General features: G+C 42.3%; 1 protein-coding gene across 1 annotated transcript; it reads left to right on the top strand.

Annotated features, from left to right (window-relative positions):
* Positions 1–12,225: 12,225 nt before the first annotated feature.
* Positions 12,226–52,866, top strand: LOC114644368 (gastrula zinc finger protein XlCGF26.1-like). The gene is made up of 3 exons (XM_028792509.2): positions 12,226–12,403; positions 25,523–26,105; positions 51,488–52,866. Exons 2-3 carry the CDS (start codon positions 25,637–25,639, stop codon positions 52,648–52,650), a joined length of 1,632 nt encoding a protein of 543 aa, XP_028648342.2. The 5' UTR covers positions 12,226–12,403; positions 25,523–25,636; the 3' UTR covers positions 52,651–52,866.
* The last annotated feature ends 19,223 nt before the right edge of the window (positions 52,867–72,089 follow it).

The raw sequence follows: 72,089 nt of genomic DNA, 5'->3' as shown, positions 1-72,089 counted from the left end.
TCTTTCTTTCTTTCTTTCTTTCTTTCTTTCTTTCGCGATGCGCCATCTTTTGGAATGAAAAATACATTACATTGAAGCAAACCTGCAGTACAGGAAGCTTTTTCTTTCTTTCTTTCTTTCTTTCTTTCTTTCTTTCTTTCTTTCTTTCTTTCTTTCTTTCTTTCTTTCGCGATGCGCCATCTTTTGGAATGAAAAATACATTACATTGAAGCAAACCTGCAGTACAGGAAGCATTTTCTTTCTTTGTTTCTTTTTTTCTTTCTTTCTTTATTAAGTTGCAATTCATTTTCAGGATGTCAGTTGTCACAATGGAAAGGCAAAATTGTGCAATGCGCCATCTTTTAGAATGAAAACACATTACCTTCCGCCTCCATACTACGCACCTCCAGACGACTGGACTGTACCTAATGGGTTTTACAAAATGAACGGCTCGTGCACGCGCTGAACCTGCTGGTCCCGGGCTGTGTTGTGTCATCGCGAGAGGTACGCGCTCAGGCCCGATGCGAGTGAAAATAGAAACTACAGCAAACAGTATATACAGTATGCACAACTGGACAAACAATTAAGAGACCCCTGCAAAATGATCCGCTTTTCTTGTTTTACTTTGTAAAAGTATGTGTTTAAGGAACATGGACATTTTTATTTAATTCCGTAAAACATTGACATTTCCCTCGAGTTCCACATCAAAACAACTGCACGAAGAGCATTTAATGACAGAAAATGACAACTGCTCAAAATAACAAAACGAATGCAACGTTTTCAGACCTTGACTAATGCATAGAAATCAAGATCATATTCATTTTTAACCAACACAATACTACTGTATGTTTAAACTTAAGAAGAATTCACATTTCAGTATTTGGTGGAATAACCCTGACATTTATTCACCGCTTTCGCGCGCTCTCTGCCAGTCTTTCACGTCGCTCTTGGGTGACTTTATGCCGATCCTGGTGCAAAAAAATTCAATCTGCTCGGCTTTGTTTGATGGCTTGTGACCATCCATCTGACTCTTGCTCATATTCTAGAGGTTTTGGGGTTCAAGTCTGGAGATTAGGCTCACCATGATAAGGTATTGATGTTGTGGTCCTCCGCATCATAGCCAATCCCCCCGAGTAAAGTAGTGCACTGTGGCCATTGTTTTGATAGCGAAATAGAAGCATACACAGGCATTAGAAACATCGTGGACACCCCGGCCATTAAGACGGCCCTGGTCCACACCTTGATTGACCAGGCTGTGGGCTGTGGAGTATCGCCCTGCTGGAAAACCCAATCCTCAGAGTTTGGGGACATTGTCAGGAACTGAAGACCTTGAAGTGCATTTGACACTGGAAATACCTTTGGGTTGGACCTTAAAAAGGAAGTCCTCATCTTCTCAAGGGGAGTCAAAGGTGGGCAACATGTGCCTGGGAGGAGGGGAGGAGAAAAGCAGGAGAATTCATTTCATTGCTCTACTGAGAGTGTGGATTGGAAGCCTGTTAAAGGCATTTTGTAAAATAAAAAAATGCCATTTTTGAACCCAAGGTTTGGGTCTCTGGAGTTGTGTCCGGTGTTGGGGGTGCTGAAATGCCCCCTATTGGTCATAATATACAGTGACCTCCATAATGTTCGGCCCAAAGACACATTTTCCCTTGATTACCCTCTTTGCTCCACAGTCTGAAATTACAAATCAGACACTTTAGACGTAATTAAAGTGCACATTGCAGACTTCAAACACAGGTTTCAAACACACACTTTTTTTCATGGATCCCCCCCATTTCAGACCACCATAATGTCTGGCACAGAGCAATGGTTGACATATTAAAGCCGTTGTCCCTCACATGCAATGACTGTTTGAAGTCATAGACGTCCGCAGGGGCTGATGATCTTCTCTGGTGATGCTCTGCCATCTTCAGCTCCTGCTTGTCCCCTTCCGTTTTCTCTTTAGCATATTGAAGGCCTGCTCAGTTGGATTGACATTGGGTGACTGGCTTGGCCATTCCAGAATTTTCCATTTTTCAGTTTTGATAAACTCCTGTATTGTCTCAGCGGTCTGTTTGTTTCATTATCTTGTTGTAGGATGGTGTGCCATCCTTTGAGTTTGGAGGCATCTACTAGAACTTGGCAAGATCGAGTGTTTCTGTACACCTCAGAATTCATTGTGCCATCAGCAGCTCCATTACCAATGAAGAGAAGTGTGCCAGGACCTGTGCCAGCCATACATGCCTAGGCCGTAACACCCCACCACCATGTTTAACAGATGAGGTGGTCTGCGTTGGGTCTCGCACAGTTCCTTGTCACCTCCACACTTTGCTGTTGCCATCACTCTGATACAGCAGGCTCGTCTTTCTCTTGTCTTTCCACAAGACCTTTTCCCAGAATTCTGTGGGCTCTTTGAAGTCCTTTTTCATTAACTGTACTCTGGCCCTCATGTTTCTGTGGTGTTCATCTTGCTGTGTGTCCTCTGTATTTTTGTTCACGTCGGCCCCCTGAATACTTTGATGATCTGTCAGACAGGCATTGGGGGGCTTCTTCTTGACCATAGTGAGGATTCTTCTGTCCTCAGCAGTCCCTTGACCTAGCAGTCCCTTTGTGATTCCTAAGCCCACCAGTGTGTTCTTCCTTCTTCATGATGTTCCAGACAGTTGATTTTGGTCATCCTAATGTGCTACTGATGGTTTTATCCTTGTTTGTCACCCTCATAATGGATTATTTGACTTTCATTGACACAATTCTTGTCCTAATGTTGAACAATGGGAACTGCAGACTCCAAAGGGTAGACGCAAACTGAGGTGTCTTATGAAGCCACAAATCCCACCTGAGGAATCACAAACACCTGGGATGCCAGACATTATGGGGCCCTGAAATGGGGGACTGTGCAGAACAAGTGTGGTGGGACTGAAATGTCTGCAAATACCCTTAAATGAAAGTCTGTAATGTGCACACTTTAATCACAAGTCTCTGATTTGTAATTATTGAACTGAGGAGCAGAAGAGTAAATGAAGGGTACATGTGTATTTGTCCCAAACATTATAGAGGGTACATTAGATTAGAGATAGATAGATAGATAGATAGATAGATAGATAGATAGATAGATAGATAGATAGATAGATAGATAGATAGATAGATAGATAGATAGATAGATGTAAAAGGCACTATATAACAGATAGATAGATAGATAGATAGATAGATAGATAGATAGATAGATAGATAGATAGATAGATAGATAGATAGATAGATAGATGTAAAAGGCACTATATAACAGATAGATAGATAGATAGATAGATAGATAGATAGATAGATAGATAGATAGATAGATAGATAGATAGATAGATAGATAGATAGATAGATAGATAGATAGATAGATAGATAGATGTAAAAGGCACTATATAACAGATAGATAGATAGATAGATAGATAGATAGATAGATAGATAGATAGATAGATAGATAGATAGATAGATAGATAGATAGATAGATAGATAGATAGATAGATGTAAAAGGCACTATATAACAGATAGATAGATAGATAGATAGATAGATAGATAGATAGATAGATAGATAGATAGATAGATAGATAGATAGATAGATAGATAGATAGATAGATAGATAGATGTAAAAGGCACTATATAACAGATAGATAGATAGATAGATAGATAGATAGATAGATAGATAGATAGATAGATAGATAGATAGATAGATAGATAGATTTAAAAGGCACTATATAACAGATAGATAGATAGATAGATAGATAGATAGATAGATAGATAGATAGATAGATAGATAGATAGATAGATAGATAGATAGATAGATAGATAGATGTAAAAGGCACTATATAACAGATAGATAGATAGATAGATAGATAGATAGATAGATAGATAGATAGATAGATAGATAGATAGATAGATAGATAGATAGATAGATGTAAAAGGCACTATATAACAGATAGATAGATAGATAGATAGATAGATAGATAGATAGATAGATAGATAGATTTAAAAGGCACTATATAACAGATAGATAGATAGATAGATAGATAGATAGATAGATAGATAGATAGATAGATAGATAGATAGATAGATAGATAGATAGATGTAAAAGGCACTATATAACAGATAGATAGATAGATAGATAGATAGATAGATAGATAGATAGATAGATAGATAGATAGATAGATAGATAGATAGATAGATAGATAGATAGATAGATGTAAAAGGCACTATATAACAGATAGATAGATAGATAGATAGATAGATAGATAGATAGATAGATAGATAGATAGATAGATAGATAGATAGATAGATAGATAGATAGATGTAAAAGGCACTATATAACAGATAGATAGATAGATAGATAGATAGATAGATAGATAGATAGATAGATAGATAGATAGATAGATAGATGTAAAAGGCACTATATAACAGATAGATAGATAGATAGATAGATAGATAGATAGATAGATAGATAGATAGATAGATAGATAGATAGATAGATAGATAGATTTAAAAGGCACTATATAACAGATAGATAGATAGATAGATAGATAGATAGATAGATAGATAGATAGATAGATAGATAGATAGATAGATGTAAAAGGCACTATATAACAGATAGATAGATAGATAGATAGATAGATAGATAGATAGATAGATAGATAGATAGATAGATAGATAGATAGATAGATAGATAGATAGATAGATGTAAAAGGCACTATATAACAGATAGATAGATAGATAGATAGATAGATAGATAGATAGATAGATTTAAAAGGCACTATATAACAGATAGATAGATAGATAGATAGATAGATAGATAGATAGATAGATAGATAGATAGATAGATAGATGTAAAAGGCACTATATAACAGATAGATAGATAGATAGATAGATAGATAGATAGATAGATAGATAGATAGATAGATAGATAGATAGATAGATAGATTTAAAAGGCACTATATAACAGATAGATAGATAGATAGATAGATAGATAGATAGATAGATAGATAGATAGATAGACAGATAGATGTAAAAGGCACTATATAACAGATAGATAGATAGATAGATAGATAGATAGATAGATAGATAGATGTAAAAGGCACTATATAATAGATAGATAGATAGATAGATAGATAGATAGATAGATAGATAGATAGATAGATAGATAGATAGATAGATAGATGTAAAAGGCACTATATAACAGATAGATAGATAGATAGATAGATAGATAGATAGATAGATAGATAGATAGATAGATAGATAGATAGATAGATAGATAGATAGATGTAAAAGGCACTATATAACAGATAGATAGATAGATAGATAGATAGATAGATAGATAGATAGATAGATAGATAGATAGATAGATGTAAAAGGCACTATATAATAGATAGATAGATAGATAGATAGATAGATAGATAGATAGATAGATAGATGTAAAAGGCACTATATAACAGATAGATAGATAGATAGATAGATAGATAGATAGATAGATAGATAGATAGATAGATAGATAGATAGATAGATAGATAGATAGATAGATAGATAGATAGATAGATAGATGTAAAAGGCACTATATAACAGATAGATAGATAGATAGATAGATAGATAGATAGATAGATAGATAGATAGATAGATAGATAGATAGATAGATAGATAGATGTAAAAGGCACTATATAACAGATAGATAGATAGATAGATAGATAGATAGATAGATAGATAGATAGATAGATAGATAGATAGATAGATAGATAGATAGATAGATAGATGTAAAAGGCACTATATAATAGATAGATAGATAGATAGATAGATAGATAGATAGATAGATAGATAGATAGATAGATAGATAGATAGATAGATAGATAGATAGAACATCAGTTCCCCACAGCCAGTAACAGCTACGCCTTCACCTTCAGTGTTATCAGGATCAAAGTTTCTTCTGTCCCAGTGTCAGGTTCAGTTAATATTGTGATGATTCTGTTCTTTCTCAAAACAATTGTCAGACATGCGCATTTCCTCCACTATTCAGTTGCAGGGGACTCTCTTTCCTTTCATTCTCTGGACCCCTTGCTGAAAGCTGAAAGCTGCCGCTCCCCCCTGCTGTTCTGTGAGTGCCTGCATGCCTCACTAAAACTCCTCCATAAATCACTGTTGCCTGTTTTTCCAGCATAGCTAGCAACTCACTCCAATGCCCGCCTCCCGCCTCTTCTGCCATCTGTTCTGCTATACGCAGCTGTTCTGTGTGCCCAGTAGAAGCTGCAGCTCGCCTTTGTGTCACTCGAACAAAAGCGGCTCTCTTATCAGCAGACAGACATGAGAGGGCAGCAATCTGACTAAAGGCCAGCAGTTCTCTTGTATTTCACTGCCAGTTCTCCAGTGAACACTCACTTCTTGTTCTGTGTGGCATTTTTTCTTTGACATTGTTACACATACTGTTAGCTTCTCATATTTCTTTCAGCGGGTCTTTTTCAGGTCTTTTGCATCTTTTTCTACTTGCTCTAAAATCATTAATAGTCCCCGGCCTGTCTGACCCACAGACAAATGTACCTTTTCTTTCTCATCTAATAGCTTTATCCTGGCTGCTGCAGCTGCTACCTCTGTTGTTGCTGCATTTTTGTGTGGCAGGCTCAGCTGTGACAGCTGATCAAGTCATAAAATTCAAAGCTCTGAAAATGGTGTTACAGTACTGCAGACTGAATGCCAGCCTGGAATAAAGCATTGCCTGTGCCCATGGACATGTCCTTAATAATAATTGTTTGCATTTATATAGCGCTTTTCTCACTACTCAAAGAGTTCAGCAATTGCAGGTTAAGGGCCTTGCTGAAGGGCCCAACAGAGCAGAATCCCTTTTGGCATTTACGGGACTCGAACCGGCAACCTTCCAATTGCCAGTGCAGATCCCTAACCTCAGAGCCACCACTCTACCACATTCATATTGTAAGTGCCCAGGAGGGTGGACTGGTATCCCCACCAGGATGAAGGTATATTTCTTGCCTGGCTTGGAAGCCATAATGGAAGGATGACTAAATTGTGAACACTACCTGGCAACAACGCCTTATAATTTCAATCCTGGATGGGATGTTGGAAGGAAGAATGGAGTGGTGAGAGCTGGAAGTCGGGAGCAGTTCATCTCACAGATTAATAGTTGGCCGTGTTCCTTGCAAGTAGTCCCAGTTTTGACACTCACAGGCCTAAATGGGAATCGGAGTCCAGAGGCACAGCCCTATAGGAGTCCTTGAGTAACGGTAGAGGGCATTGCCTGGGGAGGACCTCCATGGTTTCCATATGATCCAGAAGTGCTTCCAATAAACCATGATGTGCCACCGAAAGTACTCCCAGGTCCAAATTTAAAGGAGCTTGCTACCATTCCTCATTGAGTCAGAGTCAGGAGGCAGCTGGTGAAACTCACTGGAGGAGAGGACAGAGAGAGATGATGGAGACCGAGAAAACATTTAAGTCTGTATATTGGCTGCTGTAATTGTTACTTTTCTATTAAAAGTCCTTCCATCCATCCATTATCCAACCTGCTATATTCTAACTACTGGGTCATGGGGGTCTGCTGGAGCCAATCCCAGCCAATACAGGGTGCAAGGCAGGAAACAAACCCCAGGCAGGATGCCAGCACACCGCAGGGCGCACACACTAGGGACAATTTAGGATCGCCATCGAACCTAACTTCCATGTCTTTGGACTGTGGGAGGAAAACGGAGCACCCGGAGTAAACCCACAGAGACACGGGGAGAACATACAAAACAAAAAAGGTCTTAATGGCAAAACAGTAAAATTATTTCACTTTTTCAGGTACCCTTCTAGGTAGAAAACAAAGGCCAAAATGGAAATTTTAGGGCAATAAACACCCCTAGATAGACATATACTTTGTACATAAAACTTTAGGACATCAATGAAACAAACACCAATTAAAGCACACCCCAGGCAGCCTGGCCCCAAATTCAAAAGACAGGCTTCCAGGGCTTTGAAATGGGGCTCAGGCTTTTAGAAAATACTTTAAATGCACAACATTACACTTTACAGAAGGGGGTCATCAGAAACCTCTGTCTTATATGGACTCAACAAACCAAGTATTTTTATAAGTACAGTGATCCCTCGCTATATCGCGCTTCACCTTTCGCGGCTTCACTCTATCGCGGATTTTATATGTAAGCATATTTAAATATATATCACGGATTTTTTGCTGGTTCGCGGATTTCTGTGGACAATGGGTCTTTTAATTTCTGGTACATGCTTCCTCAGTTGGTTTGCCCAGTTGATTTCATACAAGGGACGCTATTGGCAGATGGCTGAGAAGCTACCCAGCTTACTTTTCTTTCTCTCTCTTGCGCTGACTTTGTGATCCTGACGGTGGGGGCTGTTTGCACACCTAGACGATACGGACGCTCGTCTAAAAATGCTGAAAGATTATCTTCACGTTGCTATCTTTTGTGCAGCTGCTTCCTGAAACGACATGCTGCACGGTGCTTCGCATACTTAAAAGCTCGAAGGGCACGTATTGATTTTTGACTGAAAAACAAACTCTGTGTCTCTCTCTCTCTCTCTCTCCCTGCTCCTGACAGAGGGGGTGTGAGCTGCCGCCTTCAACAGCATACTTAAAAGCCAAACAGCCCTATTGATTTGTTTGCTTTTCTCTATCTCTGTGACATGATCTGCTCCTGACGCGCACTCCTTTGAAGAGGAAGATATGTTTGCATTCTGTTAATTGTGAGACGGAACTGTCATCTCTGTCTTGTCATGGAGCACAGTTTAAACTTTTGAAAAAGAGACAAATGTTTGTTTGCAGTGTTTGAATAACGTTCCTGTCTCTCTACAACCTCCTGTGTTTCTGCGCAAATCTGTGACCCAAGCATGACAATATAAAAATAACCATATAAACATATGGTTTCTACATCGCGGATTTTCTTATTTCGCGGGTGGCTCTGGAACACAACCCCCGCGATGGAGGAGGGATTACTGTAATCAAAAGAAGAGCAAAATCGGCAAAGTACAGGAAAAGAAAACGGCAAAAAATGATGTACTGACTACAAAAAAAGGTTGACGGTACAAAACATTTAGAATGAAGATTATAGGAAAGAAAGGAGTCCAAGGGAAAAGATTGGAACAAAAAACAAGTAGATGTCAAAGCCAAATCATAAACGAAAAACTCAAAATCAAAATGCAGAGCTTTTCTCCAGAACCAGTAATAATAATAATAATAATAATAATAATAATAATAATAATAATAATACTGTGGTGGGTTGGCACCCTGCCCAGGATTGGTTCCCTGCCTTGTGCCCTGTGTTGGCTGGGATTGGCTCCAGCAGACCCCCGTGACCCTGTGTTCGGATTCAGCAGGTTGGAAAATGGATGGATGGATAATAATAATAATAATAATAATAATAATAATAATAATAATAATAATAATAATACTGTGGTGGGTTGGCACCCTGCCCAGGATTGGTTCCCTGCCTTGTGCCCTGTGTTGGCTGGGATTGGCTCCAGCAGACCCCCGTGACCCTGTGTTCGGATTCAGCAGGTTGGAAAATGGATGGATGGATAATAATAATAATAATAATAATAATAATAATAATAATAATAATAATAATAATAATAATAATAATAATAATAATAAAGAAAGGCAAGTCACTATGTTTTGTCCAATCTCGGTTACAAAATGGCCATCACCAATAGACCCCCTAAGCTTGTGACTATAGAGGCCAAACACACACATATCATGATAATGGAAACCACAAAATGGTGGCACCCATCATTAAAACAAAAAGGCATCCAAAATGATGTTAAGTAAAAGTCAGTTTCTATATAAAGGATCCAATCAAAAAAAAAATTATATAGAATTGAATTCCCCCTGGGCGGCACGGTGGCGGAGTGGTAGCGCTGCTGCCTCACAGTTAGGGGACCTGGGTTGGCTTCCCGGGTCCTCCCTGCATGGAGTTTGCATGTTCTCCCCGTGTCTGTGTGGGTTTCCTCCGGGTGCTCCGGTTTCCTCCCACAGTCCAAAGACATGCAGGTTAGGTGGATTGGCGTTTCTAAATTGGCAGATTTTTCTAAATTGGTGTGTGGGTGTGTTTGTGTGTGTCCTGTGGTGGGTTGGCACCCTGCCTGGGATTGGTTCCTGCCTTGTGCCCTGTGTTGGCTGGGATGGGCTCCAGCAGACCCCGTGACCCTGTGTTCGGATTCAGCAGGTTGGAAAATGGATGGATGGATGAATTCCCCCTAATCTCAAAAAAAAAAAAAAGAGTCCAGAAATTTTAAAAACAGACTCCATTCAAAACAAATGAGACAAAATGTTGTGTCTAAAAAAGGCAGCTTTAGGCAAACAGGACACATTCTGAAGTCTGGAAACAGAACCCACAAAGACACATCAACTAGAACAATCCAAACAATACTCGTGACAATGCTCTTAACTTCACAACTATCACTGACACCCTGAAGAACTCGTCTTCTCCACCTGAATATAAAGGCTAAGGGGGTGGTTCCTTCACTAGTGAAGTCATGGTGGTCTTGACTCTTGGGGATCCACATGCAAAACACAAAGAATGTAGGTTTGAAACACAAACACACAATACAATACTTCTAAGTGAAGTCATGGTGTAAAGCATTCTGAGAGCAGGAGAAAACGATACTCTGGTCTAATGAGACAAAAATTGAACTCTTTGGGCAAAACTTCAGGAACTTTGTCTGGAGAAGACCAGGCACTGGTGGTCACCTGCCTGATACCATCTCTATGGTGAAGCAGGATGATGTTAGAATCATTCTAGGGAATTGCAAGGACAGGGATACTGGACTGACGTGAGGGAAGGATGAATGCAGCAAAATGCAGAAAGGTCCCTGAAGAAAACCTGCTTCAGGGTGCATGTGACATCACGCTGAAGCAACTGTCCCATTTTTAGCATGACAATAAGCTGAAGCACACGGCCAAGGTAATGCCAGAGTGGCTTTAGGACGTGTCTCTGATTGTCTTCGAGTGACCCGGTCAAAGCCCAAGCATAAACCCTACAGAACATCTGGGAAGAAACCTGAAGATGGCAGTTTACATCAAATCTAACGGAGCTTGAGAGAATCTGCCAGGAAGAATGGGATCAACTGCCCAAAACCAGGTGTGCAAAGCTTGTAGAGACTTACCAAGAAAACTCAAAGCTGGAATTGCTGCCAAAGGGGTTTCTATAAAGTATCAAATTTAGGTTTGAAATACGTCTATGAATGGGAGATTTTACTGTTTGGTTTTCAGTAAATATGCAAACCTTTCTGTAAAAATGCTATCTCTTGTTCCTTATGGGCTAATGAGTGCAGATTGATGGGCACACAGTTATCCGTTTCAGATTAAATGTATAACACAATAAATTGTGCAGAAAGTGAAGGGGGCTGAATACTTTCTGAATCCATTATATATTATATATATAATTGTTAATATACTTCCATGTTCTCGATGTCCTCGATTAACATAATTTAAATTGTCGTAGCTGAAAGTCTAATGGTGATCGGTGACACCAGACAGTCAGATCTAAAGGCAAAATAATTGTTTGATTTGATGTGTTGTGATGTGAACCCTTGTTTTTAAGGTTCATTTCATATTTCGCTTAATTCTTTTATTTGCTTTTTCGTCTTGTTGAGATGAATTATTTTAGAAAAAATAAAATAAAGTATACGCGCAGTAGAATGGGTGTAGTGTCATCCCTAGATAATCAAATAGAACTGGCAATTACTGCATGAACACATATTTTGCCAAGGTTGTAAATATCATAATGCCCCCGAAGCTACATCTAAATACCCTTTTTAAATGAAAAGCGCGGAAATAAATAAAAGCATCCAGTAACTTGTGCCCAGGATTCAAATGTTACAAATCCTGTCCCATATTGCTCCGTTTTAATCCGCTGACTACCAAATGGTCTGTCTGCGTCATGGGCATTGCTAAAAAAGATACGGCGCATGCCCCCTTGGTCATAATCATGGGATAGCGTGTTGAACGTGTGAAGAGTTCGACTATTTATATAAGTAAGGCTCATATATTTTTTCCCTGAATTTGATAGATTTGTGTTCCTTTCTTCTGCACGCACCGACAGAATTCCCCCACACGCTTCTTCATGTCGTAACGTTGTACAGAGCGAATCCGCACTATAAATCTAAAGTGGCAGATGTTCAGCGATGCGCCATCGGAGTCTTTTTTTTTTTAACAGCTGTGTTTCGCAAAAGCTGCTGGGAAATTAAATCCAGTAGGCGTCAACTTCATGTGAGCAGGCGCATCGCTAGCCTGGACGGCGGCTGGGCTAAGAGAGTCGCAGGTCAGTGACGCCGGTGTTCCTCTTTGTGTAGGATTTCCGAGTAAGCAGGAAGGTTGACGCTTCGAAAAGTGTTCCACAAGTTGAACCTTTACTGCTTCGCGCAAATAGAGTGCGGCCGTCCCGAGGAGCTACTCACACGAGAGGTACGAAGCTGACGGAAACGGCGGGATTGCAGTGGGCTGGTGGAAGCGGAGCGTGAGAGAGCGGGGAGACATGGCGGGTTGCTTGGCGTGAATTCGTGATCAGGACAGTTCCGGAAACTGCGCGGCGAAGATGGAAGCGTACCATCCCGGCATTTTGCAGGCGAATTAAGGATCGATTTTTAACGAAATCAATCCAAATTTAAACCGCGGGAGGCGTTTAAAAACCGTTCACCAGGCAACGCCTCTGTATTCCTTTACATGCTTTAATGATTTGACAATGGCGACAGTATTCAACTCGTTGTACTCATGTAGAAATATTCGAGTAGTAGTCATTTAGCTAGACACTCGAGGGCAACGAGAAGGGCGCAAATAAAGCGGTCCGTGATTAGTAACCAATGTAACAGCCACGTTGCCATCCCAGCCAACGTGCGTGATTTGCACATCCCCAAAAACGTGACTGTTATCTGGCCTCATTTACGGAACTGGTGGCCCATCTGAATTGTTTATTGCCTTGAATTTGATGGTGCTGGGTTAGTCCCAAACTGTAGATTATTCTCGTTTGAAAAGGTTATATCTTGCCTGATGATGCACGCTAAAAAATCAAATCTAGTCATTTATTGTAAGGTGAATTGGCTACTGCAGTGCTTTATGTACAGCTATGTGCTTCTTAATTGTTTTAGTCTTGGCCATGGGATGAGATATCAGAGTGATTAAAGAGCATCATGCAGTATAATTCAATAATAGACTACAGCATGGAGAATGTGATACTGTGGTATGTCTACAAGCAGAATAATAATTATATTCATCCATCGCTTTTCTGATCTACTCAAGGACAGTGAAGTAAGCTGAGATCTGCAGCGGCCCATCCAAAAGCCTGGGGACTACTACTGTCCGGGTCCCTGTTTTTCACATTTGTCTGTGTTGCAGCCTTGTGTTAAAATTATTTAATATTTCCTCCATAAATGATTATTCTTTTTGCGTATACTACTTACTGTACCTCATGTAGTTTATAGTGGTGGTGGGGGGGGGGGGGGATCTCCAGTGTAATGGGGATTGAAAGCCAAAATAGAGAAAAGAGAAATGATCAGATTTTAAGAACTGCACAAACTGCTCTTGTTTTAATGTTCTGTTGCTGTTGTGTGTTTGTAATATCTAGCATTATTAAAATTGTATATCTTTTTTAAGAATAGGTATAAGTTTGTAGACGAGGGTTTCAGGTGGCATATTTTAGTTTATAGGTAAGAACAGCTGTGCTTTGATGTTTACTCGACCAACACCAATTCTTTAGGAGAAAGTGTGAAGTATTGACAAGCGTGGTGGGGGGAGAGACTTGATTCACACAGCTATCCCCCACAGGAAGGCCATAAACTGCCTAGCTGGCATGAACCAGGGTGTGAGGGCTGAAATGAGGCCGTTTACGATTGGTCGTTCTGTACCCGTTTGGTCCAGCTGTGCCGAAACAGGATTGGATGAACCAAATGAGTTGCCTGTGCTAGAGCTGTCAAATTAGCTAATAAATATTCAAATGAATGCAAATTTACATGTGTTTGGTACACTGTATTAATGCCCTCAGGAGACATTGTCCTTACGCTTGACCTTTGGAGGACAGAGCACAGGGTCAGCCATTGTACAGCAGCCCCTGGAGCAATTTCCAAATTAAGATGTATGTCTGTAACATGCTTTTTTTTAAACTTTATTGTGGTGTTGACTCCATTTGTACAGTTAAGTGATGGACAGATATTGTTGTTTCTCTGTTTTATGTTAATTAGTTTCTAAGGGTGCTCCGATCAGTCAGCCGCCAATCGAAATTGCCCGATTTTTTCACTAAAAAAAAGACTCGATCTGTAAATTTTCCAATCACAAAAAATATTTTCAGCCCCTACTTTTCTAATTAGAGAAGTTGGGAGCATGCACCGATTACAGCATCTTACTGCACCCACCCCATGTCAGACCACCCAGATTTGGACCCGAGTGCATCCGTACAATGGGTGACACCTCAGCACCACACTGGAACAGTGTGAGGTGGTGTTTTTTTATTTTTTTTTAACAGTGCCTCCAACCCCCAAGTTTTCCCTTGCAAGCTTTTGTAAGATTTACGGTAATTTAGCTGTAGTGCTCCTTTACATAAGGTGTTACGGTGACTCAGCCAGCGCACATCTTTGCTGCAAAAGAAAGAAAAAAAAAGAGAAAACTTCCTGCAGTGTCAACAAAGAGCAACAAGTGGAGGATTGTCTGATCAGTGAATGAGAGGCGATTGCTATATTAGCCTTTACGTTAAAGAAAGTGGAGTGATAATCTGAAAAAGAAAAAGGAATTGGAGAAATCATCCTGTGCAAATAGACATCCGGGGGGGGGGATCACTTTTTCCACATTTTGTTATGTTACAGCCTTATTCCAAAATGGATTAAATTCATTTTTTTCCTCAGAATTCTACACACAACACCCCATAATGACAACGTGAAAAAAAAGTTTACTTAAGGTTTTTGCAAATTTATTAAAAATAAAACAACTGAGAAATCCCATGTCCATAAGTATTCACAGCCTTTGCTCAATACTTTGTCGATGCCCCTTTGGCAGCAATTCCAGCCTCAAGTCTTGTTGAATATGATGCCACAAGCTTGGCACACCTATCCTTGGCCAGTTTGGCCCATTCCTCTTTGCAGCACCTCTCAAGATCCATCAGGTTGGATAGGAAGCATCGGTGCACAGCCATTTTAAGATCTCTCCAGAGATGTTCAATCGGATTCAAGTCTGGGCTCTGGCTGGGCCACTCAAGGACATTCACAGAGTTGTCCTGAAGCCACTCCTTTGATATCTTGGCTGTGTGCTTAGGGTCGTTGTCCTGCTGAAAGATCAACCGTCACCCCAGTCTGAGGTCAAGAGCGCTCTGGAGCAGGTTTTCATCCAGGATGTCTCTGTACATTGCTGCAGTCATCTTTCCCTTTATCCTGACTAGTCTCCCAGTCCCTGCCGCTGAAAAACATCCTCACTGCATGATGCTGCCACCTCCATGCTTCACTGTAGGGATGGTATTAGCCTGGTGATGAGCGGTGCCTGGTTTCCCGCAAATGTGACGCCTGGCATTCACACCAAACAGTTCAATCTTTGTCTCATCAGACCAGAGAATTTTCTTTCTCATGGTCTGAGAGTCCTTCAGGTGCCTTTTGGCAAACTCCAGGCAGGCTGCCATGTGCCTTTTACTAAGGAGTGTCTTCCGTCTGGCCACTCTACCATACAGGCCTGATTGGTGGATTGTTGCAGAGATGGTTGTCCTTCTGGAAGGTTCTCCTCTCTCCACAGAGGACCTCTGGAGCTCTGACAGAGTGACCATTGGGTTCTTGGTCACCTCCCTGACTAAGGCCCTTCTCTCCCGATCGCTCAGTTTAGATGGCCGGCTAGCTCTAGGAAGAGTCCTGGTGGTTTCAAACTTCTTCCACTTACGGATGATGGAGGCCACTGTGCTCATTGGGACCTTCAAAGCAGCACAAAATTTTCTGTAACCTTCCCCAGATTTGTGCCTCGAGACAATCCTGTCTCAGAGGTCTACAGACAATTCCTTTGACTTCATGCTGGTTTTGTGCTCTGACATGAACTGTCAACTGTGGGACCTTATATAGACAAGTGTGTGCCTTTCCAAATCATGTCCAGTCAACTGAATTTACCACAGGTGGACTCCAATGAAGCTGCAGAAACATCTCAAGGATGATCAGGGGAAACAGGATGTACCTGAGCTCAATTTGGAGCTTCATGGCAAAGGCTGTGAATACTTATGGACATGTGGTTTCTCAATTGTTTTATTTTTAATAAATTTGCAAAAATCTCAAGTAAACCTTTTTCACGTTGTCATTATGGGGTGTTGTGTGTAGAATTCTGAGGAAAAAAAATGAATTTAATCCATTTTGGAATAAGGCTGTAACATAACAAAATGTGGAAAAAGTGATGAAGCGCTGTGAATACTTTCCGTATGCACTGTATGTATATATCTATATATGTATACACTAGGGGGCTTTGCCCCCTGCTCGCTTCACTCATCAGCCCCCGTGTTTGGTTTTCCGGAAACACACTTAAAGTTTTTTTTTCTTTGAATTGTTGCTATTTCATTAGTTTCACTTTTATTACAGAAATTCGTTAAAAACAATATTCGAGTCTCAACATGCTGAATCTTTTTAATGAGGTCCGTGAGACACGTGTTTAATGACTTTGTACCATCATTCAGGAGAGGTTTCTCTGTTTGGAATTTCAGCACAGACAGAACGATCGACATCATCGGCAGTTAATAATTTTTTTTGCAAAGTAACCAATAAATGCATGTGACGTAAAACCCATTTTTGAAATTCTCTGACTTAAACGTCAAAGCCTTACAATATTTACATACCTCTGACATATAACTTATGTCCATATATTCAATCTCCATTCCTCACTTTGTCCTGCTTTTGTTTCAATGACACCTGGTCCGTGGTGATTATTTTCCCTTTTTCGAGTAATAATTTCCATTTGTTTGCACTACTGTGATCTTTACTTTTTTTTTTTTTTTTTTTTGAGCATTTCAAATTCCACTGCTTTCGTAATCTCTAACCTGAAATCTTAAATCTTCACGTGAAGATCACGTCTCGTCTCCCTAGTCTTTCTCTCCCAGGATTTTTTTCTAATAGAGAGATATATCTATGTGTGTATATATCTATATAAACATCTATGTCTGTCTGTCTGTCTGTCCGGCAGTGCGAGGCTACGTCATAAAGGTAAAAGAAAGTGACTCTGTTGCCAAACCGAAACCGCAGAGAAAAGAGAAACTCTGTTAGCCGCTAATGTACGAGCGAGGTGAGCACATCGGCCGAACGAAACCTCTGAGGAGAGAGAAACTCACGTAGCCGCTGATAGACAACAGAGGCGAACACGTCCGTGAAACGAACCCGCAGAGAAAAAAAGAACCTCGCTTAGCCGCTAATGCACAACCGATGCGATTGATTGATTTAAAATACCAGAATCCATGGTTTCTAGGAGCCCAGGCTTTTTACAGCACGGGCTTACACAGCTAGACACACACTGGCCACTTTATTAGGTACACCTTACTAGTACCAGGTTGGACCCCCTTTCGCCTTCAGAATTGTCATAATTCGTGGTGGCGGCGGCATTGATTCAACAAAGTGCTGGAAACATTCCTCAGAGATTATGGTCCTTATTGACATGACAGCATCACACAATTACTGCACATCCATAATGCAAATCTCCCGTTCCACCACATCCCAAACATGCTCTACTGGACTGAGATCTGGTGACTGTGGAGGCCACTGGAGCCCAGTGAACTCATTTGTCATGTTTGAGATGATCTGAGCTTTGTGACATGGCATGCTATCCTGCTGGAAGGAGCCATCAGAAGATGGGGACACTGCGGTCATGAAGAGGTGGACGTGGTGAGCAACAATACTCCAGTAGGCTGTGGGCATTTAAACAATGCTCTGTTGGTACTAAGGGGCCATAAGTGTGCCAAGAAAATATCCCTCCTTGCCATTACACCAGCAGCAGCAGCCCGAACCTTTGACATAAGGCAGGATGCATCCATGCTTTCATGGTGTTGACGCCAAATTCTAAGGCCGGGTTTATACTTCACGTGAAGTGTGCACCATCAGACGCTACTGCTACGCAGGCTTTCTGCTGTTTATACTTGCGCGTGTACTTTCTGGAGGATTCCACCAGGTGGTAGTGTGAGATATTATCGTGGTGAGAAAAGGGTGTTTGGCTCCTCTGTGTTGTGAATTACCTGAAGCACCCATTAAATTCCCAGGACAACTTGCCACAATATCTCTGAATGGTTTGGATGTTTAATGATTGAATCCATCAATCCAGGGATGCGCCCACTCCAGTAAGCATTGGGCACGAGGCAGAAACAATCCCTGGACAGGGGCATCAGCTCATCGCAAGGTGAACACAAGCATACATATACTGGCGTCATTTTAGTGTCACCAAATCCCCAAACCTGCATGTCCTTGGAAGCACAGTGTGGAAACCCACCAGGAAAACGTGCAAACTCCAGGCAGGGAACACCAGGAACGTGACTCCCTACTGTGTGGCAGCAGCGCCAACTGCTCCACCACCGGGTGTAATTATCAACAGTATTCATTATTTAAATGACGTTAACGATTTATCTGTAAAATGTAACATACCTATTTTAAGACATTTCATCATGAAAGTGACATCAAGTATAAATCTAAGGATTCTAAATGTGCAGAGAGCAGGAATATCATAAATGTAACGTGTTCTGTGTGGTGATCTATTGCTGCTGTCAGGTCAGGAGGAAGCAACTTCCCTGGCAAGGGTGGTCTCTCTGAATTGCCCTTCCCAAGATTTCTTCAGTTTTTATTTTTTTTTCCTCTGTTGTCGTCTTCAAGAGTCAAGTCTGTGGGTATGGATTTCCAAAACAGGGCCTGTTAAACCCATTGAGGCATTCCTTGTGAGCTTTACAAGAACTTACAGTGGGAGGAAATAAGCATTTGATCCCCTGCTGAATTTGTACGTTTGCTCCCTTACAAAGAAATGAATGGTCACTAATTTTATGGTAGTTTCATTTTAATGGAGAGAGACAGAATGTCAACTAAAAATTCAGAAAATAATACATTACATAAAAGTTATAAATTGATTTGCATGTCATTGAGAGAAATAAGGATTTGATCCCTTGCTGAATTTGTACTTTTGTTCATTTCTTTGTAAGTGAGTAGTCTCTAATTTTTATAGTAGTTTCATTTTACTGGAGAGAGACAGAATATCAACCAAAAATCCAGAAATAAACATTACATAAGTTATAAATTGATTTGCATGTTGTTGAGAGAAATAAGAATTTGATCCCCTGCTGAAGTCATACGTTTGCTCACTTAGAAAGAAATGAGTAGTCTCTAATTTTATGGTAGCTTCATTTTAATGGACAGAGACAGAATATCAACCCAAAATCCAGAAAAAACACATTACATAAAAGTTATAAATTGGATTTGCATGTCATTGACAGAAATAAGAATTTGATCCCCTGCTGAATTTGTAAGTTTGTTCATTTTTTTGTAATACAATAGTTTATTTTTGTATAGCCCAAAATCACACAAGAAGTGCCGCAAAGGACTTTAACAGGCCCAGCCTCTTGTCAGCCCCCCAGCCTTCTCTCTAAGAAGACGATGAAAAACTCCCCCCCCCCCAAAAAAAAAAAAAAACTTGTAGGGAAAAATGGAAGAAACCTTGGGAAAGCCAGTTTCCAGGTAGGTTGGGCGTGCAGTGGGTGTCAAAAGAAGGGGGTCAATACAATACAATACACAGAACAGAACAAATCCTCAATGCAGTATAAAATAAAAAAAAATTTTAGAAGTAAAAAAAAAAATAAAAATAGAAGTATGGAGCAGAATTTAACAGTAGATGATATCACATAATAAGATTTGGATATATCTTGACAGCCCCCCATCCTTGAGTCTCTAAGAAGACAAGGAAAGACTCCGCCAAAAAAACCCTTTTAGGGAAAAAATGGAAGAAACCTTGGGAAAGGCAGTTCAAAAAGAGACCCCTCTCCAGGTAGGTTGGGCATGCAGTGGGTGTCAAAAAGATTGGGGTCAATACAATGCAATACACAGAACAAAACAAATCCTCAATACAGTATAAAAGTGTACAAGTATGAAGCAGAATTTAACAGTAGATGATATCACATAATATGATTTGGATTTGTTTATAGAGTCCTGGAGACCTCATCCATCAAGTTGCCTCCCCCATTTGGCCATTCCACGGCTGAAACAGTGTTGGGCCAGCCAATCCGATGAAAGGACCCCTGTTTCCCATGATTCCTGCGATCCTCCATCAGGGATGACTTTACCTTAGGCAGGCAAAACAACCTGGCAGGTGGGCCGTGGCACCAAGTGCCACATTTGAGTGCACGAGAAGAGAAACAGAATAGGTGAGGGTTAGTATCCAATTCTAACGATCATGTTACTTATGTTTTAGTGCTAATGACTAACAACAGAGATGCAGTCTGTACAGGTAATCAGCAGCTCTAGTCAGGGTGTGCTAAACTAAAGTAGTGAGTTTTCAGCTGGGATTTAAAAGCTGAGACCGATGGGGCATCTCTTATAGTAGCAGACAGACCACTTCACAGTTTAGGGCCCCCCTGTAACTAAAAGCTCGACCACCCACAGTTATTTTATTAATCCTTGGAATCATAAGTAGACCGGCATCTTGAGATCTTAATGTGTGCTCTGGTTTGTAAGTCATGATAAGTTCAGACGAGTAAGCTGGACCTTGGCCATTTAAGGCTTTAGATGTTTAGAGGATTTGAAATCTTCCCTAAACTTAACCGGGAGCCAGTATAAGGATTTAAGAACTGGAGTTATGTGTTCGTATTTTCTTGTCCTCTGATCCTTTACTACAAGAACCTTAGTGGGCAGTCAGGAGCAGAGAGATGGAGAGGGTCACTGACATAGTCCAGTGTGAGGCCATTTGAAGCTTTGTAGGTTATTAATTCTTCTTCTTTCGGCTGCTCCTGTTAGGGGTTGCCACAGCGGATCATCTTTTTCTATCTCTTCCTGTCTTTTGCATCTTGCTCTGTCACACCCATCACCTAACAGAATTTTATATCCAATCCTTTAAGACACAGGGAGCCAGTGGAGGCGAAGCAGGATGGCTGTGATGTGCTCGCTGTTGTTGGTTTGTGTCAGGACTCTTGCAGCAGAGTTTTAAGTCAACTGGAGCTGCAATAGAAGATTAGAAGGGACGCCTGCCAGTAGGGAATTACAGTAATCGATGTTAGATGTGAAAGAAGCAGGGACAAGTGTCTCAGCATTAGAAAAGGAGGGGAATGAGTGAACACAAGATATGTGACGGAGGTGGAAGTAGGAAAGTTTCTTAATGGGGTTTATGTGGGCGGAATAAGAAAGGGAGGAATCAAAAATGACACCTTGAAACAGGAGAAGGTCTAATGATCACCATCAAGAGTGACTGAGAAGTAGCTCATTTCATTAAATTGTGCTTTAGTGCCAATTTGCAGGTCTTCAGTTTTGTTGCAGTTTAATTTTATAAAGACTTCAACTCCATCCAGGTTTTAATTTCACTGAGGTAAGTTGTGAGTCGAGAAAGCCCTGAAAACATTGAAATAGAGTTGAGTATCATCTGCCTAAAAATGATAACCCAGTCCAAACCTATGAATAATATAGCCAAGGGATACCTTTTAAGACAATATGAGTGTTAAACTCTCAAATTGGGAACATATTTACTAATATTTTATGTTTCATTGCACTCCTAATAGCAACACTTCGCATTTAAAATATTTGGGGAAATGTGGGTTGAATGTGGAGAGAATTAGACATATATAAATGGACCTGCGTATGTGTATGGCACTGTCTGCTCTGCTTATGCTCAGTCACAGCCACTAGATGGCGCATGTGGGCACGTTTCCATTTTTTTTACTGCTTGCTAAGAAAGACCTGTGTGCAGCAACACAACAACGTCAGCGGTTGCAGATTTTCATTCTAACCCTTTTCTTAATTGGTGACCAGTCTTTACTGCTAATTAACTTCCTTTTGAATTCATTTTAATTGACTTGCTCTTGAAGACTCAGGCCCCTTAATTGTTTCTTTTCCTTAATTAGCAGCCAAACAATAATGAGATATAAAATGAGCCTAAACAACTGGTGTCCACCATACAAGTTCTGAAGAGAAAGAAAGATGAAGGTCTCAGGAATGCTGATCTGCTCAGGTCCACAAAACATGCTTGCGCTTGCTATGAAAGACCTGTGTGCACGTCAGGGGTGTCCAGCTCTAGCTCTGGAGGGCCGCAGTGGCTGCAGGTTTTCATTCTAACCATTTTCTTAATTAGAAACCAGTTGCTGCTAATGAACTTCTTTTGCCTTCATTTTAATTGACTTGACTCAGACCTCTGAATTGTTTGTTTTTTTCCTTAGCAGCCAAACAATAATGAGACACAAAATGAGCCGACACATGGCTTGCTAATTTGTGCCCATCACACAATATCTGAAAATAAAGGAAGGTGAAGGTTTTAGTAAGGCTGATCTGTTCAGGCCACCAAAACATCTTGATGGTGTTCTTAGAAAAGCAAAAAAAAAAGAAAAAGAATAACAACAGTTTGGGAAATGAGAACAGCAACAAGCCATGGAATTAAATAATGAGTTTAATTAATAACAAGAATCAGCTTTTCATTAAGAATTTGGTTGGAGTTTGAAGCCCAGACTTGGCTGGTCGTCTGTTGGCTCGCTTCACGTCTCATTTCTGTTTGGCTGCCATTTAATGAAGAAAAGAATCAATTCATTGGACGGAATCATTAAAAATTAGGGCAATTAAAATAAAGGGAAAAAGAGTTAATTAGCAGTGAAAACTGGTCACTGATTAGGAAAAGGGTGAGAATGAAAACCTGCAGCCCTCCAGGATTGGAGATAGACGCCCCTGAACGACGTCATGCTAATGACACAGATGAATAGACACAACGTTGAAACGAAGCAATCGTCGCGGCATAATGACGTGCCAGTGAAACACCTCACTAAAAACATTGCCTATCTGGAGGTATATTCTCGAGAGAAAGATTAATAGGACTCATATGCCAGTGATATACGGCTAAGATACAGCATTGCCAGGGTCTTTTTACGAAAGATGCAACAAGCACAGATGGGTCCACGTCCTCTGCATTGGGTAATTCTTTAGAATTACCTCTCCGAGTTCACGAATCTAGTAAAACTGCTAGGCGTGTCTTCGGGTTGTTTTTTTGTCCCAAAGACCATACGCAGCTAGTCTTCTTCTATAATACGCTACTGTGGCTGTCCGTTTGTCTGTCCAGGATTTTGAATCGCCTGTAACTCGCAAACCGTTTGAACTGTTGACCTAAAATTTAGTACACATGTACTACGTGACGTCTACTATCTGCTTTCGGGGTCATGTTTGACCTCCAAGGTTATTCCTCATTTTATTTTATTGTAGTATCAACTCTCGGCAGTGGCCAGCAGGGCGGCACATGCATACAGGCACCGTTCTCATTCCCTAATAATAATAATTAATAATTTTTTGCATTTATATAGCGCTTTTCTCACTACTCAAAGCGCTCAGCAATTGCAGGTTAAGGGCCTTGCTTAAGGGCCCAACAGAGCAGAGTCCCTATTGGCATTTACGGGATTCGAACCGGCAACCTTCCGATTGCCAGTGCAGATCTCTAGCCTCAGAGCCACCACTCCTACAACCTTTGTCACTTCTCCTACCTCATCATATCTTAAATCATTCTTGAGGCACATTGAAAACTTAAGTGCCATCTAAAGTAAAAATTATAGAAAACGTACTAAGTAATTAAAACACAAACACTGACTTAATCAGTCTTAATGCGAAAAGATGCCGACACGAGAACAGAAGAAGCAGGTGGCCAGGGTGGACAAAACGAGCTGCTCAGGAAGCAGCAAACGCATCAACCTCTGAGCAAATGAATGCTAAACGTACAGAGAAAGAGGAGGAAAACTATAAGCCAAGTGTATTCACTGCACGTTATCATGCAGTGCGCTGACGTAATATATAAAGGTGAAAGTGTGTTTGTTCGGTTTGCAAATCCACACTACTGAACCTCCCTCTGCCTACTTTTGTAAAGATTCACCTCATGTCCCGTGGGAGACCATAGGCTGAGTTTTGTTCCAAACTCTCCCAAGTTGTCCATGTTGAGTGACCACATCTGCACTTCATTCCACCCCAGCCAGTGCAGATGACACACCTAAAACAAGCAAATGAAATTCTGGTAATGAATGCTTAGACAGGCTTTGCAAAAACACCCTTCACCGATTCACTGATTTTGAAGTTCTGTTCTCTGTGATGTTTTTATTTCAGAGCATCGCAACTCATTTTCTTTAAGTGACATTTTTTCATGTTATACCCCCAAAACAACAGACACTCAAATAAGAAGAGCTACTGCCATACCCAGAGACAACCTTATGGAATATAAAAAACCGCATCCCGCTTGTTGTCACCTACAACCCACATCTTGAAGCACTTTGAAAAATTATAAAAGAACTTCAGCCAATGCTAAACAATGACCAAACACTGAAAAATATACTTCCTGAATCTCCCCTCCTGGCATACAGACAACCACCAAACCTTCAGCAACTAATTGTCCGAAGCTCTCTAAGTGAATCAACAGAAAATGACACATCTCCCTGCCTACAGAAAAGATGTAAAACGTGTGCTCACACTTATAATACAGACCATATAGTTATACCACACTGCTGACTAGAACACAGCATAAAGGGATCATTTTCCTGCAGATCATCTAATGTGGTCTACCTAATTCTCTGCATGAAATGTCCTGACACTGCACTCTATGTGGGAGAAACTGGACAAACACTCCGCCAGAGAATGAATTTACACAGGTGCCACATTAAACGTGGCAACACAGATGTTCCTGTAGCGGCCCACTTCAACAGCCATGGACACTGAGAGAGGGACTTTAAAGTCATAGGGCTTATGGGCAACTTCAGAGCACAGCAAGAGAGAAAAGAATGGGAAGTCAAACTCATGCTAAAATGTAACACATTACAACATGGTTTGAATAGAGACATGGGTCTTATGGCCAGATATGAGGATTGTTGGAATCTCTCAGACTGACACAGACAACCTGACTACAGATCCACGTTGTATTGAAAAACTCATTAGAAACTTCAAAAGACTTTGTTGGACAGTTATCTTATCCAAAGATCTTTACCATACATCGTTCTTCTCTCTTGTTAAATGAACCCTAGTCTGAAGAAGTCTATTAATTTTTTACATTTAAGATTTTGCACTTAAAGATTTATCAGTGTTGTTTCTTGTCCTAGAGAGTGTATATAAACACAGGGAACTCCAGTTTCTGTATTACATCTTGCCTGAAGAAGGGGCCTGAGTTGCCTCGAAAGCTTGCATATTGTAATCTTTTTAGTTGGCCAATAAGAGGTGTCATTTTGCTTGACTTTTCACTACATTCATGTTAGAAAAGAAATCTTAAAGAAAAGAAGGTAGTGACTTGTTTGCATAAATATTCAGTCTGACAAGGAGACCAGCAACACTGTAGTTATTTTGAATTTCCTGTTTTGATATCCATTGTTTCAGTTATTAAAGTGGCAAAATGTATTCTGTTTTTTAGATTTGTTTGCTTCTGGATTACAAGGTTTTAACTTTGAACGCCTGATTTTAAAAGAAGGTGCAGACTCCAGAAGGAATACTATTCTGTATTGAAGGCTTCTGTGCTGTTGATACCATGGAGCAAAGAACAGTGCTGATCAAAGAAGACGGTTGTGAGTTGGAGTCTTTTAATGCCACAGACAAGGTTCTCCACGTGAAACAGGAGGATTGTGAATGGGAGACTGATGACATGAAAGACCAAGGCTTTAAGCAACAGCTAGTCACCGTTAAAGTAGAAGTCTCAGAGCTTATGCAAAATGAAAACAGCTTGAAGGGGGATGAGTCTTCGGAGATTGAGTACAGCATAGTCACCTGTCCAGAAATGAAAGAGGAGATGACCGACTGTGAGTCTGATCAGGAGACCGAGGAGATGACGGATTGCGAGTCTGACCAGGAGTGTTTTTCACATCAGGATTCTATTAATGTGAAGACTGAAACCTCGGTCTCCGATGACGAGATAATTCAGGTAGTCTGTGGTGGAGAAGAAGAAGAGGAGGAGGAGGAGGAGGAGGAACTATCCTTACCTGCTGATCAGCTTGAGAAACGTAAGTTTTAACATGAAATACATGCAACAAGTGCATTGTCTTAGCATTCATAACAGAGGTGGCCTTTTCATATTGAGCCTTGATGACAGAGATGACATTTCACTTTTTGACTTTGACCAGATAACAAATAATAATTTTTTTCCCCATAAGTGAAGGCAGAAAAGACACATATAATATATTCATGGCATTCGTAGACTGAATCACAGTCTGGGTGGTTACCTACCAGGTAACGCTTGTGGTTGGTCAGCAAGTCGGCTAACATCCGCCACGGTGCCCTCTTCAGTTGCGAGAAGCAGATCATAGAATGTTTCAAAGTTTTACTGTCAAATAATGCAAAGAGTACGTAACACGTGTTACGCCCTAATTCTGGGCTCATCAGGCGTACACACTCACTGCACCCCCTTTCGGGAATCGAACCTCGGACGTCAGCATCAGAGGCGAAGCCTCTTTACGTTGCGCCACAGTGTGTGGTTCGTTTATTTAACAGCATGGAGATCGGGGTTTGATCCCTGAGAGGGGGTGCAGTGAGTGTGTACGCCTGATGAGTTCAGAATTAGGGTGAAACACGTGTTGCGTACTCTTTGCATTGTTTGACAGTAAAACTTTGTAACATATATATATAATTATATTTATATAATATATATATATAATTATATTTATATATTATATAAATATAATTATATATATATATATATATATATATATATATATATATATATATATATATATATAAATGTGTATGTATGTATATGTGTATATTTGTGTTTGTATATGTTACCTACCAGGTAACCTATATAACATTCTATGATCTGCTTATCGCGACTGAGAGGGCGTGGTGAATGTTTGCCGACTTGCAGACCAACCACATGCGTTACCTGGTAGGTAAACACCCATACAATCAGATTGTGTTTCAGACTACGAATGTTATGTGTGTGTGTGTGTGTATGTGTATGTATATATATGTATGTATATATATATATATATATATATATATATATATATATATATATATATATACACAGTGCATCCGGAAAGTATTCACAGCACATCACTTTTTCCACCTTTTGTTATGTTACAGCCTTATTCCAAAATGGATTCAATTCATTTTTTTCCTCAGAATTCTACACACAACACCCCATAATGACAACGTGAAAAAAGTTTACTTGAGGTTTTTGCAAATATATTAAAAATAAAAAACTGAGAAATCCCATGTCCATAAGTATTCACAGCCTTTGCTCAATACTTTGTCGATGCCCCTTTGGCAGCAATTCCAGCCTCAAGTCTTGTTGAATATGATGCCACAAGCTTGGCACACCTATCCTTGGCCAGTTTCACCCATTCCTGTTTGCAGCACCTCTCAAGCTCCATCAGGTTGGATGGGAAGCGTCGGTGCACAGCCATTTTAAGATCTCTCCAGAGATGTTCAATCGGATTCAAGTCTGGGCTCTGGCTGGGCCACTCAAGGACATTCACAGAGTTGTCCTGAAGCCACTCCTTTGATATCTTGGCTGTGTGCTTAGGGTCGTTGTCCTGCTGAAAGATGAACCGTCACCCCAGTCTGAGGTCAAGAGCGCTCTGGAGCAGGTTTTCATCCAGGATGTCTCTGGATGTGTTCCGAACCTCCCACAGCAGCACTTACTTAACTTTTTTAATAAAAAAAGGGTTGTATAATGTGCATAATTTACCAAAAACACCAATAATTTTTCTAATGTACTAACCAAAAAGTTATAAAAAGTGCCTAGCCTACCAGAAACAACAATTTCATACTGTACTCACCATTTTAGTTGACATCTTTGGCTTGCAGGAAGGGAGGAGGAGGAGAATGAAATGGAAGGTGGTTATTGTTTGGAAGGAGCCTCCTTATACAAATCTTTTCTTTGTAAAATTGTCGAGTTGGTGGATTTCGACATGCTGTACATATTGGCGAGATCGGTCACATGATCGCCACTCTCATATTTCCGCACAATTTCCTTCTTCATTTCGATTGTGATCGCTTTCTTTACCTTCTCTTCCTTCCTTAGCAATTATGAAAATAAATAATATAAATCACTGCATTGACCGAAATTATGTCCACAAACACATGTATCTGGGCTCCGACTGACACTTACAAACGCTCTCGGCTGTTTGTTTACAATCACACAAGCGGATACATGTGACCGCATTTGGGTCGTAACACAAGATGTTGGTCATATTCAAAACAAAAATTTTGGTCGTAAACCAAGTTGTTCTCATGTCAGGCCGGTCGTATATCGAGGGCAGACTGTATATATCTTCTTATATAATACGCTACCGTGGCTGTCAGGGATTTTAAATCACCTGTAGCTTGCAAACCGTTTGACCAATTGACCTGATATTTGGTACACATATACTACGTGACGTCTACTATTCGCTGTCGGGGTGATGATTGACCTCCAAGGTTATTCCTCTTTTTATTTTATTGTAGAATCAACTCTCGGCAGCAGCCAGCAGAGTGGCCATGCAGCGCATGCGTAAGGCCGCCGTTCTCATCCCTACCACCTTTGCCGTCACTTCCCTTACCTCATCATATCTTAAATCATTCTTGATGCAGATTGAAGACTTAAGTGCCAGTATAACTGAAAAATTAAGGAAAACGTAATTGCAACACAAAAACTGACTTAATCAGTTTTAACACAAAAAGAAGAGAAGAAGCAGGCCGCTACATAGGGTGGGGGAAAAGAAGAGCTGTTCAGGAAGCAGCAAGCGCATCAACCTCTAAACCTACAGAGTAAGAGTCTGAAAACTAGGAATGCTAAGGTCAGGTGTATTCACTGCACGTTATCGTGCAGTGTGCCGTTACTGGTATATACATATGCACACACAGTGCCTATAAAAATAATTCACTCCCTTTTCCCATTTTATTATTATACAACACTAAATTACTGTGGGTTTAATTTAGCTTTCTTGACACTGAGAAATCTCACTGTAGACTACAAGGTTATTACAGTTTTGTCCTATGTTACTAGTTTTTATATTACTTTTGATTTTATTTTGCTTTAGGTTAGCCTAGTTTTAGTTTAGTTTTTATTTCACACAGTAATAATGATGTGAATAAAGTGATGTTATGGAGGTTAATGTGAGAACTATAGACTTAATACATTTGGAAATATTTTTTTGTTTACTGTCAGTAGATGCTTATAGGTTTTTCTTGTTAAACTCAAACAAATAAAATTGTACACATTCAGTATATTTTGTTTGATGCTTATATTTTTGTGATCGTTTATGCAGGGCAAACTGGTACCTCCGCAATCAAATAAGCAATCCAAATGTAAATGTTGTTATAAAGCAAACAACAAATACTACATTCCCCATTGCACAATTTACTTTTCCCACCATAACACTGATACGAAACAGAGCCTGATTGTTAGTGTGATTCAGTTATCTGTCTGTCTGTGTTCCAGAGAAGTGGTCCTATGTTTTGCTATCCAGTGTCCACAAGCTGAGAATGTGCGTTCAACAAATGCTTGTGAGGCAGAGGACCACACAACGTACAAAGCCGCAGGGGTGCGTTTAGGATACACAGCCATCTTGCCAGAACTGAAGAGGCATGCCAATAAGAACACTCTGCTGAACTTCCTCCCAATATTTCTACATTTCAAGGGCAGCACTTTCATATGGCTAAGAATGTTTTTCTGGGTTTAAGCCGCTTCTTTTTTTTTTTTGGCTGCTCCCGTTAGGGGTCGCCACAGCAGATCATCTTTTTCCATCTCTTTCTGTCCTCGTCATCTTGCTCAGTAACCCCCATCACCTGCAGGTCCTCTCTCACCACATCCATAAACCTTCTCTTAGGCCTTCCTCTTTTCCTCTTCCCTGGCAGCTCTATCCTTAGCACCCTTCTCCCAGTATACCCAGCATCTCTCCTCTGCACATGTCCAAACCAACACAATCTTGCCTCTCTGACTTTGTCTCCCAACCTGAGCTGACCCTCTAATGTCCTCATTTCTAATCCTCTCCATCCTCGTCACACCCAATTCAAATCTTAGAATCTTTAACTCTTACACCTCCAGCTCTGTCTCCTGCTTTCTGGTCAGTGCCACCGTCTCCAACCCATATAACATAGCTGATCTCACTACCGTCCTGTAGACCTTCCCTTTCACTCTTGCTGATACCCGTCTGTCACCAATCACTCCTGATACTCTTCTCCACCCTGCCTGCACTCTTTTTCACCTCTCTTCCAAGTATTTAAACTCCTCCACCTTCACCAACTCTACTCCTTGCATCCTCACCATTCCACTGACCTCCCTCTCATTCACACACATGTATTCTGTCTTGTTCCTACTGACCTTCATTCCTCTCCTCTCTAGAGCATATCTCCACCTCTCCAGGGTCTCCTCAACCTGCTCCCTACTCTCGTTACAGATCACAGTGTCATCAGCAAACATCACAGTCCACGAGGACTCCTGTCTAATCTCGTCTGTCAACCTGTCCAACACCATTGCAAATAAGAAAGGGCTCACAGCCGATCTCTGATGTAATCCAACCTCCACCTTGAATGCAATCGTAACTCCTACCGCAGACCTCACCACGGTCACACTTCCCCCGTACATATCCTGTACAACTCTTGCATGCAGAGTGAGTTAACATTTGACTAGCGGAAACAATTTATGTACAAAACATTCTTCATATGTGCAAGATGATTCACAGGAATGTCTCAACCTGTTTGCCATCGTGTTCAACACATGTACCATATGTGGCACATAAATTGTCCACAAAAATTGTATATAAGTATACACACAGCAGTACCATTAGTGTTAACATAATTTTGACTCACCCTGTACTTCTCTGCCACTCCCGACTTCCTCATACAATACCACAGCTCCTTTCTTAGTCACCCTGTCATATGCTTTCTCCAGGTCCACAAAGACGCAATGCTTCTCCATCAACACCCTCAGAGCAAACATCACATCTGTGGTGGCCTTTCCTGGCATGAAACCATCCTGCTGCTCACTAATCATCACCTCACTTCTTATCTGAGCTTCCACTACTCTTTCCCATAGCTTCATGCTGTGGCTCATCAATTTTTATCCCCCTGTAGTTACTACAATCCTGCACATCCTCCTTATTCTTAAATATCGGCACCAGTACACTTCTTCTCCACTCCTCAGGCATCCTCTCACTTTCCAAGATTCCATAAAACAGTCTGATTAAAAACTCCACTGCCATCTCTCCTAAACACCTCCATGCCTCCATAGGTATGTCATCTGGACCAACTGCCTTTCCATTCTTCATCTTCTTCCTCGCTGTCCTTGCTTCTTCCTTGCTAATCCGTTGCACTTCCTGATTCACTATCTCCACATCATCCAACCTCTTCTCTCTCTCGTTCTCTTCGTTCATCAGCCTCTCAAAGTTCTCTTTCCATCTGCTCACCACACTCTCCTCACTTGTTTCCATCTTTATCCTTTATCACCCTAACCTGCTGCACATCTTTCCCAGCTTGGCCCCTCTGTTTAGCCCACCGGTCCTTTTCTCCCTCCTTAGTGTCCAACCTCTCATACAACTCATCATACGCCTTTTCTTTAGCCTTTTCCACCTCGCTCTCCACCTTGCACCTTATCTCCTTGTACTCTTGTCTACTTTCTGCATCTTTCTGACTATCCCACTTCTTCTTTGCCATCCTCCTCCTCTGTATACTCTCCTGTACTTACCCATTCCACCACCAGGTTTCCTTTTCCTCCTTTCTCTGTCCAGATGTCACACCCAGCACCCTTCTAGCTGTCACCCTTACTACTTCTGCTGTAGTTGCCCAGCTGGGTTTTTTTTTTCTGGGTTTAATCTAATTATTTTATTAACTAAGAACATGCCTTTCTGAAAGACTGTGATGTTGGCTGAAATTTCTAGAACCTATGTAACCTGGTCTTGTTTTGCTGCTATGGTGTGATTGTGTTCCGCTGCCCCTGTTGATATAAATGACTGTGAAGATCTTTGAATTAAGGAGTGGCCAGTGCACACTGGCAAGCTAAGAGGTAATGAAGCAGAAAATTCCTATTTAGTTTTAGGAAAAAATAATAAAATAAAAATGAAATTAGCCAAAAAAACAAAAAAAAAAAAAACACCTAGTCATTTGTATTGACCGTTGCAGCAGAACACAATCACACCATAGCAGCAAAACAAGACAAGATTACAAAGGGCTCTAGCAGTTTCAGCCATTTTCAGTTTTGTAATAAAAAATATTTGTTCAGGTACCTGCACATTTCTGCCTTTTAAGTTTAATCTCAGGATTTAAACAAGAAAATTCTTGCAAAATGCATAAAGTCCTTCATAAAGTCCATTAAATTATTCCAGTAATACATACATGTCTACCTTGTTCATTACAATTTTTAACAGTGTTTAAAACATTTCATTAGTGTGCCATTTTATCTCTCTCTTTCTGTCATATATATACAGTGTATATATATATATATATATATATATATAAAATCCAACGTCTTTCTGTCCAATTTTCACAAGACAACTACTTAATGGATTTAGATCGGGTTTTTTAATTCTGTAATTTGCTTGAACATTCTGGTTGATTTTGCAACTTGTCTCATTGAGATAGAGATAGATAGATAGATACTTTATTAATCCCAGAGGGAAATTCACCTACTCCAGCAGCAAAAAATATTAAATTAAAGAGTAATAAAAAAATGCAGGTAAAAAAAAACAGACAATAACTTGAATAATGTTCAACGTTTACCCCCTCTGGTGGAATTGAAGAGTCGCATAGTTTGGGGGAGGAATGATCTCCTCAGTCTGTCAGTGGAGCAGGACAGTGACAGCAGTCTGTCGCTGAAACTGCTCCTCTGTCTGGAGATGACACTGTTTAATGGATGTAGTGGATTTTCCATAATTGATAGGAGCCTGCTGAGTGCCCGTTGCTCTGCTACGGATGTCAAACCATCCAGCTCTATGCCAACAATAGAGCCTGCCTTCCTCACCAGTTTGTCCAGGCGTGAGGCATCCTTCTTCTTAATGCTGCCTCCCCAGCACACCACTGCGTAGAAGAGGGCACTCGCCACAACCATCTGATAGAACATCTGCAGCATCTTACTGCAGATGTTGAAGGATGCCAGTCTTCTAAGGAAGTACAGGCGGCTCTGTCCTTTCTTGCACAGAGAATCAGTATTGGCAGTCCAGTCCAATTTATCGTCCAGCTGCACTCCCAGGTATTTATAGGTCTGCACCCTCTGCACACAGTCACCTCTGATGATCACGGGGTCCATGAGGGGCCTGGGTCTCCTAAAATCCACCACCAGTTCCTTGGTTTTGCTGGTGTTCAGGTGTAGGTGGTTTAAGTCGCACCATTTAACAAAGTCCTTGATGAGGTTTCTATACTCCTCCTCCTGCCCACTCCTGATGCAGCCCACGATAGCAGTGTCGTCAGCGAACTTTTGCACGTGGCAGGACTCCGAGTTATATTGGAAGTCTGATGTATATAGGCTGAACAGGACCGGAGAAAGTACAGTCCCCTGTGGCGCTCCTGTGTTGCTGACCACAATGTCAGATCTGCAATTCCTGAGACGCACATACTGAGGTCTGTTTGTAAGATAGTCCACGATCCATGCCACCAGGTATGAATCTACTCCCATCTCTGTCATCTTGTCCCTAAGGAGCAGAGGTTGGATGGTGTTGAAGGCGCTAGAGAAGTCTAGAAACATAATTCTTACAGCGCCATTGCCTCTGTCCAAGTGGGAGAGGGATCGATGTAGCATATAGATGATGGCATCTTCCGCTCCCACCTTCTCCTGGTATGCGAACTGCAGAGGGTTGAGGGCGTGTTGGACCTGTGGCCTCAGGTGGTGAAGCAGCAGCCGCTCCATGGTCTTCATCACATGTGATGTTAGAGCGACAGGCCGGAAGTCATTCAGCTCACCAGGACGTGATACCTTTGGGACTGGGGTGATGCAAGATGTTTTCCAAAGCCTCGGGACTTTCCCCTGTTCCAGGCTCAGGTTGAAGATGCGCTGTAGAGGACCCCCCAGCTCTGATGCACAGACCTTCAGCAGTCGTGGCGATACTCCATCTGGACCTGCTGCTTTGCTGGCACGAAGTTTCCTCAGCTCTCTGCTCACTTGCGCTGCTGTAATTGTGGGTGGGGATGTCTCTCCTATGTTGGTATCAGCAGAAGGATGTGTAGAGAGTGCAGTACTCCGAAGTGAGAGTGGGTTAGGGTGGTCAAACCTGTTAAAGAAGATGTTCATTTGGTTTGCTCTCTTCACGTCTCTCTCGATGGTGGTACCCCGCTTTGAGCTGCAGCCAGTGATGATCTTCATCCCATCCCACACTTCCTTCATGCTGTTGTTCTGCAACTTCTGCTCCAGCTTTCTCCTGTACTGCGCTATGTATCAGAGTTCACTTGCGGTACCGATTTATTTGTGCCAATCTGAGAGAGACAGCAGACCGAGGGGAAGGGGGCGTGGCCCTCCTCACTCACATGTCTGCCTTAGGGCGTACCTTATATCCACTCAGCTAGCGATCGACAGAACTACTTGACAGATTTAGGTCATGTTTTTTATTCTGTAATTTGCTTGAAAGTGCCGGTTGATTTTGCGACTTTCTCATTGCACTAAGAATCATAGTTCGCTTGCAGGAGCGATATATTCGTGCAAATCCGAGACAGAGGCTGCGGGAAGAGGGAAGTGTGACATCGGGAGTGGGGAGTGTGAAGATGCAGGTTCGATTCCATGCTCCCATCTTCTGTCTGGGAGCCCTTGAACCCTGCACCGTCGGTAATGTTACCGATGAGCTCGCAGTGAGGCACAATGATGGAGCAAGGGGATGGTGTACAAAAGTGCCAAGTGCTTTTATTTTAAACAACAATCAAAAACAATGTTCAAATAAATAAAGTGCAGTACTTCAAAAGTCATTAAATAAATAATCCAATAAAACAAAAAGTGACAAGTGGAGGTTGAAATCCATTTGAAAAACCAATCCTTTAAAAACTGAGGTTAAAACGTAATGCAGGAAGCAGTCTTTTAAAACACAATCCAAAGCCCGGTGTCTTTTACCTGGCGTCTCTCCTGCTTCTCCCGTCTGGGCCCCGCAACAGGAGAGTCGCCTTCTCAGCAGCTGACCTTTTCTCCGCTCGACTGGTCTGGAGGTCTCCCGATCCCTGGCTTCGGTCAAGCGCTCAGCCCAGACCGAGACTTGATTTCCTTGACGACCAGGACGCTTATATCAAGGACTTCACCCACCAAGCCTCCCGACGTCCTTCAACTGATCACTCCAGCTCCTTGCTCGCTCAGCTGGAGCGACCGCTTCCTTCTGCCACAGAGTGTTGGCCAAACACCCTTCTTGGGGCTCACCTTCCAGCTGCCTACCTGCGAGCCTGCGCTCGCTCGCTCACACCAGCTGTCTCGCCACACTGCTTCCTGCTCTCCAGCAACCTCCATCTTTCTTTCTCTTTATTTGTTTTTTTCTTCCCCTTTAGCCGACTCGCGCTTCCATTCATTAAGAGGACATGTCAGTTGTGGCAAATCAGCAGCCCCGAGAACAATCACGGATGCGGACGGTTTCTCACCTGTGCACTTAGGTAAGAAATGCCCACATCACGAATCATCCCGGGAGCTGCTTCAGCCAAACAACCACCACGCCCCCTTGCTAAGCCACGAGTGCGGTGATTATTTATTTTAAAACTGGCCTTAGAATGGGAGCTGTGGACCCGCTATACCGCAGAGAGCCAGGTAGGGCCCTCCTCACTCATTCACTCACGTGCCAGCCTCAGAACTTACCTTGCCTCCAGCTAAGCTAGCGAACGAGAGAACTACTTAACGGATTCAGATTGTTTTTTTTGGTTTTTTTTTCTATAATTTGCTTGAACATTTCGGTTGATTTTGTGACTTCTCTCATTGCGATAAGAATCATAGTTCGCTTGCGGCAGTGATTTATTTGCGCTAATCCGAAAGAGAGGTTGTGGGGCAGGGCCTCAGGAGTGGGGAGCCGCACGGGGCCCTCCTCACTCACATGCCAGCCCCTGCTCGATTCGGTGTACCTCTTGCCATGTGTTGAAGCGTAGAAAAAGCAAAGATGTCAAGGATGAATGTTGCAGGCGGCTTGTGATCTTGCAATCTGATGATCAGATGGAAATGGCCGCACGTTGCTGGCGCCCTCTTCTGACGTCGTTCTGTTTTCTTCTCTCTTGATGTCTTCGTCCCTAATGTCGCTCTTCAGACGAGGCATATTTATTATAAAATTTAATTCCGGGGGTTTCACAACACATGATTGTTGCATACACCTGATTGGCTGGCTGGCAATATGATGGACGCATTTTGCTGATATTCTTTAATCTTGAGTACATTCGTTTTTCCCAAACAATAAAACCTTTGATGTTGCTTAGTATGACTGGCATGTCTTCCTTTCCCAGGCTGTAAACCAACTTAGCCACTTGTTATCCCAGATGCCCTGTTATAAACTAATCGATAGCCTTTGGGACTAGCATGTCTTCCTTTCTTTGTTGGAACACCGGTTTTAAAAGCGAGGTACAACTGGGAAGAGGATATGCTTTGATGTGTCCTGAATTTAGTTCATCTGTTGTCTTGAGCAAAATATAATAAATTTACAGATTTTGTACCCCGCAACACTTACACTGTGTTGCTGTATTCATTTTATGTGTGATGCTCGCATTTATTAGTGCAGCACATGGCATGTTAAATTTGGTGTCGGGTGAAGCTGGGCTCTTTTCTGAAAAATGGCATGTCACGTGGCCTTGCAGTCTAGGCATGCCAGCTTCAATAAAGAAACACATTTACTCAGGCTTCTTTGTGTTTTTGGCGTTCAATCGAGTGTGCTTCCCAAGCTGCTGAGCCTGATAAACATGACATGAATGTTTGCTGTCTTTTATTATGTGGACTTGGACTTGCATTTGTGTGCTGAGTGTTTGTGGTTTCCAGCTTCTCTTTTTCATTGCTTTGCCCAGAAATATGTCTCAGGCTAAATTGCGATGGCACGGCACTACAATAACTTTCAATTTTATTACTGGGCGGCAAATATACAGGCCATAAAGACCTGGATATCGATGAATATGCACAAGCTTGGTCAACAATAGAAATTTCCAGTATGTCTTTATATTCTCTGCTCGGTGCTTCAGTAAATACCAACTATCGTCAATACACTAATAATCCAACTGCCCTTCGTTCACTGAGAATATGGAACCAATGTAGGAAGCACTTTAAGACTGTTGCGCCTCTACATGGCGACCACTCTTTTCCACCCTCTCAGACATGCACAGTATTTAAAGCTTTTTTAAAACATTTAGAGACTTGTGCATCAATAAAGTTTTTGCATCCTACGAGCAATTAAGCTTCAAATTTACCATCTCGTCAACACAACTTTCAAGCTAGAAACTTTGCTAAACTGAACCTGCCCAATTTTCCTCACCTTCCACCTATTTCTATTCCAGAAGAAATACTGATCCATCTTGAAGACTCAGGTTGCATCGCCACAATTTATAAAAACATTTTAAAGACCCTTCCTTTCAAAGATCCCAGGGCACAATGGGGAAAGGATCTTTCAGTAAATAGTTCAGAAAAGGAGTGGAAGGCAGCCACGCGCAGAATACACTCGAGCTCCATATTCGCAAAGCACTCAATTATTCAACATAAAATCTTCTATCGAGTTCATTTATCTCGAGTAAAACTGTCCAAAATGTTTCCAGGGCAAAATTCAACCTGCAAATGTTTCAGTTAAGCTCCAGCCTCTCTGAGCCTCATGTTTTGGGAGTGCACCAAATTAACATCGTTTTGGACCAAAATCTTTGCATGCCTATCAGAGAGCCGTGATGTCACGATCCCTCCTAACCCACGAACAGCTGTGTTTGGTGGGCTCACAGAGGGGCTTAAAGTGGAGAAGGACAAACAAATTGGAATTTCCTTTACCTTGCTATTAGCACGTAGACTTCTCTTGCTTAACTGGAAGAATCCCAACCCACCACTTCTAAGTCAGTGGGTAAATGATGTCCTATACAATCTGAAATGGGAAAAAAACTAAATCTCACTGAGAGGATATGAGCAAAACATTTTTTAAAAATATGGCAGGATCTGATCAGTAATATTTTAGAATAAGCTTCTATACCGGGGTAAAGGAGACACTTCCTTTCTTGCTGCTTCAAAGATTTGCTTTGTTGGTTGGCTCTCCTCCCATTCTTTTGGTTGGGGGTTGAATTTTGATTCTGTTCAGTTTGATTTGATTGTACTGATTGTTGTTTGCTTTTAATTACAATTAATACAATAATTGGCTATTTACGTGAACTATAAGGTTTGTCAGAGTTTTACACTTAATGCATACAGCACATGACTTACCCCACTCTAACACCATGCACTTACTATTGTCGCTTTCGGTGTTATATTCAAATAAACTCCCACACAGCACTTGGTGTGTTTTATCTCTTCTACCCCCCCACTCGGCCATGATGCTCACTAATGCCTTCTTAATTAGGGAAAGATTATCTCTTGAATTTCACCACCTACAGAGAAAGCCCGGCATTTTGTGAGCAATGCAGAAATGGATTCTACTGTGTTCTTACAGATATGATCACGAAAAACTGAAAATTATTTTTGTTATTCATTGTTTTTTTTTAGTTAATCTTTTCAGCCACTGTAATCATTTCATACCATATTACTTTCTAATCTCGGTTTTGTTGAATATTATGTTACAGGTTTCATTAATAGTTTTTATATCGTTTTCAATTTTTGTTTATGACAATATTGGCAGACTCGTATGTATATGTGTGTTCTTATTTGACTGGTGGTCAAATTAGGGCCGAAGTTAAGGTCTACTTTATGAGCAAAGAAAGAGCGGGGCTGGCCGGAGGAGGGATCAGGATCCCTGTCTTTCCACGGTTTCAGCAAGTTGACATGGTATACCTGCTCGTTTGGTCGACAATTTGGTTGTTTTATCAAATAATCAGCAAGCCCTTTCCTCTCCTTAACTTTGTAAGGGCCTTGCCAATGTGCCAATAGTTTAGAATGTGAGGTAGGAACCAGTACCATGACACGGTATCCCGGCTGGAAATCCCAAAGAGACGTGCCGCGGTCTTAACAACGGGCCAATGAACCTTTAGTATAGGCCGGATTTTAGCAAACCTATCGCGTAACTGCGCGATATACTCCAATATATTAGTTGAAGGGAGGGCCTCTTCCTCCCAACCTTCCTTTAGGATGTCCAATATGCCCCGAGGTTGTCGCCCATATAGTAATTCAAAGGGTGAGAACCCCATAGAGGCTGTGGGACTTCCCGATAGGCAAAAAGAATGAGTGGAAGGAGCTGATTCCAGTTCCTCCCATCCTCGCTGACCACCTTGCGTAGCATCTGTTTTAGGGTCTGGTTAAACCTTTCTACTAAACCATCGGTATGAGGATGATACACTGAGGTTTTCAAATGTTTTATTTGCAGTAACTTAACAGTTTCCCTGAACGTTTCTGAGGTGAATGGGCGTCCCTTGGTCTGTTAGGACTTACTTAGGGATACTGTACCGCGAAAAGACCCCTACCAATTCCCATGCAATAGTTTTGAAGTTAGCCGAGTGCAATGGAACAGCCTCAGAATATCGGGTCGCATAATCTGGGCCGAGGGCTCCAAGGGTCCCACCAGGTCGACCCCAATACGTTCGAAAGGGACGTCAATCAGGGGGAGGGGAATGAGAGGAGCACAGTCCCTCCTAGGAATCTGACGTAGTTGGCATTCTGGGCAGGATGCGGAAAAACGGCGGACCTCCTCATTGATTCCCGGCCAAAAGAATCTGAGCTTGATACACTCGAATGTCTTTTCAGTGCCCAGATGGGCTCCCAGGAGGTGGGTATGTGCCAGTTCACAGACCTCATGCCGGTAGGTCTTGGGGATTAGCAACAGGACCCGTTCCTCCCTGTCGTGTTCAGCCACCCAATTATAAAAGATCATTATTTAGCACAAAGTGAGGACCTTGTGGCATAGGATACTCTGTGCGATGGCTGTCGATCAGGAGTACTGCATTTTTAGTGAATTTGAGGGAGTCATCATTCCACTGCTCCCTTTTAAATGAGGCCGGCATCTGTCAGAATTGAAAATGCAGACCAGTGAGAGGGTCAGAGGCGATCTGAAGGGACGTGGTCTCTTCCTGTGCCGCCGCGGCGTTTGGAGATGACATATCAGCGTGTGACGGCCCAGGTATCTCCACGTCATTGTTAGAAGCTGCCGCCTGTCTCTCTACCGGCTGTACAGACGGCGTGGAGCCAGCCAAAGATGCCGTTTCTGTGTCCATTACTAGGCCCAATTAACGTCTTGGAGTTGTGAGGGTTATGCAGCTTATACTGCCTAACCAATCTCGACCAAGTATAACCGGGGACAGAGGATTTTCCATAACCGCCACCGCCAGCTATTTTACCGTCCCCTCATGGCTGATATAGCAGGAGGCGGATTTATATTGGCGGACTTCCCCATGTATACAGGTTAGACTCGTCTTCGGTTTAAGCCATTGTCGTGGTAAAACCAAATCGCAAGCAATGATGGAGACGTTACTGCTTGAATCAAAAAGGGCTGGTGTTTTGAAACCATTTACAAACACCTCTCCCGTATGCGAGAATGCCAGAGGATTTGCAAGAGCACACACACCCCCTCGCTCTGTCTCACCATATACCCCCTTGTCACTGCGCGGAGGCAGCCGCTGCGTATCAGGAGGTCGCGAGGTCTGCTCTGGTATATAGACACTAGCACGCCCAGGTTCACACAGGTTCTTTTCTGGTACTCCCAGGTAGATAACCGCTCGTGATGTCTCTGTTATTTCAATGAGGGAGGCCATGTTTTTAATTGGCTGTCCCCAGGCAAGCTCCTCACGAGAGCCCATACTCAGTCCCCAATGATCCCGTTTTTGAGCCTGGCTCTAGTCTGTGGGCCCTTCGTCCACCTGCCCAGGACTTCAGATTACAGCCCTGGGTCGAAGCACCCCTCAGTTTCCTCCCTACCCACACCAACTGCCTCCAACCCGGCAACGCAGGGCGGGTACTTTCCCACCTGAGTCCTTAATGGCTGGAGGTTTGGATGTTGTGTCGAGGCTTTCTTGAGGTTCTTCTCCGGTCTTGTTACGGAGACCATCCCGCCGACTACGCCACTGTAAATTAAGATGCCTTGACACAAGATGAAGGTTTGGGGGCAGCCACCCGTGTACTTGACCTTGGCTGCAAAATAAGCAAATTATTCCACACAATAGTGTACAGAATGAAGTCAAAAACAGAACTGATCAACAGAGGAAGGGAGCGGGTTTTTATAGGGAGGCTGGCAGAAGTGATTAGTCCTCGGGGGCTGGGACAGGAAGTGATGTGGTCCTCGGGGCTGGGACAGGAAGTGACGTCTTCAGAGCTGAGGCAGAAATGACGTTTCCGTATTCAGGTGGAATTTCCCTTGTCTGGTCTGCGGGGATAAAATAAGAGGGTTGAATGCACCCCACCACCCTCCGGCTGGGCATGGAAGTCCTTTCTTTTGGTCCCTGTGGCTGGCTCCCATGCGCACATGTGTGACAGTAGTTATAGATATTTATCTATATGTATTAGTGCTGGGCGGTATGACCAAAATTCTATATCACGGTATTTTTCAAAATTACACCGATTTCACGGTATTCAACGGTATTTTTTCCCCATGCACGAGTGGATGTTAACCACATTTTCCACTGCAATTACTGCAGTTGACCGGCTAAGAATAACCTATTCCACTGTCGTGAGAATTGTACATTGTACAAAAAAACATTTTAATGTGCACACAAGTATTAATACAGGTTTGCATGGCCCCATAAAGTTATAGTTTTCCATGGGGTGGCACTAATGAAGAGAAGGAATCACACTGCATGACAGATGCAGTCAAAATATAGAGCCTTTTTATTGAACAAATTATGCAAACAACTTAAACTATAATTTTGACAACATATTGTCAACCATTCAAAGAGGCATTTAGACTTAGTAAAATATCCAGAGGTGTTTGTCAAAAGTTGTATTGCACTGAACATGTCACAGAAAAGGACTAAATAGGTCAATCTTTTTTGTAAACCAGCTACACTTTCTGTTAATGTTAACAATCTCTCTCCACTGACATGTTAAAGTGACTTTTTAAACAACTTTACCATCATTAAACTGTATAATATTTAAACTACAGTAAACCCTCCTCGATCGCGGGGGTTACATTCCAGAACCCCCCCGCGAAAGGTGAAAATCTGCAAAGTAAAATCCATATGTTCATATGGTTATTTTTATATATTTTAAGCCCTTATAAACTCTCCCACACTATTATAAACATTTCCCGCACAATTATACAACATAAACCCTTTGTATTCTCTTAGATATTACGTAAGATTCGTTGAAATTATGTATGTAAACACACTGTTTATATACAGTAAAACCTAAATATTAAAAGATATTGAGCGTTTCCGATATCACATGTTACAGCCATTACGACAGACAGGCCACCAGCAATAAATACGTACAATGCAAGAAAAATTGTATAAAATGTGTGTACAGTTACACTAAACTATGTACATGTAATAAGTACTGTATGTAGAAAATTAATTATGGTTACTCACCAACAATGACACGACGACTTGTCCGATAACGATGAGTTTAATTTTACTGCACAACAAAGGATAGCGTTACAGCTCTTCTAAAGGAGCCTCTTCAGGCGATTGTGTAGCACTGCCATTGTTCTCCTTCCGGCAGTCTTCACTCCAAATCCCTAAAGCAGATTCCATCTGGACTACTGCCTTATTACGCCCACTTGCAACTCGTTTTGTGCCCTGGTTAAAGGACACTGTGGCTGTAGATCTTTTCCTCCTTTTTAAATAAAAAGAATCGTGGACCCATTGATGCCGTAATGGTGTCCTGCAGCGGTGTAGCTGTTCCCTTCCTTCAACATATGCAAAACTTTCACCTTTTCGGCAGTCGTTAGCATCTTCCGTTGGCGCTTGGGCACGGCCCCTGAAGCAGTAGCAGGAGCACGTTGATGCTGAATGAGCGAGACGAGACTTCCTGGTTAATGCAAAGCGGAATCAAATTCAGCGCTCCGTCGCTGAGCCAATCAGCACACAGGAACTTAACTGCGTGCTCTGATTGGGTAGCTTCTCAGCCCTCCGCCAATAGCATCCCTTGTATGAAATTAACTGGGCAAACCAACTGAGGAAACATGTACCAGAAGTAAAAAGACCCATTGTCCGCAAAAACCCGCGAAGAAGCAAATAATCCGTGTTATATATTTAGATATGCTTACATATAAAATCCGCGATAGAGTGAAGCCACAAAAGGCGAAGTGCGATATAGCGAGGGATTACTGTAATAAATAATAACAATAAAATAAATAATAGTGCAACTTCCAGTAATAATACTATTACTTCAAGGCTTCAAGTCCAGGTACATTACACAGTATTCATTGACCAAATAAAAATAAAGTAAAACAAGTGCAACTTGGTGATGACATCTTTACCAACTGAACCATCATTAAGGCAAACTGCATGGTGGGCTGACTGTCTTTGCAAGACAGGTGTGACCATTGCAGTGAGACACAATCTGGTCTGTCCCTCGTGTCATCATAAGTGTCGGTCATCCCAGGCGAACGTTGCCATGGGTGCATCAGCTACAGGAACGTGTTCAGCACCACGATCAGCTGTTGCCGGTACCTCACTTTCGTTTTCAACCTCCATCTCCGGATCACTTGCATCAAAATTGGAGTCCGGCAAATCAGAGTCCGATTCAGCGACAATACGAAAAAAAGTCATCCACGGATTATTTTGCTTTGAGCGTTCATTTTTGGTATCTCTCCACATGGCATTTCAAAGCTGTTTGCTCTTCGCTACTCATGCACGCGCAGGGAATCGAGGTCAAATCAACAAAGCTAACATTCCTTCTAGCAAAAGCGTATCGAAAAGCGCTGTAACAACAAGATCACTGATCTCTTATCGATCGCTAGCGGGGCTGAGACATCTCACTATGTGAGAGTTTCTGGCAATGTATCATACTGCATCGCTTGGATCGTTCAGCCTACAGAAACGTTCCCTTGCCACGCCAACTTGAAAATTTATATTTTACACAATTTTATATAAATTACCGTCTCGCTTTCGACATCGTGACTTCGAAAAATCTAAGTTGAGCCATCGTAAGTAGGGGACTACCTGTACTGACTGATAATAGAATAGAAAACTGATTATACACACATTCATTGTACATTTCTTATTACTATGGTATGTTTTTACTACTATTACTTAAAATAGTTTATTATTTTAATAACTATTACATACCTATGGCTGTGTGAAAGCCTATGTCCAAAGCACTGGTACTCCAAAGCATGTTTGTGGCTAAGGTGGTGCAGCAAATAGCTTGTGTTGCCGCCTCCAGCGACAGACAACTTTAGCTCGATAGCATTTGCAGTAAATAGTTGTTTGGTCCACATCCGACCTTTTAAAACAAAAGTATCTCCAGACAACAGACATGGCTCCTCTTTTCGGCAAAAGTTCTTCTGTGTCATCATGTTCAACTTTATCGCCTGCTACAGCTTCCGTTTTGGAATGTTCTCTGTCCATTTTCACCGCTCAATACCTCCACTAACACATGTACTCCATTGCATGCGTGCTTAGCGGTGTAGCAGTGAATAAGGTCCCCCCCTTAAACAGTTTTCCGCTGCACCACATTCCGAACATTATTTAGGCTGTTTAAACCGGTGTTGCAGTATAAGAAAAATCCATATCATAACAAAAGTAAAAAACGGTTTTCGGTATGGACCAGTATACCGCCCAGCACTAATATATATGTGTATATACTGTACGCTGTTCAAAAAACATGAAGGGAACACTTAATCAACCCAGTCTAACACCAGTCAGTGAACCTTCAGGGATGTCGGTCTGTCCAGTTAGGAAGCACAAGCGACTGTGAATCAACGTCACCTGCTTTGGTGCAAATGAAAAGTGACAACAGGTGACCAGGAGTTTTGGTGTTGCAAGTGGTCTCTCCTTATCCTTCTTGACCGATTCTTCTCTAGTTTTGTGTTTTGCTAGTGTCTTTGTAACTACTGGTAGCGCGAGGCGATACCTGCAGCTGATTCAGGTTGCACAGGTAGTCCAACTACCTGACCTCAATCCATTACAACACCTCTGGGTGGGACATTATGTTTGGACCCATCTGACACCTCAGACTGTCCAGGAGCTCAGTGATGTCCTGGTCCAGATCTAGGTGGAGATCCCCCAGGACACCATCCGTCGTCTCATCAGGACGTTGTCAGGCCTGCATACAAGCACGTGGGGGGCATACAAACTACTGAGTACGATTTGGAGTTGCTGCAATGAAATTTTGGCCAAATGGACTCGTCTGCCTGCTGCATCATAATTTTTTCCCTTTGAGTTTTGAGGTGTCTTTTGAATTCAGCCCTCTGTATGTTCATCATTTTCATTTCCATCCTTTCGTTCCTAACACATCACCATATCAGTCCATAGCAGTAGAGAGAACCAGCAAGATTTGTTTTTCCTGTTGAGATCTGATGGGTTTTCAAAGTTGTTTTGTCTTGGTAGAGTAATATATTGCTCTACTTTCCCCTATTGTATTATTAATATGTAGCCTTTGTCAGAATGCCTAATCTCACAGACTTACCGCTGTTTATAAGATATTATAGTATACTAGTCATTTAGCCTGTTACAATAACGGGCGCTAGAACAGTAGTGCATAAACATTAGTAGGAACAAGTCTATATTAAATGGCAAGGGACTTTGACCTCATTCTTTTTGTTGGTCGTATTTTTCTTTCTTTCAGCCTTTCTTTTGTTGATGTTTACTTGCTGAGCTGACCGTTCTTCGTGGGCTGCCGCCGTGTATTGTGTGTCTTTAATTTTCTGTGACAGTAATACTGTCTTGTACGGCTCTATTCAATAAGGGCGCGTAGATAATTTAGTTCAAATGGCTCTGGGATATGTGATGAGCAACAGGTGCAGATCTTTATTTACGCGCGCCTTTATTCGCTGCGCCCAATTGAGGTTGTCCTTTTGAGGCTCGCCTTTTTGTGCGCGCCCTTATTGAAGGATACCGTCTTGTACGTCCGCTGTCTTGTACGTCCGTAATATACCTTTAATTTTCTCTGGCGGTAATATGCCTTTAATCTCCTCTGACAGTAATACTGGCTTGTATGTGGCTGTAATATGCTTCACTGTATTGTGTACCTTTAATTTCCTCTCGCAGTAATACTGGGTTGTATTTCCGTAAAACGCCTCTAACTTTCTCTGACAGTAATATCGCGCATAGCACCGTGCTCCGCACATGCGCACTTCACCAGAAGACACCCACACACGGACACCTGGATGCACATACGAATTTTATTTATATATAGATAACTTATCCCCACCTTCCCTTCTATAGCTATAACCTCAGGCAGTTAGATGTAGTAAAAAGACAAGCAGGAATTAAGTTACACATAAAACAATGTATTATTGGTAATATTCAGAAAAGCCAAGCAAAATGACACCTTTTATTGGCTAACTAAAAAGATTACAATATGCAAGCTTTCGAGGCAACTCAGGCCCCTTCTTCAGGCAAGATGCTGAGTTGCCTCGAAAGCTTGCATATTGTAATCTTTTTAGTTCGCCAATAAAAGGTGTCATTTTGCTTGGCTTTTCTCTACATTCATAATGGCTAACACGGTACAACACCCTAGTACTATTGGTAATATTCATAAATGATAATAATATGCAAAGTACATTTGAATATTGGCAACCATACAACCTGATTAAATGGTGATGTGTAGTTTCAGGCGGCACACAGACTTGTTCATCCATCCATCCATCCATCCATTGTCTCCCGCTTATCTGAGGTCGGGTCGCGGGGGCAGCAGCTTGAGCAGAGATGCCCAGACTTCCCTCTCCCCGGCCACTTCTTCTAGCTCTTCCAGGAGAATCCCAAGGCGTTCCCAGGCCAGTCGAGAGACATAGTCCTCCAGCGTGTCCTGGGTCTTCCCCGGGGCCTCCTCCCGGTTGGACGTGCCTGGAACACATCACCAGGGAGGCGTCCAGGAGGCATCCTGATCAGATGCCCGAGCCACCTCATCTGACTCCTCTTGATGCGGAGGAGCAGCGGCTCTACTCTGAGCCCCTCCAGGATGACTGAGCTTCTCACCCTATCTTTAAGGGAAAGCCCAGACACCCTGCGGAGGAAACTCATTTCAGCCGCTTGTATTCGCGATCTCGTTCTTTTGGTCACTACCCATAGCTCATGACCATAGGTGAGGGTAGGAACATAGATCGACTGGTAAATTGAGAGCTTCGCCTTGCGGCTCAGCTCCTTTTTCACCACGACAGACCGATGCAGCGCCCGCATTACTGCGGATGCCGCACCGATCCGCCTGTCGATCTCACGCTCCATTCTTCCCTCACTCGTGAACAAGACCCCGAGATACTTGAACTCCTCCACTTGGGGCAGGATCTCGCTACCAACCCTGAGAGGGCACTCCACCCTTTTCTTAACTTGTTAGTTATTTAAAATGTCTCTAGTTAAGGCATCATTGGTGCGCTCAGCTTTTTTCAGAACAGGCCACAAGCCTGTTCAAATATGGCTGCTAAGCTGTGTGTTGTCTTCTTCTTCATCAGATGTTAGTAAGAGAGAGAGAGAGAGAATGTGGTTGAGCAAGCAGATTTATAGATTCTCTGTCCAACCCCTAGAGCCAATAGGACACCATGGTACTTAAAAGCTTCTGATCCAAGCCAATTCCAAACAGCCATACTTCAGACCAATGGGGGAAATAGAACATCTTAAAACCTGCCACCCCCCAAGACCATATGTTAAAGTAACCTGGCTTCCTTGCGGGGGTTGAAAGACTTTAGCAGAGAAACACTCGCCAAACTGGTTTAAAGCACACCCCCCGCAACTCTGTCGTAAAATTCAAAGAAACTCTGTCGTAAAGAGGGGCAAACACAAATGCCTCTCACCAAAGTAACACTAAATTACATTGCTTTGCCTAAATTACAAATAAAGACATACAAAATATTTATCAAGTTATATGCAAAATCGCACATCACAACAAAAGTATTCCTTTAATTTTGGAGCAGTTTATATATTAGAGAGAGAGATCAAAACTGGAAAAAAGGAGGTGTTCTAAAACGTTTGACCAGTAGTGTCACATGCACACAGTTTCTTAATTTATAATTAGTTATTTTGACTGACCATTCATTAACCGCACAATCTTCAAGATGGCTGAACTTTTTGGTTATCCCATTTGCCTTTCTAATTCAGCGCTTGTTGTAGATGTCCTGAACAGAAGGCAGACAGATGTCCGTCATATTCTGTGCCACCTTCACCACCCACTGCAGTGAGCTGAGCAGGTACTATACCAGGATGTAATCAGGCAAGTGAGGATGGACTGTTCTGTACACCAGTAGAGGTTTGTGAGAACAGATGGGGAAAAAATATGAGCTGTTGTGTACTCCTCTGAAGAAGATGAGATGGTGGTGAGCCTTTGTGTTTTGCCCACTTTCGATCATCGGTGGTTTGTCTTCTGCTCCCTGAAGTCACTGATTAGCTCCTTGGTTTTACTAACATTAATGGTCAGATTGCTGTCCTGGCACTAGTGAGTCAGCAGGTAGACATCTTGTCGCTGAGCCTTCTCATCATTGTGGGTTAGCAGTTCTATGAAGATGGTGTTATCACATAATTTAATGATGGAGTTGAGCCGAGTCTGGAGATATAGAGATAGCAAGGTGCTCAACACACCACCCCGTGGAGTGCCAGGGTTAAGAGTTGGGGTGTTGGATGTGATGCTGCCAATCCAATTGTGTTTGTAAGGAAGCCCAAAATCTCATTGCCGAGTGTGGCACAATGTCCTAAATTGAGAAGTCTGGTGGTCAGTTTCGATGGGGTAACAATATTTAACTAGCCAACCCGCGGCGTAGCATACACTGCATAATTATGTATTGATGGGTGAACACTTCCTGAAAGACACAGTTGTCCAAATGGGGTTGGTTTTGAGGATACGACTGTAGATGAATGAAAAGATGTAACTCTGGAGAGGGCAACATACAATGCAGCGTTTTACACGCTACATACAGCAATTCACATCGAAGTATAGACACTGCTAAGACCATGGAATACCCCTTGCAAACTGTTTTACACGCTGCATACAGCGATTCACATCCGTGACAAACATGCCTCTTCTTAGATAGTCCTGCCACGTCCACCCTCGTTCTCGAAGCATACACACCGCCTGGTCATGTGCCAGCTCGCAAGAGAAACTCACGGAGACCCGCCCACCAACTCTAAGACCATAGCATGTAAAACAGTTTGCGATGGTGGACGCGGTCATGCGTCATAACCGAAAAGAATACAGTGGAACCTTGGTTCACGACCATAATTCGTTCCGAAACTCTGGTCGTAAACCGATTTGGTCGTGAACTGAAGCAATTTCTCCCATAGGATTGTATGTAAATACAATTAATCAGTTCCAGACTGTACGAACTGTATGTAAATATATATTTTAAGTTTTTAAGGACAAATATAGTTAATTAAACCATAGAATGCACAGCGTAATAGTAAACGAAATGTAAAAACATTGAATAACATTGAGAAAACCTTGAACAACAGAGAAAACTAACACTGCAATAGTTTGCGCAATAGCGCTACCAACCACTGGCTAAAAACACTTTTTTTTTTAATGAGTTTTAAGCACAGGGAAAAAAAATGAACATTTGAAAAAATCTGTAATTTAATAAACCACCAAGAAAAGTAACATTGCAACAATGCACACTACGAACCGATCGCTGTAAACAGAAGTGAAAACAAAATCAAGCCCAGTGCATTCTTTCACTGCCTTCCTACCTTATGAGTCCAGCCCCCTCTCTCTCACGCTGCCTGTGTGTGTGCGTCAGTCTCTCTCTCACGCTGCCTGTGTGTGTGCGTGTCTCTCTCTCGCGCTGCCTGTGTGTATGCGCGTCTCTCTCTGGCGCTGCCTGTGTGTATGCACGGCTCTCTCTGTCGCTGCCTGTGTGTATGCGCGTCTCTCTCTGGCGCTGCCTGTGTGTATGCACGGCTCTCTCTGGCGCTGTCTGTGTGTATGCGCGGCTCTCTCTGTCACTGCCTGTGTGTGTTCGCGGCTCTCTCTGGCGCTGCCTGTGTGTGCGCGGCTCTCTCTGGCGCTGCCTGTGTGTGCACGGCTCTCTCTGGCGCTGCCTGTGTGTATGCGCGGCTCTCTCTGTCGCTGCCTGTGTGTGTGCGCGGCTCTCTCTGGCGCTGCCTGTGTGTGCACGGCTCTCTCTCTCGTGCTGCCTGTGTGCCTCTGTCTCTCTCTGGCACTGCCTCTGTGTGAACCGAGATTCCACCGAGGTTGACTAATGAAAAGTCAACATGGCTCAGAGGTGCATGTGGAGTCTAGCAGAGACGAACGTGAATGACGCCCGGTGTTGTGAGTTGCTGTGTCCGAGTTGGTGGGCGTGGCTCTGCGAGTTGTCGTCGTATCCAATGGTCTTAGAGTTGGTGGGCGTGGCTGTCTTGCGTGCTTTCCATGGGTGGCTACTTGCCGGCGGCTTAGTGAATTATATATATAGATGTTGATCTGTAGTTTGTAAACAGAACTCTAACAGGGCATTTTTTTAAAATGTGCCAGGATGGTATAGCATGTCATGTCATATGGCACCCTCTGTGGATTGCCTCAAACGCTATGCATCACAATGTGGAATATTCCATGTGTCCTAGTAGCAGTCTCTCAATGCACTTCATCACAATGGTGGCGAGTGCCGCCTGTGTGCAGTTGTTCTGCTGGCTGGTAATTGGGATTTAGCAGCTTGTTGACTTTTTTCCAAATTCGAAAGGGCAGACTGCATATGCAGATTTCTTATTTCAGGAAAGAGAACCTTATAAACTGCATGCCTAAAACAAATTAATCCAAATGGCCGCACGTATTGGGAATGAGAGAAAGGTGTGCCTGAACAATGGATGTGTTGGGGTAATCCAATCAGCATGCCTGACGATGTTTTGCAGATATAAAATATGAATATTGACGCAACCAGACAAATAAAAACTGTTAGAACTGATGGTGAGTATTTAAGCTTTGGTTTCTTAAGTATGCATCACTGACTTCCAGTTGTCTGCATGTGGTCTTTAACCATGTACAAATGGGCTGTAATATCTAAAACTGTACATAAATACAGTAAAAGGCACCTTTTTCTATTACTAATTTGGTAGTGTTTTAATACTACATATTCCGTATCTGTAGTACTAGGGTGTTGTACCATGTTAGCCATTATGGATGTGGTGAGAAGTCAAGCAAAATGACACCTTTTATTGGCTAACTAAAAAGATTACAATATGCAAGCTTTCGAGGCAACTCAGGCCCCTAGTTATCCAATAAAAGGTGTCATTTTCTTGACTTCTCACCATATTCCATATCTAAACTAATGGTCTCTCTCTTGTCTTAAAACAGATTGTCAAGATAAAAGCAGTAACTTCCACTCTTCGCTGGTCATTCAACATCATGAAACTGTTAGAAAATCAAAGTTTATGTCGGAGACCAAGAATCTAACCACGTCCCATGGAAAAACCTCTTCAAATATGAGTGGCCTTCAGAACCACAATGGCACCCGCACAGGATTTCCAGTCGTAAACAGCCTGCAGCGACAGAGAAGAAACCGCCCGAGGGAGAAGCGTCATAGCTGCCCAGAATGTGGCAAACGCTTTTCTTACGTAAACATTCTTGAGAAACACATGAAAATGCACACGGGGGAAAATCCATTCATCTGTTCTGACTGTGGTAAAGAATTCCCAAGCAGAAGCAAGCTTCAAGGACACAGGAGGATTCACACGAGGGTCAAGCCACATTGCTGTTATGAATGTGGAAAACGATTCCCAGACATGAACAGCCTGGAAAGGCATGCCATAATTCACACTGGAAAGAAACCGTATTGCTGTTCCGAGTGTGGCAAGCAATATGCACAATTAGCTAGCCTTAAGATACACATGAGAATCCACACAGGAGAGAGGCCGCATTGCTGTACGGAATGCTCGAAATGTTTTGCCTGTCTAAGCAGCCTTAATATACATATGAGGACTCACACAGGTGAGAAGCCGCACAGCTGCTCGGAATGTGGGAAAAGATTCTCTCAGCTCGTTCACCTTCAAAATCACATACGGATTCACACAGGCGAGAAGCCGCATTGCTGCACCGAGTGTGGCCGGCGATTCTCGTGCAAAAGCAGTCAGCAGCGACACATGAAAATTCACACTTTAGAGAAGCCGCATTCTTGTTCCGAGTGTGGCGAGTTATTCTTGCGACTCAGTGATCTTCGCAAGCATCTCAGGATTCATACTGGAGAGGCTCTTTATAGCTGTTCTGTGTGTGGGTATCAGTTCTCAAAAAACAACAGCCTTAAGAGACATATGAAAATCCACACCGGAGAGAAACCACATGCCTGCTCAGAATGTGGGAAACAATTCTCGCGTAAAAGCGTGCTTCAGAAACACACCCGGATTCATGCTAGAAAAGGTGTCAAGTCCAGTACTGCCACTCCTCAAGAGCAGCTTGTAGATTCGTCTTCAGCTCAAGGTGGTGAAGAAGATGTCATGATAGATTGTGGGGATTTTCTATAACAATCTGAAGAGAGGGTCCGGAATTGATATGTATACACTGTACAGCAGGAGGCATTCACTCCTTAGAAATCCATTTCTTTGACTGTAGTATGGCTCATACCAAGACATTGTTTACCATTTGGATTTAGTAATAAAAGAAAGTGGTACAATAAAACAAAAATGAAGTTAGCTTGTTTTAATGCTGATGCTTTCCAATAAACAGTGGAATTGTTGTAATGAAGTCTTGTTATTTGTTCTTCACCAGGATTGCAGCGGGAGATCATCTTTTCTTTTTGTCCATTGGCAGGCTTCTACAGTACCTCTCTCAGTGCAGACTTGTTAGTTTACAACTTTTGAAGATTTTATCTTGAAATCAACCGTCAGGCAAGTACAAGCATTCCTATCAATCTAAGTACTGATGTGTGACTTTGAAAGGTGTTCACCCCCTTGGAATTTTTCACCTTTAATTCTTAAAACAATATTGAATCAGTGGATTTAATTGGGCTTTTTTGACATTGATCAACAGAAAAAGACTTTGTAATGTCAAAGTAAAAGCTGATCTTTGCAAAATGGTTTAAATTAATTAACATAAGCATTCACTGTCAGAAGCTGTGACAAGACTGACCAGGAGGACTGAGGGATTTTTTTTTTTTTTTTAATTCCACAATAGTACAAAAATAATAAGAAGTTGCACAAAAAATACAGTCCAGAGACAAAACTATTCAAATTGTGAAAATGCAAAGAAGTAGAATGTGTAAAACAATACAGAGGCTTCATACGGTCACTTTCAGTTCAGGTAACGGTATCAGCAGCCTTTTAAAAAAACAAAACAAAACTAGACTCTGTTTTAGCCCATGTCATAAATACAACCCCTCGAGAAAAAAAAAAAATCTCAGGAGCTGTATTTGGTTCTCATGAGCCTTAAGCCGCTCCTTAACATCAACCAACTGCTCTGCCACCAGGCACTTCTTAGCCTGGCGCACCTCTCACACTAACGTTTCCTCTCAAACCTCCGCTCCTCTTGCAGCCACAACTGTACTTATAAAGGCGTCTCAATTCCCTCGCTCAGCCTGTCTACGCATGGGGAGATACCATTTGAGGCCTGCAGGGGGAACCACACACCTCGAACAAAAATCAAAATATCCGACGGCAAAATACACATATTTAAACGCTAAATGACAAAAAAGTATATATAACTTCGAGGTTATTAAGACAGACCAAGAATACGTTACAGTGTACATACACTATTAAACCAAAATAGACTCCCCTATAGCTGTCTTTCTGCTTTCCCAGACACCCGCGACTGCGCTTAGCTTCGGCGCCGCCTTTAAAACCATAGACATAGCATTACTAGACGCCGCACGACCAGCAGCATCGTACGTCAGCGTCGCTGCCATATTGCGAGTGGAGTGATGTAGTGAATAAAGTTGCCTCACGCATGTGCTGCTTGGGCTTTTATAAACCGCTGTACGCTCCAAACCAGATCCCGTGGGGATTACATTTCATAGGCAAAGCTGAACAATTGTTTTGGTTATATTTGGCCATTAGAAAATCCCGTTTTATATTTTTAACTTTAGCTACGCCAGGCTAAGCTAGCAAAGCTATGCATTTACAGTATTTGCTCAAGTGAGCCTCCAAACAACGTTTTGGCGAAATGTATTTAGTCACTAACTATGTAGATTGTTGTTAGCTGTTAACATTTCTCAAAAGTTTCCCAAAGTAATCCCCCTCAGGAAGCAGTGGGAGGTAGCCCTTAGACTGGATTTTGAGAACGCTGTCCTGTGACGTGTGCCGTGCTAGCTTGGTAACAGATGCTGTACCGGCATCATATGATCAAAGCTACCACTTGCTCACATTAAAAAACAAAGGAGGTTTCATGATTCCTTCTGAGGGTCCAGTCAAGGTGGTCAAAGTAGCTGAATGTATTATCCGACAGTCAACATTAGGACAAGCTGTCAGTGGATCTTTGATCAATCAGTTTGTTCAGGCTGAGATTGGTTCAGATGATGATGTTTTTTCTCAAGGAGCACATTGAAGAAACACAGTTTGAAACTGACAACCATCATTTTATGCTCATGTCTTTAGTTGTGTCTGTCTTCCACAAACCAAGGCTGCACCATATTGCCAGACTGAATACTCTCAAATTACAGAGTGGCAACATATGGAAAAAGCTATGTAAGACCGTTCTGTGTCATGGATTTTAGATCCTATCCTGTATATATTTAAGTAACCACATTGCGCGCGTGTGTGTGTGAGAGAGAGAGAAAGAGATTGAGAGAAGAATGAGTGAAATGTTTCCAGAAATTAAGCCAATTTGTATACATATACAATAAAATTATTTCTGTTATTGAGTGTATCATTTCAAACGATTCGCCAAAATCTGTTGTATGTAAACGATACTGTTTTAAACGTTGTTTTTTCCATCAGAAAACCCGGTTTCCACGTCTACCTGTATTAGTTTAAATGGCACTTTTGCCACTCGCAATATGGCGGACGCGCTGACGTATCGTGTTGACTGGGCAACACAGTGAATACGGCGTCTACCTATATATGTCTATGTTTAAAACACCAGCCGGTAAGCATGGAAAAATTATGCGCAAGGATTGTAGCTGGAATGTACGGAAGCGTATTAGAGCCACGGAGAAGGAAAAAAAAAAAATACGGACACTGAAGAAAAAATGTTGACTCTCGACATTCACTTTTTTTTTCTTCACTGTGTCCGTATTTTTTTTTTTCCTTCTCCGTGGCCCTAATAGGCTTCCGTAGGAATGAATACCGGAATATCTCGAGTGGAGAAACAAGAAAGAAGCAAACTGCTGGTAAGTCCAAAGCCTTATTTCATTTTTTTTTTTCACATTTTGGGAGCAGGGCTTCAGGTCATCAGTCATCCATTTGACAGTTTCTGTCTGGTATCAGCTTATTTTTCTGTTCAGTATGTGTCTGCACTGCACTGTGTTACCGTCCCGGTGAGGCTACAGCATCACATTCACCTCCTTCGAGTTTGTTATTTAGCAGACGACAGCCTCGAGTCTGTGCGTGCAGGTCGGTCTCGATCAGCTTTTCCAGTTTTCTTTCCCAGTCGTTCTCTGCTCATGTTCTGTCAGGTTTCATCAAGTCCAGCCACAACTTCTCCATTCAATTGAAGTCTGGCCCTTTGAATCGTTCACTCCAGCACATTAATATTATCTTGAAGCCGTTCTTACATAGCTTTGCCTTTATTGCTTGGCTTTGTTGTCTTGCTGGTCTTCTCCCATGGTGCAAGTTTCTTGCAGACTCCGTCAGCTTTTCCTCCAGGATTTCCGTGTACAGTATTTTAATGCATTCATTTTACCCCCTCAAGCCTTCCAGGTCCTGTTGCAGGGAAGCATCCCCAGAGACTGAGGCTGTAGATAGATAGATAGATAGATAGATACTTTATTAATCCCAATGGGAAATTCACATTCTTCAGCAGCAGCATACTGATACAATAAATAATATTAAATTAAAGAATGATAACAATGCAGGTGAAAAAAAGAAAAACAGACAATAACTATGTATAATGTTGAATGTTAACGTTTACCCCTCTGGGTGGAATTAAAGAGTCGCATAGTTTGGGGGAGAAACGATCTCCTCAATCTGTCTGTGGAGCAGGACAGTGACAGCAGTCTGTCGCTGAAGCTGCTCTTCTGTCTGGAGATGATCCTGTTCGGTGGATGCAGTGGATTCTCGATAATTGATAGGAGCCTGCTGAGCGCCCTTTGCTCTGCCACAGATGTTAAACTGTCCAGCTCCATGCCAACAATAGAGCTTGCCTTCCTCACCAGTTTGTCCAGACGTGAGGCGTCTTTCCTCTTAATGCTGCCTCCCCAGCACACCACTGCGTAGAAGAGGGCGCTCGCCACAACTGTCTGATAGAACATCTGCATCATCTTATTGCAGATGTTGAAGGACGCCAGCCTTCTAAGGTAGTATAACCGGCTCTGTCCTTTCTTGCACAGCGCATCAGTATTGGCAGTCCAGTCTAATTTATCATCCAGCTGCACTCCCAGATATTTATAGGTCTGCACCATCTGCACACAGTCATCTCTGATGATCACTGGGTCCATGAGGGGTCTGGGCCTCCTAAAATCCACCACCAGCTCTTTGGTTTTGCTGGTGTTCAGGTGTAGGTGGTTTGAGTCGCACCATTTAACAAAGTCATTGATTAGGTCCCTATACTCCTCCTCCAGCCCATTCCTGATGCAGCCCACGATAGCAGTGTCATCAGCGAACTTTTGCACGTGGCAGGACTCCGAGTTGTGTTGGAAGTCCGATGTATATAGGCTGAACAGGACCGGAGAAAGTACAGTCCCCTGTGGCGCTCCTGTGTTGCTGACCACAATGTCAGACGTGCAGTTCCCAAGATGCACATACTGAGGTCTGTCTTTAAGATAGTCCACGATCCATGCCACTAGGTATGAATCTAATCCCATCTCTGTCAGCTTGTCCCTAAGGAGCAGAGGTTGGATTGTGTTGAAGGCGCTAGAGAAGTCTAGAAACATAATTCTTACAGCACCACTACCTCTGTCCAAGTGAGAGAGGGATCGGTGTAGCATATAGATGATGGCATCCTCTGCTCCCACCTTCTCCTGATATGCAAACTGCAGAGGGTCGAGGGCGTGTTGAACCTGTGGCCTAAGGTGGTGAAGCAGCAGCCTCTCCATGGTCTTCATCACATGTGATGTCAGAGCAACAGGCCGAAAGTCATTCAGCTCACTAGGACGTGATACCTTTGGGATTGGGGTGATACAAGATGTTTTCCAAAGCCTCGGGACTTTCCCCTGTTCCAGGCTCAGGTTGAAGATGTGCTGTAGAGGGCCCCCCAGCTCCGATGCACAGACCTTCAGCAGTCGTGGCGATACTCCATCTGGACCCGCTGCTTTGCTGGCACGAAGTCTCCTCAGCTCTTTGCTCACTTGCGCTGTTGTAATTATGGGTGGGGATGTCTTTCCTATGCTGGTATCAGCAGAAGGATGTGTGGAGGGTGCAATACTCCGAGGTGAGAGTGGGTTAGGGTGGTCAAACCTGTTAAAGAAGTTGTTCATCTGGTTTGCTCTCTCCACGTCTCTCTCGATGGTGGCACCCCGCTTCGAGCTGCAGCCAGTGATGATCTTCATCCCATCCCACACTTCCTTCATGCTGTTATTCTGCAACTTCTGCTCCAGCTTTCTCCTGTACTGCTCCTTCGCCGCCCTGAGTTGGACTCGGAGTTCCTTCTGCACACGCTTGAGCTCATGCTGATCACCGTTTTTAAAAGCCCTTTTCTTCTGGTTCAAAAGGCCCTTGATGTCACTTGTAATCCATGGCTTGTTGTTAGCATAGCAGCGTACAGTTCTTACTGGAACTACAATGTCCATACAGAAGTTGATGTAGTCAGTAGTGCAGTCAACAACTTCCTCAATGTTCTCATTATGAGATCCCTGCAGGATATCCCAGTTTGTAGTTCCAAAAAGTTCTCTCAGAGTATTCTCAGCCTCCGGGGTCCACTTCCTGAATGATCGTGTGGTTACAGGTAGGACTCTCACTTTTGGTTTATAGTGAGGCTGAAGCAGAACCAGGTTATGATCTGCTTTCCCAAGCGCAGGCAGCGGGGTGGCGCTGTATGCGTCTTTAACGTTTGCATAAAGTAAATCAATAGTCTTATTTCCCCGGGTGTTACAGTCCACATACTGGGAGAATGCAGGCAATGTTTTGTCCAGCGTCACCTGGTCAAAGTCTCCAGCGATTAGCACAAGCGCCTCAGGGTGCTGCGTTTGTAATTTAGCAACAGCAGAATGGATGATGTCACATTTGATGTAGCACATCATGATGTTTAATCTGATGGCCAAATAACTCTTCAGACCACAAAACCTCCTTCCAGTTGACTTCAGTGTCTTCTGTGTGCCTTCTACCCAGATGTCCCGTTCTGTTGTTTTTTTTTTTTTTTGTGTTTCCTCTTTGCAAATCTTCCATTAAACTGCGACGGGTGACACACCCGGGCAGCAGTTGCCTGCACAGTTTCTCTAATCTCAGCCACTGCAGTTGGCAACGCCTTCAGAGGTCTCCTGGTGGTCTCCCTCACTCGTCCTCTTCAGTTGTGTTGGAGGACCTGCTCTAGCACATTTACACCTGTTACAGCCTTTCATGCCAATTTGCGTTAGCAATATCCGATTATGGATATGTTGTCTTTATTATTTAGTCTGTCATTTTATTAAATGCTTACTCCTGTACAGGGTTGCAGGGGTCTGCATGAGCCTATCTCCGCTAGCAAACAGCGCAAGACAGGAAAAGACCCTGGACAGGACACCAGTCCATCGCGCTCACACAGGGGCCAGTTTAGAATCACCAATTCACCTAATATACATACAAAAAATCAGACTTATTAATAAAATGGAGCATTGGGCTGGGTAGCTGCTTGGGCGCTGTGCTTGCAGAAGGCGCAATGTGATATGCTGATAAGACACGTCGGCGGGAGGGGTAGGAGGTGGGGCGGAAGTCAGGCACGTGTAGCGGAAACGAGAAAAAAAAAAAAAAAAGATCGGCGTGCTTCGGTCCGGAACACTGGAACAAAGGACGAACAGTGTAAAAACTGGGAGTGGGAGTTTCGCTAGAAAGCAATAAATAGAAGGTCAACGGTTTCAAACTTCTGGACCGCGTACAGGTGTTTTTCCTCCCGGACTGGTTGTGAGTGTTGCACGTACACACTCGTACATAATGTATCTATGTATACTTATGGGTACAAACAGGAGGCTGGCCTAATGCTTAAACATCACTTTTTATTGGTGATGGTGTCGCAATACCTCATCGATGATGCCATGAAAAGCCACCACTAACTGATGATTAACCCGTCGCACAGACATCCACTGCTTCCCACTTCAACCGCTCTGCAGTGCGCATACATACTGACTGCCGTCAGTGGTAGCGTCATCCACCGCACTTTCCTCAGCTATACGAGTTGATCCAATGTCACAATCCTGCCGGAGCTGACGGACTTTAGCAGCAGAGAGACGTCTCTGAACTGCTTAAATTAACAAGTGTTTGTTTAATTTGTGAATCAACCCCTCCCTGCTTCAAGCTCCCAAGAGCTGCTTTTATGGTCGTCTAATGTTGTGCTGGGGGAAAAACTCCAAACCCCAAGAATCAACGCGGCACTTTAGAGGGCGGGCTGGCTGTGCACAGCGTGGCTCACGCCGTCGCACTGATTCTTGGGATTTTGAGTTCTCCACCCCCTCCCTTCCAATATATCAGACCCGTATTGTCAACGGGAGCCACTCGTTTGTGGCGATTTATATGAGAGCGGCGGCATCATTTTATGCCGTGAATTTTTCCAAGCTCCTACATGAAAGAGTTCTTAAATGAAAGATAAATGTGGCTGTTACTCTTTTAAAGAGCCGAACCTAAGAGACCAGCTGATTTGGTTTATTGTCGGGAAACGATATCCTGACTTGTATGCCTGATTAAGATGACCCTGCTTTTATACAAATAGCTAAAATGTACTGCGCTTTGCCTTATTCTGTTCATTTGTTATATTTCTGACTCAGATATGAATATTGTTGAAATTAAAATTCTTTTACAATTTAACGCCCCTTGTTGTGTATTTTGTTCACATTTTATTACCCTGCTTTATTACATATAATTGAGTTTCTATCTACATCTTTCTTTCTGTAAAGAAAATTCTTACCAAGCTAAAGGTGATCATTTGAAAGAAAGTAAACTTATGTTGTGGTTTGTCCATTTTCCACCTTTTGTATATGTTTGGAAAGAATAAGTGTCCTGAATAAAAACCAACATCCAGGCCTTTAATGATCTCTTGGGCACGGACATCAGCAGTGTGTCTGTCTGCGGAGAGAGTGTCGACCTCGTCATTGAGGGGTTTACTTACCTCGGCAGTGACATTCATGTGACTCTTCCTATGAAGTCAGTAGATGGACTGGGAGAGCATGGGGTTGGGGTTTTGTGGGGGGGTGGAGGCTGGGGTCATTAGGTCACTGGAAAGGGGTGTGTGGCGCTGCTGATATCTCTGAAAAATGACAAAGGTCCAAGTCTTTAGAGTCCTGGTGCCCCCTGTTTGCGAGACATGGACGCTATCCAGTGACCTGAGATGAAGGCTGGACTCCTGTGTCTCTTCAGAGAATCCTTGAGTCCCGCTGGTTTGGCTTTGTGTTGCTCATGGAGTCCCGAATGAAGCACACGACCTGCATTATGAGGGAGCGTCAGTTACCGCACTACGGCCATTTGGCATGATTCCCCGAGGGTGACCTGGCTCGCAATGGCTGGACCAGGCCAAGGGGATGCCCACATAACACCTGGCTGCATCAGATAGATGGTCATTTCAGGGAGGTGGGATTGGACAGCATGTCTGCCTAGAGGGCTGCCAACCAGCTTCCAGAGGTGTTGGGTGGTGGGTGTGACAACACGCTGTACCAATCAGAGGCGTAGCTAGGATTTTTAGCGCCTGGGGACAACTGAAGATTTCGTGCCCCCTCCTATCTGCCAAAATGCAATGGAGAAGGGAAAGAAAAATTTAAAATGGCGCCCCCTGGATGCTGCGCCCGGGGACAGATGTCCCCCCTTGCCCCCCCTAGCTACACCACTGGTAGCAATGCATGCTCCCCAACCTGACCTGACTTGGAAAGAATAACAAAGCTGTGCTTCACAACTCATTAACAATTCTGATAGATTGTCCAGATTCTAATGGCACCTCACTCCCTTGGACCTTCATTTGAAACTTAAGAAACGGATACATATTTTTAAAAATAACGATTCTTTACCTGTTTTGTTAAAAATGCAATATAGTATTTTATTTGTTGTCTCCCTTTAATTTAGTTGTAACCCACCTTGAATTTATTAATCATTGTGATTGACTTGTACTAAGTTGCAGAACTTGGGCAATCAGAATGCTCCAGTTTGAACCTTGTAGATCAATTAGGTGGCGTCATTGCAGTAGAGTGGGAGCTTCGTTTGTTAAATGTGAAATCTGATAATATTATTTATATATATATATATATATATATACAGTGGTGTGAAAAACTATTTGCCCCCTTCCTGATTTCTTATTCTTTTGCATGTTTGTCACACAAAATGTTTCTGATCATCAAACACATTTAACCATTAGTCAAATATAACACAAGTAAACACAAAATGCAGTTTTTAAATGATGGTTTTTATTATTTAGGGAGAAAAAAAATCCAAACCTACATGGCCCTGTGTGAAAAAGTAATTGCCCCCTTGTTAAAAAATAACCTAACTGTGGTGTATCACACCTGAGTTCAATTTCCGTAGCCACCCCCAGGCCTGATTACTGCCACACCTGTTTCAATCAAGAAATCACTTAAATAGGAGCTGCCTGACACAGAGAAGTAGACCAAAAGCACCTCAAAAGCTAGACATCATGCCAAGATCCAAAGAAATTCAGGAACAAATGAGAACAGAAGTAATTGAGATCTATCAGTCTGGTAAAGGTTATAAAGCCATTTCTAAAGCTTTGGGACTCCAGCGAACCACAGTGAGAGCCATTATCCACAAATGGCAAAAACATGGAACAGTGGTGAACCTTCCCAGGAGTGGCCGGCCGACCAAAATTACCCCAAGAGCGCAGAGATGACTCATCCGAGAGGTCACAAAAGACCCCAGGACAACGTCTAAAGAACTGCAGGCATCACTTGCCTCAATTAAGGTCAGTGTTCACGACTCCACCATAAGAAAGAGACTGGGCGAAAACGGCCTGCATGGCAGATTTCCAAGACGCAAACCACTGTTAAGCAAAAAGAACATTAGGGCTCGTCTCAATTTTGCTAAGAAACATCTCAATGATTGCCAAGACTTTTGGGAAAATACCTTGTGGACTGATGAGACAAAAGTTGAACTTTTTGGAAGGCAAATGTCCCGTTACATCTGGCGTAAAAGGAACACAGCATTTCAGAAAAAGAACATCATACCAACAGTAAAATATGGTGGTGGTAGTGTGATGGTCTGGGGTTGTTTTGCTGCTTCAGGACCTGGAAGGCTTGCTGTGATAGATGGAACCATGAATTCTACTGTCTACCAAAAAATCCTGAAGGAGAATGTCCGGCTATCTGTTCGTCAACTCAAGCTGAAGCGATCTTGGGTGCTGCAACAGGACAATGACCCAAAACACACCAGCAAATCCACCTCTGAATGGCTGAAGAAAAACAAAATGAAGACTTTGGAGTGGCCTAGTCAAAGTCCTGACCTGAATCCAATTGAGATGCTATGACATGACCTTAAAAAGGCGTTTCATGATAGAAAACCCTCAAATAAAGCTGAATTACAACAATTTTGCAAAGATGAGTGGGCCAAACTTCCTCCAGAGCGCTGAAAAAGACTCATTGCAAGTTATCGCAAACGCTTGATTGCAGTTATTGCTGCTAAGGGTGGCCCAACCAGTTATTAGGTTCAGGGGGCAATTACTTTTTCACACAGGACCATGTAGGTTTGGATTTTTTTTTCTCCCTAAATAATAAAAACCACCATTTACAAACTGCATTTTGTGTTTACTTGTGTTATATTTGACTAATGGTTAAATGTGTTTGATGATCAGAAACATTTTGTGTGACAAACATGCAAAAGAATAAGAAATCAAGAAGGGGGCAAATAGTTTTTCACACCACTGTATATATATATATATATATATTCACGGCATTCGTAGTCTAAATCACAATCTGATTGTATGGGTGGTTACCTACCAGGTAACGCTTGTGGTTGGTCACCAAGTCTGCTAACATCCGCCACGGTGCCCTCAGTTGTGAGAAGCAGATCATAGAATGGTAACCACCCATACAATCAGATTGTGATTCAGACTACGAATGCCGTGAATGTAATTACCTCGATCTACATGCTGTCAAATGAACGAACCACACGCCGTGGCGCAACGTTAGGGGCTTCGCCTCTAGCGCCGAGGTTCGATCCCCGAGAGGGAGTGCAGTGAGTGTGTACGCCTGATGAGCCCAGAATTAGGGCGAAACAAGGGTCGCGTACTCTTTGCATTATTTGACAGTAAACTATTTCAACCATATATAAATATAATATACACACAGGTATAGTAAGTGTAATTGTTTTTCCTTAAAGTATGTTGTTTATGTGATTAACTTTCTGTATTTTAACATTTATGTAATGTTTCAGTACAGTTTCTAAAATGTAGAAGTTTAGAAGAAGCTAAAGTATGGTTGAACGCCATTTCATAAATGTTTATATTAGAATTAGTACTATAGTTTCCTCTTGTATTATATAAATCTATATTAAGAGTGATTTATTAATTTATTTAGATTAAATATTTGTTTTACGTTTTAGCAATTTCCGCTATTGATGTAATCCTGAGTGTAGTGCGCCCCCTAGTGGATTAACAAAGTACCCTGTTAATAACTATTACTAGTATAACACATTTAACAAAGAAACTGTGATAGCCGATTTATTATTATTATTATTTATTTTAGACCATACCTTCACATTTGTATAACTTTGGAAGGAATTAATAAATATATTTTAGACATCTTCATCCATCTCTGACCGGATGTGCGTAGTGGTTGTGATTTAATCCTGAACCAACGTAATTCTTTACAACAGGGTTGTGTGGTTCTGCATAGAGTTGTTTCATGACAAAACGCCATTTCCTTTTGGGAACGGTTCTTTGCATGTGAAGTTAGCCCCTTGCGCTTTGAAAAAAATCCTAATATGTGCAAAATAAATAAATACATAAATAAATAAATGTCTTTAATGTATGGCAGGCTGCCTAACAAATTAAAAAAAAAAAACAGAACTTAGCCTGTGTTGTCGTATGCAGTCCTTTTCAAATCATAACTTTTTGGTATTTCACAAATCTGCTACAATCTGTTCATTGTTATTTACTGTATGGAGTCTGTTACGAATCTTAATGATTAAATAAATAAACAAATAAATAATGGTTCTTGGGCGGCACGGTGGCGCAGTGGGTAGTGCTGCTGCCTCGCAGTTGGGAGATCTGGGGACCTGGGTTCGCTTCCTGGGTCCGCCCTGCGTGGAGTTTGCATGTTCTCCCCGTTTCTGCGTGGGTTTCCTCCCACAGTCCAAAGACATGCAGGTTAGGTGGATTGGCGATTCTAAATTGGCCCTGGTGTGTGCTTGGTGTGTGTCCTGTGGTGGGTTGGCATCCTGCCCGGGATTAGTTCCTGCCTTGTGCCCTGTGTTGGCTGGGATTGGCTCCAGCAGACCCCCGTGACCCTGTGTTTGGATTCAGCGGGTTGGAAAATGGATGGATGGATGGATAATGGTTCTTTCCAGAACCTTCATTTGCATGGGTCAACCAAAAATGGTTCCCCTATGGTATCGCTCAGGCCTCTTTATTTTTCTGAGTGCAGAGGTGTCTGTCTTTTGGAAGTTTGTTTACCTTTAATACTGACACCAACCTGCCATGAGATCCTCTAACATGAAGCCTAAAAAATGTTATGTTAGGCAGCAAGCCCAGTGGGAGCTGGGTGGTCTTTTGGACTGCAGATCTTTTTGTTTCCAGCTGAATTGGAAGGTTTCTTTCTTTCTTTCTTTCTTTCTTTCTTTCTTTCTTTCTTTCTTTCTTTCTTTTCTCTCTTTTTCCTTCTTTTTCTTCCCTTCTTTCTTTCTTCTTTCTTTTCTTTCTTTCTTGTCAATTTCTTCTATTCATCTTGGCCCTCTGTCCCCATTGTTGGACTTGCATATTTTAACAATATGTAAAGACACTTCTCCTCTTAACTTTCTATCTAATCTAAGCATGCTTTCTATGTTTTTGTATATAATGTATTTATTCTTTTCTAATTGTAATTTGTTTTTCTTTCCATGGAACTACTTCTGTGGCATGTTGTAAAGCAAAGCACTGTGAGTACAGCCTTTGAATGAGTCAGTACTATAGAAATAAATGTTATATATATATGTGTGTGTGTGTGTGTGTGTGTGTGTGTGTGTGTGTGAGCGAGCGCACTGTTGATTTTTTTTTAATGTGCCCCGTGCTCCTCTGCTGCCAAAGTCCATTAGTCTGAGGTGTGACCACTGGTGGGCCTGCTTTAAACACCAAGACTCGGATTGTCTCACAGAGTTAAGAAAACTGAAGCAGATGGCATTGCCTCTGAGCTTAAACATGTGAGGAGCAGCTGGCATTGAGAAATGTCTTAGGAAGTGAATGAGGTAGACATGAGGGGAGGACATCGAATTATAGGGGGGGGGGGGGGGGTTTGGCAGCAGCGTTAGGGTACCTAGAAGATGGCATGCACCCTACGATGGCCACCTAAACCCCCACCCTTTATACTTCAACCCCGATTGTTGCGATACCCATCCATATTGTGACGCGTGAGGCGCTGCCTTGAGTCTGAGCACTTCTGGAAAACCAACTTTATTCAACTTTGAACGGGAACAGCGAGGTTATTTATTGTAGCGGGCGGGAGCTACCACTCTACTCCACACAGACACCGGGCAGGGCAGAGCCGGGGCGGCCAGGGCAGTGCCCAAGTGCTAAATTTCCCCGCATCACCCAACGCGCGACAGACGCGCACGGAGGCGGTGAGCTCGCAGTTGCCTCTGTGACGCAGCAGACCCGCGGTTGCCTAGGCGACGGACGCGTCACTCCCGTTTCGGGGTGTCGCCCCGTTGGCTGGGACTCAAAACAGTTCGAAATCCCACTGTATTGTGGCTGCATTCAATCTTCCTCAGATGGAAAAGTTTCATATGAAATTAAACCCAAAATGCATCAGCTTCTTATAAGCTCATCATGTCTACCTGCTCAAAACGTGCAGTGCAACAATGGAGGCTGCATTACTTCCACCTACTGGGCTGGAGTGTGAAGCAGAGGAATGTTACTATAAAATAAATCCAGTGCTTTTCAAAAGCTGAAACAGACAGTTAAATATAGTGACAAGACGACCCTAATAAAGTATACATGGTGACTCATTCCTGCCTCAAGGATTTCAGTTTATCAAACGGATGTTTTCTTTGATTTTCATATGCACGACACTCATTCAAGATACGTGTCACTGTTTTAGGATGACGGCGTTTTTCTGCAAATGCACGGGTCTCATGGATTAACAAAATACTTCATCCTCCTCCTCCTCATCATCATCAAGCACATTCGCTCTAAACAAGGAATAATTCAGGCCGGGGCGTGCAAGTCAGAATCGTGTCGTAATTACTAACTACCTGTTATTATTTCTTTCTGTCGTATTCTCTGCAACCATCTTCTCACTCTCCCCGGCTTTGTTGCCAAAGACATTGAAGTGATTTTTGAATTAAGACTTTTACTTCCCTTTGATGTAATGTCGCCATGATGTTTACACGCTTAAGTCTGTGGGACTGCTTTGCTAAATTGTCAGCTACCTCGTCTGGAATTAATGGTCTCCTCTCGTTTGGCAAGTTTCTCATGTTTCCTAGAATACATACATGAGTAGGAACCCATAAGAAACAAATGGCTATGCCAAGGCTGTTCAGTCTCCAATAATAATAATAATAATAATAATAATAATAATAATAATAATAGGTAGATAGATATGAAAGGCATTATATAATAGACAGAAAGATACAGTGCATCCGGAAAGTATTCCCAGCACATCACTTTCTCCACATTTTGTTATGTTACAGCCTTATTCCAAAATGGATTAAATTCATTTTTTTCCTCTGAATTCTACACACAACACCCCATAATGACAACATGAAAAAAGTTTACTTGAGATTTTTGCAAATTTATTAAAAATAAAAAAACTGAGAAATCCCATGTCCATAAGTATTCACAGCCTTTGCTCAATACTTTGTCGATGCCCCTTTGGCAGCAATTCCAGCCTCAAGTCTTGTTGAATATGATGCCACAAGCTTGGCACACCTATCCATGGCCAGTTTGACCCATTCCTCTTTGCAGAGCTCCATCAGGTTGGATGGGAAGCGTCGGTGCACAGCCATTTTAAAGATCTCTCCAGAGATGTTCAATCAGATTCAAGTCTGGGCTCTGGCTGGGCCACTAAAGGACATTCACAGAGTTGTCCTGAAGCCACTCCTTTGATATCTTGGCTGTGTGCTTAGGGTCGTTGTCCTGCTGAAAGATGAACCGTCACCCCAGTCTGAGGTCAAGAGCGCTCTGGAGCAGGTTTTCATCCAGGATGTCTCTGTACATTGCTGCAGTCACCTTTCCCTTTATCCTGACTAGTCTCCCAGTCCCTGCCACTGAAGAACATCCCCACAGCATGATGCTGCCACCACCATGCTTCACTGTAGGGATGGTATTGGCCTGGTGATGAGTGGTGCCTGGTTTCCTCCAAATATGACGCCTGGCATTCACACCAAAGAGTTCAATCTTTGTCTCATCAGACCAGAGAATTTTCTTTCTCATGGTCTGAGAGTCCTTCAGGTGCCTTTTGGCAAACTCCAGGCGGGCTGCCATGTGCCTTTTACTAAGGAGTGGCTTCCGTCTGGCCACTTTACCATACAGGCCTGATTGCGTGATTGCTCCAGAGATGGTTGTCCTTCTGGAAGATTCTCCTCTCTCCACAGAGGACCTCTGGAGCTCTGACAGAGTGACCATCAAGTTCTTGGTCACCTCCCTGACTAAGGCCCTTCTCCCCCGATCGCTCAGTTTAGATGGCTGGCCAGCTCTAGGAAGAGTCCTGGTGGTTTCGAACTTCTTCCACTTACAGATGATGGAGGCCACTGTGCTCATTGGGACCTTCAAAGCAGCAGAAATTTTTCTGTAACCTTCCCCAGATTTGTGCCTCGAGACAATCCTGTCTCAGAGGTCTACAGACAATTCCTTTGACTTCATGCTTGGTTTGTGCTCTGACATGAACTGTCAACTGTGGGACCTTATATAGACAGGTGTGTGCCTTTCCAAATCATGTCCAGTCAACTGAATTTACCACAGGTGGACTCCAATGAAGCTGCAGAAACATCTCAAGGATGATCAGGGGAAACAGGATGGACCTGAGCTCAATTTTGAGCTTCATGGCAAAGGCTGTGAATACTTATGTATTGTTTTATTTTTAATAAATTTGCAAAAACCTCAAGTAAACTTTTTTCACATTGTCATTATGGGGTGTTGTGTGTAGAATTCTGAGGGATAAAAATGAATTTAATCCATTTTGGAATAAGGCTGTAACATAACAAAATGTGGAAAAAGTGATGAAGCGCTGGGAATACTTTCCGGATGCACTGTAGGTAGATATAAAAGTCACTATATGATAGATAGACAGATGGATAGATAGATAGATGGATGTGAAAGGCATGATATAATAGATAGATGAGAAAGGCACTATATAATGGATGGATAGATAGATAAGAAAGGCACTGTATGATAGATGTAAAAGGCACTATATAATAGATAGATCGATAGATAGTATACCAGTGTCAGACTGGATGGACAAGCATCTCGAGTGTAGTTGGAAATGAGAATACCTGTCTAGCTGGGAGGCTCTAATGGAAGGATCCCAAGAATGGAGACACAACCCAGCTGGGATGGCCCTCAGTTTCTGTCCCAGTTGTGACAATAAAACAATGGATGGACAAGAGATGAGTGGACTTTTTGTTCCCTAGCAGAAAAGGTGGCACGGTGCTTCCCTGGCTGGAACCCAGTATAGATACCTGCAGGGTTGGCTGGGTATTGTAGTCCAGAAGGGTGATCCTGCCAGGATCCTTGGGTACCATAGGGGTGCGCTGAAAAGAATGGACATCTCTGCTTCTGTATAACCCTGAAGGGCTTCCAAAATGCAATGTCGTAACACCAGAAGAACTCCTGGATCCAATATAAAAGACCGACATAAAAGGATGCCAGTCTGCCTCATCCAAGAGTGAGAGTCGGGGAGCAGAGGGTGAAAGCTCATGTGGAGGAGTAATAGAAGATGGAAGAGGAAAAGGGGGCTTTATTAACGACGAATTCGGGTTTGGATAGTTAAATAAAGCCTGTGAACATGTCTCTGGATAATAAATAAAAACCTTTCATTTAATTTTATAAACTGTGTTTGGTGGAGTTGTTTCTGGTGTTTGGGGCTCCCCGGTGCCCTCTTGTGGTCACAAAAGATAGATAGAGAGATATGTGAAAGGTACTATATGATAGATAGACAGATACATGGAAGGCACTACATAACAGATAGATGTGAAAGGCACTACATAAACAGATAGATAGATATGAAAGGCACTATATTTTAGATAGATGTGAAAGGCACTATATAATATACAGATATGTGAAAGGCACTATATAGTAGATAGATAGATATGAAAGGCACTATACAATATACAGATATGTGAAATGCACTATATAGTAGGTAGATGTGAAGGCACTATATAACAGACATATGTGAAAGGCACTATATATTACATAGATGTGAAAGGCACTATACAATATATGGAAATGTGAAATGCACTATATAGTAGATAGATGTGAAAGGCACTATATAAACAGATAGATAGATAGATATGAATTGCACTATATATTAGATAGATGTGAAAGGCACTATATAATATACAGATATGTGAAATGCACTATAAAGTAGATAGATGTGAAAGGCACTATATAATATACAGATATTTGAAAGGCACTATATAGTAGATAGATGTGAAAGGCACTATATAATATACAGATATGTGAAAGGCACTATATATTACATAGATGTGAAAGGCACTATACAATATACAGATATGTGAAATGCACTATAGAGTAGATAGATGTGAAAGGCACTATATAACAGATATATGTGAAAGGCACTATATAATATACAGATATGTGAAAGGCACTATATATTACATAGATGTGAAAGGCACTATATAACAGACAGATATGTGAAAGGCACTATATGATAGATAGATAGATAGATAGATAGATAGATAGATAGATAGATAGATAGATAGATAGAAAGGTGTATTGCTGTTGGTAGAAAAGCCCCCCGATTGTATTTCTTGACACACTTTTGCTGAATAATTCATGAGCTGAAAGTCCTCAGTGTTTGTGTGTCAGAGACAGGATGTGCAGAATTGTTCATAATGACACCACATTTTGTTTTAATTCCCTTCCTACTACCTGCAGGGAATAATAATAATAATAACAATAACATTTTATTTATATAGGACCTTTTTCTTGTGTGTGGTGTAGTGGTTAAGGTTTTGGACTTTAAACATTTTGAGGTTGTGGATTTAAATCCCACTGCTATTACCATGTGACCCATAGCAAGTCACCTGACCTGCCTGTACTCCAATTGGAAAACCAGAAAGAAATGTTACCAGTTGTATCCCAAATGTTGTAAGTCGCCTTGGATGAAGGTGTCATCCAAATCTGTAAATATAAATCCACGCTCAAAACGTTTCACAGAAATTCAGAATGACCAGCAGCGCATTTACAACATTGGATACAAATAATATCAGCATAAAACACTAAATAAAGGTAAGTAAAGAATGTGCAAAGCTTTGCAATAGAATAAGAGGCAATAAAGCAGAATAAAATACAAAACAAGAGAAGAAAACCCTGAACTAATAATATAATTTGAGATACAAACACTCAGACAGAGCGGATGGGTCAGCATGTCAGGTCAGTTCAGCGCAGTGCCTTCCTGAACCATCGAGGTTATTAAAGAGTGAGTTGAGTCGGCTGATCTCATTAATTGAGGGACCTCATTCCAAAGTCAGGGTGCTACAGAGCCAAAGGCCAGAGAGCACCCTTTAGTTTGGGGGGACACAACAACGAGGGTCAGTGGACCTCAGTGGGTGACAGATGAGAGCTCTGTGGAGCTTTCTAGGTCAGGAAGAGAATTGTGCATTCAGTCCTATGAGACACAGGGAGCCAGTGAGGGGGCAGCAGGACTCCTGTTGTGCGCCTGTTGTTTCTTCTTCTAGCAGAGTTCTCAATCGACTGGAGTCGTGAGAGCAGATTAGAAGGGTGGGAGGTCCAGTAGTCGATGTCAAATGTAACAAAAGAGTGCAAAAGTGTCTTAGTATCAGAAAACAAGAGGAGTGAGTGAGGGACCACAGGGGTATGCAACAGAGGTGGAAGTACGAGAGCTTCTTAATGTGGTGAATGTGGGCAGAATATAAAAAGGAGGAGGAGGTTTGGAACACATGCTGATTATAGCAACCACCACACGATGAACCACCCGGATATAAGAAAGGGACAAACCAAAAATGACACCGAGATTCCTAGCAGAAGAAGAAGGTCTGATGACATCCTCACCAAGGGGGAGTGAGAAGGAGCTCCTGTTCTGAAGCTGAGCTGTAGTGCCAATCAGCAGGACATCACACAAAACATTATATGGCCAACATTTTTTTGATATAAACTATATAAAAGTTATATATTATATGTATAATAATAATTAAAAAATATTTTATTTGATTTGGACACCTGACCCTGACACCTATAGGCACTTTATTAGACATCTCATTCCAAAACCATGTGCATTAATTTGAAGTTGCCCCCAAATCCCCCCAAGGACAGTCTTCACTCTTCTTCACACGACATTTTGGAGTGTGTCGGTGGGCATTTG

Source organism: Erpetoichthys calabaricus, chromosome 5 (assembly GCF_900747795.2).
Source record: "Erpetoichthys calabaricus chromosome 5, fErpCal1.3, whole genome shotgun sequence".
Classification (NCBI taxonomy): domain Eukaryota; kingdom Metazoa; phylum Chordata; class Cladistia; order Polypteriformes; family Polypteridae; genus Erpetoichthys; species Erpetoichthys calabaricus.
The sequence above is the reverse complement of the archived record's forward strand: the minus strand, read 5'-3'. Positions and strand labels throughout refer to the sequence as shown.

Excerpts from the sequence above, each read along its gene's own strand:
- LOC114644368 (XM_028792509.2), top strand. The coding sequence starts at position 25,637 with ATGGAGCAAAGAACAGTGCTGATCAAAGAAGACGGTTGTGAGTTGGAG. Across the intron at positions 26,106-51,487 it reads TGCTGATCAGCTTGAGAAAC|ATTGTCAAGATAAAAGCAGT; the intron begins GTAAGTTTTAAC and ends GTCTTAAAACAG.